Genomic DNA, 60,948 nt, shown 5'->3' with positions numbered 1-60,948 from the left:
AGTGAATGGGGATTTTCAGGGGCGAAATCACCTCAAGCGCCCTTGCAATTGTTTCCCTGATGTACCCATTAATGAAGAAGATTCCCATATAGGAATCTATTAAGTTTGGTTAAATCATGTTATTATTAGGAAATTTCGAGCAAAATTGTGCAATAGCCCACTCAAAAATTTTGCTCAGGTTAATTGAAAATTCATGTATGGGAGACCCCCCCCAAAAAAAGGCTTTTGGTTTGAAATAACAGAACAACGAAGCAGATCTTATATAATTACTATTCACTTCTAATTATTTTAAAGCAATGATGCGAAAGATGAATTGAAATAAATATAACATACACATAAATGAGACTGTTTTTCATATTTTATGTACTTGAATTATTTTGGTGCATCATTCTAAGTGATTTATGCAAACAGCTTATTAACTTCATGCTGGGTTTTAGTCTTGGAAATAACCTTTGCGTTATCTTGAAGACTTCAACTACAGTTTATTTCTTATAGCAGACTTGAATTGCTATCGTAAACTTACAGAATAAATTCTTTATCTATAGAAAATTACATATTAATGTTAAAAATATTCCAAAAGTCAAAGTTTGGTTTTTATAGAAAACATCCAAATTTCAGCTGCAAAATAGAAGCTTGGCCTAAATGTACTTCTGTTAGAAAGAAAAGTAATGATGGTAATGAAGATGGCTATCTAGGGGTTCCAAATCACTTCAGAATTAACACAGATGATTTTCAACATATTCTTGCTATGAAGATTGAGGTACTTCCGTACGGCACACGATGGAGATACGTCTTTGTCTTGGTACAGGGCTCCCTCTGAAGACCGATTCCTCTTCTTTTAAGACCTCATGGGTGTAGTCATACCGCATTCTGTCTCTGTCGAAAAATAATGAAACAAAAAAAAACATAAAGACGAACAAGCTGGGACACTGCAACTCCTGTCATGAATTCACTTTTTCAGATGGGATGTAGTCCAGACTGGACCTTGGTGTTTGGAAGTTCTCTTTCCCAAAGCTAACATAGAGGGCACTGTGACTCCCACTCGCTAATTCAGTGCGAGTCCCCTCATCTCCGATCCTCACCAAGAGATGAGGGGATTGGCGCTGAACTAGAGAGTGGGAGTCACAGTGCCCTCTATGTTAGCGAAAGAGAACTTCCAAACACCAAGGTCCAATCTGGACTAGATGGGATGCCGCTCAGGATAATGCGACTCGACAATAAAAATTGCGGTTATGAATTAAGAAATCATCCCCATTTTATTTTTAACCACTGCAGCAAGGAAAAAAGGTGCAGCTTATCTTCACAGGAAGTCAGTGCAGCGCATGTACATTGGAAGAAAAGACCTCTGACTGTAGAATAAACCCATTATTTTTTAATCCCGTTCATAAATTAGAAAATGAGATTCGATCAATTCATCCTAAAGGGGCGACTCAAATAATGTGGCTTATTCAGGTCTCTGACCTTTAATGACTTGAAATAAGTCGCATTCAAGCCACATTCATAAATTCATAATAAGGGGTACGATTATTATCCTGGTATAAGAAGTATTTACATATATTGTATCTGTACTTGCATTTTCACTATGTAGCTTTGAATGCATTACATGTACATGTTGCAAAGTTTTCCAAGAAAAATAAAATTCAAAGTCAAGGACAGATAAATTCTTGGATACTAGATCAATTAAGTATTTTTCAATATCAATGGGTCATTTTGCATACCGACCAGAATGTGCATATAACTCTTGAGTTAACTTAAGACAAACTCTAAAATGTCATAACTTTCATATTTCACATCCGATTTTGATGAAATTACCAGTGTTATGCTTGTTGGATTTTTCTCTTTTTATTCAAATCAACTTCCTGTTGGGGTGGACTTGTCCTTTAAGTATCTAGGCAAAAATTTCTGACCTTGATTGTCTGTTCGTCACAGTGCACAGCAGGGGGCCACACAAGAATAACTTGATGCGTGTATCTTTCTACCTTCCTGTCTGTCTTTCTTTTCTTTATTTCTCTAATTTTTTAATGTCTTCCCCTTTCCCCCTTCTCTACATTAAAGATTCTCTCTCGTTTTTTTTCTCTCATTTTACGTTTCTATTCTCTTTTCCATTCCTCTTTATCTCTTTCTTCTTTACCTTTCTTTTTCATTCACTCTTTCTTTATTTTTCTTTCTTTCTCTCCCTTTTTCTTTCTTTTTTCCTTTCTCTCTTTCTTTCTTACATCATTTTTATTCTCTTTGATAGTTTCTCTTTTCAATTTTCTTCATTCGAAAATGAGAACGAAGTAATATTGGATTTGAAAACTTGATTAAATATCAAATACAATCATTTAATTCCGAAGGGCCTACTACAGGCAAAGCTGTTGAACCCTTGCTCAAGGCTCAGGCTTGCCTGCGGAGATTGAAAGTTACGTAAGGGGATTACCAGGGTTGATGGCGCTTGAAATTGAATATCTTGGATCCTCTAACAAGGTTTTTTGGAACACGGGTGTATAACCGCAGTTCAAATTGTGAGAAGCAGTCGTCCTCTTAATGAGGGTTTGACGTAATGCCTACACAAACTTGTGTAAACCAATTTCTGTGTAAAATGCATATCAAAGGCATCTGAGGTGAAACTGTCACACATGTAAAATCATTTTGGACTTGAATCTGGAATATTCTTTTTCTGGTGTATTTTTACATGCTGGAGTTGTTAATCTTTCATTGCAAGACTTGGTCGCACCGACGTCAACACTTGCATGCTTTTGGGTTTTATTTTTAGATCAACATCAGATGTTCATCACAAAATGAACAAATAAAATAATAATCTGTTAATTTTATATTGTTGCAATGACTAATTTGCAAAGAAATAAATGGGATTACACAATAAATGGTGAAAAGAAATTATAAAAACTGTCCAATCACAAATCAAGCAAAACCAATACCCAAGGTAAGCACTGATATCATACCCAAAGTCATCATCCTTTTGTTGCTCATCAAATTAACATTCGTTCATGCCATCCAGGGTGAGAGTCCCATCAACCTAAAATGACCACTGAATTCCCTTTGGTCAGGTTTGTATGTTCAAACTCTACCTCTATGCAACCAACCTGTCGACTTACCTCATTATGTATAGGCTCCTTGGGTTAAGAAGTGCATTGACCCATTGATCGTTGTTTTCTTCATGGACTAGTCTCATGACTGCAGGAGATAACAGACACAACCCAGCAATGGTTGAACCACAAAACTGAAATTAAACATGAAAAACAGTGGGCATTTTCGTATGAAAAACTAGTTCCACAACGTTTGCTCCGGCTACCATTGCTCCAAGAAAATATGCATGTTGGGCCCAACCTTAAATCTAACATGCAAAACTAAATAAACCCTAATCATTACCTACACATTATTTTGAACCAAAAAACTCTATTACACTCCTAACTCTAACCCTATGCCCCCTGAGATATTAAGACCAGATCAAGTGTTGCAGGAGCAAATGTCGTATCTCCGAAAAACTAATTGGGTTCTCGTGCGTATACAGTCAAAAGATCTGTATCCACCATTTCCAGATCTGAATATACTCTTGCATTTAACTTTTTATATCTTCAATAACTTTCATAATCTAATCAGATTGTCACTTTTAATGAGTTCATACACTGCGCATGCAGTTTTAGATTGATTTCAGTCATTCAAGATCTTGATAAATTGTGATTTTATTCATTTTTATCTGCTTGGTAATTCTTAAAAAATGAACAGCTAAAATGGGTGGAAGGTTAACGTTTTGGTACTGTACATCCACATTCCATGGTAACATTCAACGAAATAAATTTTAAAAACGTTAAATTTTTCCTGGACAAATATATGAATACAATATGAACAAAATTTACTTCAATTAAAATGTATCCTAACTTCAGCCTGTATTTCTCATGGTTCACCAGCTGACCTTTTAAACCACAATCCAAAAATAATATAATCATGTAAACAACTCCAAATTATTAAAGGGACTTACAGAAAACTGAAACTTAAAGTGAACACTAAATACTGAAGAGAAGTGGGACAGCACTTAAAAGAAAGTTTTTGCAACCACTACACAGATGCCTTTTGGAACACACAGAATCAACAGTCAAAGCCCTTCTTGACAAACTTCCTAATATCAGCACTTGGATATAGGCCTACCTACATGTGGCATTCTATCAAAAGTTATGAACATAAATAATTACAAATTGATTACAAAATTTTGGTGGGAAAGATGAAAGAAAACATACTTGTGGGAATTTTCTACAGACATGTGAAGTTTTCTGATTTTATTTGATGTATTACCTTGACACTGTCTACATGAGGCTTAATGTAACCATTCTGGGCCAGGTCCAAGACATGCACAAGGGTGAGCTGTGGGGAACCAGCTGGGAAGGCTTGGTCCCGTATCCTTTGGATGATAGGACTATTAACCTCAGACCAGCGAGATTTCTCTGTTTCTCTGAATCCATGTATTGCCTGTAGGTGAAGGGGAAGATAAACATGAAGTTCACCAGACTCTGTGTCTTGTCTACACAAAAAACAGTGGTTGACTTAAGGCCACCGCACACCTTACGACCCGACTGGTCTGCAACTGGCTTGCGACTGAGTGAGGGGAGATGTGATGTCACAGCTCTTGTCAGCTTGAGAGTCGCAGACAGGTCAGAGACAAGTCGCAAGGAAAATTGTAAGGATTTGACATGTCGAATCCTTATGACTGGATTGCAAGCTCTATCCAACTTTCAGCCAATCAGACAGCAGAGTTGCACAACGCGTATATGACAAACAACATGCATACGCAGTAGTAAGCGCAATTTCTCAGTTGCTATGGCAAAAAGCAAAAATGCATGCCTGAGTCGCAGACAACATGGAAGTCGGATCGCAAGGTGTGCAGTGGCAGTGTTGAGGTTTATGGCTACCTTGCGATTCATATCCCCTCACTCAGTCGCAAGCCAGTCGCAGAACAGTCGAGTCGTAAGGTGTTTGGTGGCCTTTACACATCCCAACCAGTTTTAACAACAAGTGGAATGCCTCTGGCCGTCTCACCTGCATCACGCGGTTCAATATAGCAGCAGTGCTGACTTTGAATACTACTCTAACTCGCACAAGATGTTCAGTGATACATGGTTACTCTTATTTCCCTTTTTAATGAACTAGACCAATAAACTTACAGAGATATGATGGCTATTCAACAAAAAACCCCAACATGGCCATGGTCAAGTTCATTGACCTTACATGACCTTTGACCTTGATCATGTGACCTGAAACTCGAACAGGATGTTCAGTGATACTTGATTACTCTTATGTACAAGTTTCATGAATCAGATCCATAAACTTTAAAAGTTATGATGGTAATTCAACAGATTCACCCAATTCGGCCAAAGTTCATTGACCTTTGACCTTGGTCATGTGACCTGAAACGCGCACAGGATGTTCAGGGATACTTGATTACTCTAATGTCCAAGTTTAATGAACTAGACCAATAAACTTTCAAAGTTATGATGGTAATTCAACAGATACCCCCGAATCGGCCAAAGTTCATTGACCCTAAATGACCTTTGACCTTAATCATGAGACCTGAAACTTGCACAAAATTTTCAGTGATGCTTGATTACTATTATGTCCAAGTTTCATGAATCAGATCCATAAACTATCAAAGTTATGATGGGAATTCAACAGATATCCCCAATTCGGCCAAAGTTCATTGACCCTAAATGACCTTTGACCTTGGTCATGTGACATGAAACTCATGCAGGATGTTCAGTGATACTTGATTAACCTTATGTCCAAGTTTCATGAACTAGGTCCATATATTTTCTAAGTTATGACATTTCAAAAACTTAACCTCAGGTTAAGATTTCGATGTTGATTCCTCCAACATGGTCTAAGTTCATTGACCCTAAATGACCTTTGACCTTGGTCATGTGACATGAAACTCTAATAGGATGTTCAGTAATACTTGATTAACCTTATGGCCAAGTTTTATTAACTAGGTCCATATACTTTCTAAGTTATGACGTCATTTCAAAAACTTAACCTCAGGTTAAGATTTGATGTTGACGCCGCCGCCGCCGTCGCCGCCGGAAAAGCGGCGCCTATAGTCTCACTTTGCTTCGCAGGTGAGACAAAAAGGAACTGGGCTCCTATGATTCACATTCAATACAGTATCCTTTACAGTTGACAGCAGGCCCATTTATTGCGTGCACCATTTTAAATAAAATGGTGTAATAGTTTTTTAAGAAAGCTAAAAATGGTGAATGAAATTAAATAAAGCTTGAAATTGGCTAGACAGTCCTAACCATTGTTTCAGAGGATTTATTTAACGATTTCTGGCATTTTACTATCATCCCCATGTGGAGCCAATGTAGTTCAATAGAACAACCAACGTTCAGAAACTGAAGCTTTTGGTCTAGAAATTTGCATGGACTACTTTCAAAACTGTTTGATATCAATGAGATAAATGAATGAAACTCTGTTTACAGTCATGATGTAGGATTCAAACTTTCAGATCCTCCTTAGGAACTAGAGTCAGTCCCTGAAGATGAAAGAATAAAACTCATATTGATCAGGACTACTCACAGAGTTTTATTGGTTATAACTTTAACCTCACAGCATATTGCAATAATGGATTACAAATTTCTGGTGTTTGAACTTTGAGTTCAGGCATACAATTTTTTGTTAATTATGGAGTTTCATTAACTAAAACATATTTCCATAGTGGTCTTATGAGCAAACTCTGTAGTTAATCAAGGGGGAAATGAAATTCTAGTTAAAGATAGACAAACCTCTTTCTAATTTCAGAGAACATGAAACTTTATAAATCTTTATTTCAAACAAAAACATTTCTGCATGAACAACTCACATTATCCCAGTGGTCGTATTCATAGCGCACTTTTTTCAGAAACTTTTCAACTTCCCTCAGTAAAGATGTCTCCTCTTCTTCTGTGACAAAGTTTTCAATGATGATAAAATCTTTCTCCGCAATCCCCTGAGTTCTCTCATCACTGCACTCGAGCAATCTTGGATGCCCCCGGGAATGACTCAGTGAGTTTACTGAAGAACTACACAGCAGCCGTGATGGCAAAGATGCTGATGATTGCAAAGGAGAAGCTGATAGCTGCAAAGATGTGGATGAAACCTGACAATTTGACGGCTTTGACCGTAATCCTATTGCTGATGAAGATTGGCCAGACTTGTGTTGAATGAGCCTAGGATGTGAGTTAATCGTCATTCTTTTGCAAATATTGCTTGTTCTGGAAGGGTAGACAAGTTCTCCTACTTCTAGCAGCCCTTCCCTCACACGGTGGACAATACTGGAGAAGGTGGGTAGTGGTACTCTGATGAGAAGTGACCTTGATCCAGTCATATTAAATTCTGGTGATACCTTCACCTGCATTGAGTGAGAGAGGAAAAACATTAAAGCAAAAATGAAATCATGACCAGAATAACTGTTGAAAGGACTATTTTAAAGTGCAAGGAATACCAGTTCTTCATTCTATCTCTCAGTTGTTCTCATTCTACAAGAGAATGAAATTGGGGAAATAAAAAGAATGAAAAGGGGATAGTAGAGAAAGCATTTTTCTGTATAAATTCAATAAAATCTTGTTAAGAAATATTCTTCATAAATAGCAATGTTACTTTGAACGGCAGATTCAGTTCTACGACTCTAAATGTTTTGTACACAAAATATCTTACACATATATCTTCATTATTTCTAGTTCTCTACAAATGCTACTTTTTCTTTGTAAACTCAACATATATTGTGTCGAAACAGAATTTTCCATGATATATTTTGAGATAAGATTGAGACAAGCTGGGCCTTGATCAAAAGATAATGGGGAATCATAATTTTACAAAGATATATGGAAAGTTGTATGCCTACTACTGACAATGAGACAGTGAGATATTTTAGATAAAGTCAATGGTGACAATTAGTAAAATGTGACTAATTGCCAATCAAACCAGCAGAGGAAGAAGAATATATGGAAGTCTTTCCCAATGGAAAATGCATGTTGATTCATCTAGGCATTGTGGCATGAGCTGTAAATTTAGTGTGGGGACCTTAGTTGAAATAAAGGTTGATGCTATACAGCAGAATTTTTAAACTGTCAGTTTTCATTACAACTATTCATCATATATACATGTATGGCTCTCAGTCCCTAATTATTTTTTTTTTCTAAATTGAAAATATAGATTGATATATGACAATTTTCCTGAATTTTACTTTCAAGCAATAAAGAGCCTACACAAAAATATGCACAAAATTCAAGTGTTTGAGCACTCTGGTAATATATAAAAATGATCTCCAAGTTACTTTACTAATGAAAAATAAATTGCAACTGTATGGAAATGAGTATTTTGGTTAGAAAAGTGGTATTTTAATTTTGTGATTTTTTAAGTATTATATTTGACTTGTAATATACTGCATAGATTTTAAGTTAGATCTCCATGTAGATTCCCCAGCACAGGCAGGGTGGTTGCATAGACCAAAAGCTTCAGTCTCTATATTTTGGTTGTTCCGCTGAACTGCGTTTGCTCCATTCACCAATATAAATGTCAGAAATTGTTCAAACTTAAATAAATCTATAAACCATAAACGACGGTTATTCCTGTCTACGGAACAACCAACAGAGCTGAGCAGAGACTGAAGCTTTTTGTTAAACACCACACCAATTATTGAGACGGATGAAAATGGCACAGAACTAGAACTTAAGCCTGATTGCTGGGATCCACAGCACTCTTCGGTCTTCTGGAATGCAGGATCTCGGGTAGGTACACTCATTCAATGAACAAGGTTATAATATAACCTTGTTCTCAGTAATATCTCCATGTGTGGCAAAATAAGGGTGGCAATGTTTGGCTTATTTTCTCTTTTTCTTTGGGGCAAATGCTTGATTTTTTTACACTGACAGTTTTCATTACACCTATTATTCATACTACTTGGCTCTTATTTCAATTTGATTCTTTAAATCATTTTTTTCTTAATTAAAAATAGAGATCAAAAAATGAAAATTTTCTTGCCACATTACTTTCCACCAATAGAGGGCGTACACAAAAATATGCCCAAAATTCAAGTTTTTGAGTGCTCTGGTGAATACAAAAATTATTCCCAAGTTACTAATGAAAAATAAATTGCAACTGTATGAAAATTAGTAATTTTGGTCACAAAAGTGATATTTTAATGATTTTTTGAAGTGTGTGCTCTGTACATTGGCATACCATAGTCCTACCTGTAGATTCACCACAGGCAGGGTGGTAGCAGTGAACAAGTGGGTAAGTAGAGAGTGGGTGATTTCAAGTACGGTGTTGAAAGCTACAACACCATACTTGAAATCACACTAGTGTTGGGATTGACCTCGGAAAATATGACGTATTTCCGGCAGTTTGTGTTGAGCTCTGGTGTTGAATGTCGTCTGCTCACTCTGCTGAATCGAGCATTACAGCTGGTGTTGACGATCTACGTGCCATTTCCCTATTCACCAACACCAACGCCCAGGGATTGGGAAAATCGTGATTTCAAGTTCGGTGTTGGTGTTGATGAACTGTAGTTCACGAACAGGAGGCGAACACTATGAAACACCCCCGTAAAATTATCTATTAGTACAGTTAAAATGAGCGCAAATCATTAGAGTTTTACACATTTCAATGAAAAATAATATTTATGCTTTCTGATTATTGCAGTGATTTTAATCTGTGCATTCTGTACGATAAGATTTTACTGCAATTTCTTCCCGATCTCACTTTCGTCGTCCAGAATTTCTTGCGTAAAGTTGAGATGATCAGCAGCGCAGCGCAGAGGTGTGACGTCATAGGATATCGATAACGCGATCGGTATCGCTCCTCTGGGGCCGACGATTGCACAAAAGGGTCTTTGCAAGGACCGTCTTTCCTGTTGCCCATCTTTTATGATAAGCTGTATAATGCGGGGTATTTCCGAAATGTATGATAAACAAATAATATTCAATAGCTAGCATTTAAATCGATTTGTATACGATTTCATGACATATCACAGCATTTTCTAAAAAAATATTTTGTTTACTTCAAACTCAAGTCAAAGGATGAAGAAAATATGTTTGCAAGTTTATTTATTTAAAATGCGTTTCACATGTCATGGCGCATCATAATGCGACACAAAAGACAGTCCTTGCAAAGACCCTTTCGTGCAATTGGCCCCTGAGCTCAGCTCGATGTTGGGGCTCGTTTCAGCAGCCTTTTCACGCTCTCAACACCAACACCGTACACCGTAGGCTTACTTGAAATCACCCAGTGGCGACGGGAATAGTGAGAGGGCCCGCGCCCCCATTGGCCATTCGCACCGGGAGGGGCAGGCGCAGGCTTTGGTCCGAAGGCGCTGATCCGAAGCAGGCGAAGCCGGCGGAGGCGAAGCCAGGATCAGGATCGATCGACTCTATTTCTAATGTTACATCGTTTTTAAGATTAGAAGTAGCGACGAAAATGATAACCGGTATTTGATCAATCAATAAGTGTACAAACTTGACTCACCGAATTTCTCTGTTACTAATTAGAACTGTCGAAATTTCAAGTACAAATTCCAGAGGCAGAGTAATCTGAGTAAGCTAACGTTAGCAGCCTAAATTTTGTAACACAGAAGTTGTTGCCAAAAGGGGGCGCACTATCAGAGGGAGCAGAGTTATCAAGTCTAAGGCGCCGTGGCCGAGTGGTTTAAAGAGCCTGGCTATATACAAAGAAAGTCCAGGGTTCGATCCCGGCCTCGGCACCTATATCTGTGAGCAACGCATTCAATGTACAATGCTCTTTTACTTTCAAATAAATGGAAATGCTATGTGCAATTGTGCATTATTGGTAACTTGGTGTGCACTTGTCTTAAAAAAAAAAAAAAAATCAATAGACAAGGGAGCAAGGCAAGGCCACTGTTTTTTGTTTTTTTGTTGTTTTGTTTTCGTGTGTTTGGTTGCTGTTTTTGTTTTTGTGTTTGTTGTTGTTTTGTGTGTTTAATACAAATAAAATCTTTATTCAGATTGTTGTACACTTTTTAAGTATAAACGTAGACTTATTCTTTTTTGTATTGTATCACAAAATACAGAGATATAAAAACATATATATACATTTTTTTTTAATATGGGATAGCTTATTCGGATCAGAATTTTTAAAAAGTTTTTATGTGTGTTTGTTTTTCAAGTACACAATACCGCATCATTATACAGTAAATGAATGTGAAAATAATTGATTTCTTTGCATTATGGGTTGTGATAATCTTTGTTAAAAATGTTTATCATAATGTATAATATTTCATTTGATATATATTGCTGTATACATGTAAGTCACTTTACTTTGTATATTTTATTTATTACTTTTGTATGCATGAAAAATGTGATATTATCTGAATAAAGGATAAAAAGTATTAAAAATAATATATATAGGCCAAATTTGAGGTGCCGTGGCCGAGTGGTCTAAGGCGACTGGCTATACATGAAAAAGGCCGGGGTTCGATCCCCGGCCTTTTTTTTATTTTTTTATTTTTTACTTTCTCCTTTTCATGCTGCGTATCTGAATAAAAATGCATGCGCGTGTTTCAGATTTTGACCTAGAATCTGGGCATTCTGAATACCTTTTTTTCATCATGAAAATCAATAAAGCGAGCTTAAAATATTTGATGTATCAATCTAAAAAAAAGGACAATTTAAGCTCTGTATTTCAAGCACTTTGTAGGAAAAATGTGAGGTGGATATGAATCAGAGTAGAAAAAAGTTGAAACTGATTCGTTTCATTATTACTACTTTGAGTTTTGAAATAAGGACAGGGACATTCTAAGAACATTATGTCACCATATGAAAATGATGACTGTCTTTCTATTTCTCTCCCTTAGTGGGAGATGAAACTTGTCGATATTCCATTCTGAAAAAGGGTCAATTCGATTATTAAATTAAAGCCTGATGAGAGCGAGGCATCTGTTAATTTATTTTGGCCTGAAAATTGGACATTTGAAGCACTTTTGTAATTATGAATAAGATGCATGAGTTAATATATTTTCAACAATCAACGCGAGCGCAAATTGTGAGCCGAAATTTTTGATAAACTGTCATGAGATGGGAATTTTAAGCAGTTTGTTATAAAATTAATATTAGGATATACATATCAAATCACCAATAAAAATGCGAGCATGCAGCGCTTATTTTATAACTTTATGGAATGATACAGGAAAATAATAAGTACCTGACAAATCAAATTTTGCGAGCGCGTAGCGCGAGTAGAAAATGTGAATGTTCAGAAGAAAAACATAAATTTTACAGAGCACTTTTTAAAAATCAATTTGTAAATTAAACAAAGTAATGAAATTTCCGAGCTGAAATACGTTGTGTATATTGACTTCAGAAATTGATATTTGAAGCTCCATATTGAACAAGATATGTAAATCACCATTTCTCCCAATGCGAGCGCGAAGCGCGAGCGAAAATTTTATATCCCGACATTAAAGATTTTTAAAATTATTTTCCAAGTCTTCCCCTCATTTTATTTCATTCACACGTCTTCTTCCTCTTATGCTTCTCTTTCTTTTTTTCTCCTCTCTTTTCCCTTCTTTTTCGTTCTTTTTTCTTCCATTCCCCTTTATATTTTGCTCCGCCAATAGGGGGAGGGGGCCTGGATCCGCCCATGGGCATAGGCCCTGAGCAAATTATGTTTCATAAAGTTATGAAAAAAATGTTTCTTATGTAATAACATAATTATAATTTTAACTGCAATGAACAATAATTTCTTCTTTCCCACTACGCTTCTTCTTCTTTCTCCCTCTTTTTCTCATTTTCCCGTTGTTTTTTTTTGTTTGCAAGCCGATGGGGGAGCCCCCCATGCCCCTCCCCCGTAGTTACGCCACTGTCTATGTACTAGATGGTCCAGACTGGAGATATTTATCACTCAATAAATAGAGTAAAATCCACAAAACAAAATGCCCAAAATTTGAACGAAATCGGGTAAAAAAGAAGTTATTGAATTTTAAAGATTTGCATTATTCCGGTGAAACAGTTCTAGGCATGTCTTTATGAATACTCATTAGGTGGGCTGATGATGTCATATCCCCACTTTTTTTATTACAAATTAGCTTTATTAAAAATGTATCTACCAAGAACTAAAATAATTGGATTGACAACTGATTAAGTGCATTAGTTATTTATTGCTGCAACGTATTTTGTCATCATGGAGACACATCATTTACACATGTATGAACAAATCAAACATTTATGATTTCATGTAATAACATAAGAAAAAGGAAAGTGGGGATATGACATCATCAGCCCACCTAATGAATATTCATGACGATGTACATATAACTGTTTTCACAAAATATTGATAAATTTTATAATTAAAAAACTACGTTATTTGTTATCCGATTTTGATTAAATTTTCAGCATTTTGCTAAGTGAATTTTACTCTATTTAATTAGATATAAATATTTTCAGCCCGGACCATCCCTTTAATGTATTTATATTCTCCCTTAGGCGGATCCAGGGGGTGAGGGGCCCTGCCCCCAAATCGCCGGAGGGGGGGGGGAGAAAGAAAAAAAAGGGAAAAGAGAGGAGAAAAAAGAGAGGAAAAATAAAAGGAGTAAGAGACGAGTGAAAAAATCAGATGAGGGGTAGACTTGGGGGAAAAACATGTCACTATGTAAATTTTTCGCTCGCGCTTCGCGCTTACATTGCCATTTAGGTGATTTACATACCTTAATCAATATGGAGCTTAAAATATCATATTTTTAAGTCAATATACAAAAACTTATTTAAGCTCAGAAATCGAACTTTCCTTATTTTGCTTGATTTTAAATTGATTTTCATGCTTTGAAAAATGTCAGTTTTATGGTTTGAATTTTAATATTTTCTGCTCGAGCTGCTCGCTCGGAAAATTTGATTTGTCAGGTACCTATTATTTCGTGTATTCTATAAAGTTCTCACATTTTAATTGGTGGGTTATGTATTTATTCATTCTTTAACAAACTTAAAATCCCTATTTCATGACAGTTTATCAAAAATTTCGGCTCAAGATTTGCGCTCGCATTATTGTTAAAGATGTATCAAATCATGTATCCTATTGACCTATTCATAATTACAGAAATGCTTTTTCAGGTCATAATAACAGATTTCGCGCTCTGCATAGGCTTATTAAATTGATTAATAATATATTAATTCAATGATTAAATTGCCTTTTTTTCAGAATGGAATATCGACAAGTTTCATCTCGCACTAAGGAAGAGGAAGGAATATCAATTATTTTAAGATCGCGCTTCGCGCTGGCTTTATTGATTTTCATGATAAAAAAGAATTCAGAATGTCAAGATTCTAGGTCTAATTCTAAAACACACGCGCGCATATTTATTCAGATAAGCAGCTTGTTCTCTATTTAAATCATTATCCAGTTTCTACGGAAGCTTAAAAGTGCCACCTACAGGGCAATTAATTTGTATAACTCGCCAAGGCGCCTTGTTTTAGCCAAAAAGCACGGAAGGCGGCTCGCCAAGGCGCCTTGTCTGAGACGAGATGGCGAGATGGCAACTTGTACAAAATCGCCGAGGCGCCTTGTATAATACGAGAAGGCGATCGAGAAGGCGACTTGTACAAAGTCGCCGAGGCGCCTTGTCTAATACGAGAAGGCGAGATGGCGACTTGTACAAAGTCGCCAAGGCGCCTTGTCTAATACGAGAAGGCGAGATGGCCACTTGTACAAACTCGCCGAGGCGCCTTGTTTAAGACGAGAAGGTGACTTGTAAAAACTCGCCAAGGCGCCATGTCTAAGACGAAAAGGTAAGAAGATCACTTGTAAAAAATCGCCACGGCGCCTTTGTCTAAGACGCGAAGGTGAGATGGCGACTTGTACAAACTCGCCAAGGCGCCCTGTCAGTGGCGCAATACACGATTTTTCGTCGCACAACTGACCGACCTGCATGGATCCGAAATATTAGCGTCTGAAATAAATCATCAGTGCTGGCGTGGACGAAATATGAGCGCTATTTTATTTCGGATCCAAGTCGGCAAGTCGTGCGACTGAAAATCGTGTGCGGTGGCCTTTGGATCCCTGGCAGGGTGGTGGGCGCAAAGAAGTCATATTAGTCACTCTTTGAAAGGCTAATATTCTATGCAGTCTTTAAATTTGCCGTATTTCTTTAATACACATTGTAACTTTTTAAAGAAGTGGTTTGTATCTTTAATTCGGATGGGGTCCAGGGGCCCATCTATATCCTGGAAGGGTGCAAGGTCAGTGCACCTGCCGGGGATCCAGGGGGCGGAGCTCCAGAAAGATTTTGGATTTAAGTTTTAATTGTACGTGGTAAGGAAATGCCTAAGCAGATATCAATTTCATTACTCAATTATAGACTCTATCACTTTCACACTTTGGAAATTAGTTTTTGTTCCTTATTCTACGTACACACTAAGAATTTAGAGTACAACTTTCCACCTACATTCCTATGCAACACCTGGTGAACCCCATTTTGGGGGTACAAAGTTTTTACCCTAAACAAGGGTGCAATTCTGCACCCTGTGGGTCCAATGTTTTTTTAAGATCCTTCCCGCGGAAAATGGTGTGGCGTACGCCTATTAATTCTGCCACATGATCACCATTCCAAGCTGCATTTGTTATTTTTGTGTGTTTTTTTCCCCCAATAAATTTAGGTAATATATCATTTGTCAGACCAGGGGCCCGTTGCAGAAAGAGTTGCAATCAATCGTAACTCTAAAAATCATGCGCGAGTCCCAAATGCGCGTTGTTGATTGGTCGAAAATCAAATTGCGCATGATTTTTAGAGTTGCGATTGATTGCAACTCTTTCTGCAACGGGCCCCTGGGGTCCGTTGCAGGAAGAGTTGCGTTTCAACGCAAGTCAAAAAAATCAATCGCAAGTCCCAAATGCTCGCTGTTGATTGGTTGAAAATCAAGTTGCGAATGATTTATTTTAGTTGCAATTGATTGCAACTCTTTCTGCAAAGGGCCCCTGTACTGCTTTGTACATGGTTGTGAAACGTGGAAGATCAACAAAAGCTAGATCCATTTCAGAACCAATGCTTAAAAAAGAGCACTTCATATATTCTGGCCAAACATTGTTGGCATAGATGAGCTCAATGATCAAACTCAACTGGCTGCTATTCCCTCAAGCATTTTGCTTATGATAGCTGGCCACTGCATTTATTATTGCTTACATGTATATCTATGTAAATTATTCTTCTATTATGTAATCGTCACAATTTGTAATTATTTCATTTATTTTTGTATTTCTTTATATTCATTTTATGGACCCCTACGAAAAACAGCATGTGCTGATAGGGTGTTCCATCCCACAAGTGGTAAATAAATAAATAAAAAATAAATAAAAATTATGATTACTGTGTTTGATATATTGAATTTTCAATAAATGCAGAAACACCTGCAAAAAAAACTTAACAAAAGTCCAAAGAAGACGTTGGAATTGGATAGGTCATTTCCTGAGAAAGCAAGATAACCATCATTGTTACACTGTTCTAATAGTCTAACATGGAAACCAGAAGGAAAACGAACAAGGGGTAGACCGAAAACAACATGGTTGAAAACATGATCAATGAATGGACGAATTGAAAAGAGGCCATGTTGTGCTTTGAAAGAGACCGACAAAAATGGATGCGCCACAGGGCACTATAGTAGTACTAATCACTGGAAATAAAGGCAATCGATCGCCATAATGGAAAAATGCTTAATTATTTCCATTTCGTGTCGTTAATACCTTGGTCACATTTGCTCTACGGCGGCCGTACGGCGAGTCGAAAACAGTCGTTTTATTCATTTTTATTCAAACCACCGATATATCATGTATATAGCTGGTACAAAAAAATTAAAACGGCTGTTTTCGACTCGCCGTACGGCAGCCGTAGAACAAATGTGACCAAGGTATTAATAGCTTTTTGTTTTGCGCTTAAATTTAGTCGAAACCACTTTCATGATTGTGTTTCAGGAATATCCTATGAATAAATAATTATGAAGCGGTATCCATGCTGAGCACTTGCTAGATCTTTTAATGAGATATCTTAATGATAATGAAACAATAATGTTAACAATAATAATAATCATAATAATAATAATAATAACAATAATAATGATGATAATGATTTAATTCAATTCATTTCCAAATTCACATTGTACAATATAACAACGTGATAAAACAGAAATAAGAGCTAATTGAAAATGACAAAATACAAAAAAAAACAGTATCCAAAGCTAGAAAAATACAAACAACAACCAAGAAGCAAAATATTTGTAACCTGCAATATGGAGGAAAAAGGAAAAGAAAAAGCCAAAGACGCTTATCAAGGGAAACCCCTTAGTGTAAAAATATACAATATACAATAATAATGATAATAATAATAATAACAACATTTATGTGGCGCTTTATACCGGTGTTTCAAATCGCCAGTGCACCGGAAGTCAATGTATACATACCCAGATAGCAAATTATCTTGGGCCCTTATGGGCTAAATGTGGGTTCATCTGCGCACGCGCACAATCATGACAATATGGGCCCATGTGGGAGTCATCTGGGCCCTACTTGGCCCATTATGTGTCCCGTATCTTTTTTTTGTACCGTAGGCCCCGTGTGGGGCCCATATGGGCCAACTGAGCGGATTTATTTGTATTTGTTTGCTTATGGGGGAAATAAGGACACCTTCATGTCAAAATGTGCATTTTTGTGCAAACATGTATTTTCAACATCAGATTGCGTTTCTGCCTGAATAGCTGTGTGGGAAAGAAAGGAGGAAACGAGAAGAAGGGGAAGTGGGAGAAGTAAAAGAAAACAAAAGAGAAGTGGAAGAAAAAAAACAGAAAAGAAAAGAAGCGGAGGAAAAGGAAACGGAAGAAGGAGAAAAAAGAATTAAAAAAAAAGAAAAGAAGAAAAGAGAGGAAAGAAAACGATATACGGAAAGAAACGAAGGAAAAATGGGAAGCCGAGTGGAAGAAGAACAAGAAGGAGAAGAAGAGAACAAGACGAATGAAGATAAGGAGGAGGAGGAGAAGAAGACTCGGAAGAAGAGGGAGAAGGAGAAGAAGAAGAAGAAGGAGAAGAATGTATCTGAAAATACAGATTGTACCATATTTAAACTCATATATTAATTCCGTAAAAATTACCAGCAAATTAAACTTTATTTTCACTGTAAGTTCAAGGGCAAGGATATGAAAAAAATACCATCATATTAAACAAATATACTTTTTATGTCAAATATTAGGAATATTCATATTTTGTTGAAATCAATATGATTTTCATATCAGTTAATTCATCAAACGTCTGTGGAAAATGAAGGGGGTAAATTGGTTTATTGGTTGCCTTAAGCAAAATGAACAACGACAATTTTTTTTTATATGAACAAAGGAACAAAATTCCAAAGAGAGAGAGAGAGAGAGTGACTATCGATACATGTACATGAAATTTACGCAAGCACACCAGCAGGACTGCGTGCTTCATCAAGAGTAAAGTGTTTCCACTCTTCCCGAAATTCGGGAAATTTCAGGAAATTTTGACTTTTTCCAGGAAAGGTTAGGGAAATGAAAATATTCCAGGAAGTTTCGGGAAATCCGAAAATTACAATTAAACAACAATTAAACGTAGAAACTATCAATATTCATGATATTCAGGTTACATTTTAATGTTTTACAGCCATACGTAGCTCAAAATTTTCCGCTCGCGCTCCGCGCTCGCATTTGTCATTTTGTTCTTTTTTTAAAGAGGGCGTGAACAAAAAAAATGCTAAAATCCTTGATTTTGGCCACCTAGGCCGAATTTAGGCTCGCTGTATTATTGCCCGATTTTCGTTTAAAATCAAATTTGAAAATTCCAGGAAATATCTATGAATTTCAGGAAATTTGGGATTCAGTTTCGGGAAATTTATTTTTGAGCTGTGGAAACACTACTTCAACCACTCCCGTTAATCAAACTGTATAAAAAATATTTGTCAATGTTGTCACAAGAATGTTTCACTCTACTGGTTAAATTCAATCCGTTTTCTCTGTCAATTGCTGTAACCAAGACGAATCCGGTCAACAGATATTTGAATGAGGGGGGAGGGGGGCGGCGTAATGCGAAATGTTATTATAGCTCATTTATACATGTACATGTAAAATAATGTTTGACATAAGAAGTGCAAATATTTTTAAAATACCTGCATGGCTGACAGTGGCAGATCCAGGACTTTGAGATAGGGGAGGGGGCAGGAGCGAGGGAGGTGAGAGGTATAGCGGTGGAATGTATTGGGGGTATCATGTAGGGCAACGTTAATGCTGCCCTATTCATTAGTTAATTATACATGTCAGCCGCCTGTGTACAAAGGCTATATTTTGTATTTCGCTTGGATAGTGCCTATCGACAAGTTTTATTTCATTCTTGCAAATATGGTCTTGAAAATCAAAGTTGGAATTTGAGCATCTCTCAATGGCGCTTACTCGAAGCTTATTTTCATCAGGAATAATCATTTGAATTTCAATATCATGTCACACAACATTTGAACTTATGAAACACGACAAAGAAACAGAATACTTATTTTTAAGAATATATTTCATGTCACTAACAGTAAAAGGAATCTCATAAACATTTTGACTTTGAGGAAAGAAAGTGTTACCCAATAAATGATCAAGAAATTATGTAGACATTACCTACGTTCTATATCCAAAATGATAAAGCCGATCGTTGCACTACGTTAACTATAAAAGAAAGCTACACAATAGTAAAAACGGTCACGTGTTCAATTATTATACAGGGCTGTTTACTATATGAACCTATCAGTTATACAGTTTAAAATCTTGAATAACAAGTCTAATTTTAATATTGAATTTTATTGAATTAAGCATGTTTTTTTTCAACGCTTGAACGATTACTGTAAGGTTCATTATACGTTATACCTGTAGGAAACAACATTGCATTAAATAAATAAAGTGTTTTTACTGCATGATAGAAGAGGATGATATTATTTGGGATAAATGTAGATGAAATATGTATACTCATGCATGATCAACCTTGAAAAGTGACAATCATTGTAATTTCTCTCCTGCTTTTATAACACTCTTTAATTCATACTCTCCTTTAATTGTAATAGTTCATAGCTGATATTCATGACCTATAAAAAGGAGAAGGAAAAAAGGAAAGGAAAATGGTGAAATGTCACCTTCTGACTATTACAATGTATGTTGATTTTTTTGTTTTGTTTTTGTTTTTGTTTTGCTTGTCAAATTTATATCAGCACCCCCTGCTGAGGCGTTATAGATTCAACACAGTCTGTTAACAATGACAAATCTAAATAATTTTGAGAAAGTATTTAACCTACCAACGGAAAATGCACCCTTTCAAATAATAGCTCCTATAATCCTTTTAAAGTCGGAACAGCAGTTCATTTTTTTGTGGGGAGGGGGGGTAATGTGTGTTTGGTTAATCAATGGAAAATCGTAACAGACCATACCATCAACAATGATTGTAATAGCAGTATCAGTACCGATTATACTGAAAACGAAGATGACAATGGTGACAATTAAGTTTGAATGAATGATTTTTTAAAGTTATTATCCAATGCAATGATAATACCAATTTACAAGTTTACATAGAAAAGCAAGGATAATAGGAACCAGAAAATAGCATGAATGCTAGTCAAGTCTGGCCCCTTCTAGTCTAGATAGATAGAAATATGTTTTTAAGAATGAAAATCGTGAGTCTACTAATACACTCTAGCAATGACTACATAACAATTTAACAAAATTAGTTAACAGTATTTACATATGAAAGATATCTAGATGATAACAAAACTATCATATAGATGGTATCAAAATTCATTTTTCCAACAGACGTTCGACAATAGCTTTACGAAAACTTGATCTTGATGGCTTCTTTCTGATTTTGGTTGGTAGCTCATTTCAAGAAGTTGTGCCTACATAAGATAAACACTCCTTTCCCAAGCTTGTCCTAACCTTTGGTACATACAGATTCTCGTCACATTGAAATGTTTAACTGTTACGTGTTTTAAGGGAATAAGCCGTATAAGCAATTTTACTTGTGTTATCCCCAGTCCCCACTGTATGATATTTATATAAGCCGATTTTCGTACAATTTGTACTGAAATGGCTGTGGAAACTCAATAAAAATCTAAATTTAGGCTTTTCCAGCAAAACACTCTCAAGGAACGGAACCCTACTATCGTCTCAATATTTTTTTTTTCATTTTACATAAAATTTCGCTGCAAGTTTACTTTTGGTACCTATTTTCAACTGCTCTCCATGTGTCCACTGCATTTTCATCTAAACCAGTCACATAGTGGCCCTGAACATTCAATGATGCATGCTTGTTCTTAAACCAAACTATGATATCTTGCATCTCTATCCCCAATGAATGTAAGAGTATACCACAGTAGACATCATCCCAGGGTGCAGGTGGTGCAATCTTCTGAGATGCTTGGTAAAGAAGATGAGCCACCTCTCTGGAAACAACATAACCGTATCCACGAGGAAAGGGCAACCAGGTATCACCAGAAAACAATTCCAGTGGCGTGTACCACCTATCACGAGGATCGCGGTGCGGAACCCAGTTGATTGCTCGCTCGGCCAGGGCGAACTTCGAAAGGCAAGGTTAACGACGTCGACGATACAATCATCATCTGTTGACATTACAAAGTAAGTATTGCTACAGGACATCGATGCCCATTTGAAACCCATAATGGTTTTGATAGTTAGATTGTAGTAGGTATCTATGAAGTCCTCTTGAAGAATATCTCCGTGTAGATCAGCCTCATTCTGGAGATCAACCTGTGCAGTTGAATTATATTTACTATCTCTTCCAAGTAGAAATAGAATCGTTGCAGACACATTATACTTCACTATTCCCTGACCATACGTTTCTCTGATTATATTCCTTTCTTTTATGTTACTCACTCTTGTCTTGACGAGGATAAGCAAAGTTATCTTTTCCGATTGGTTACATTTATTCCGAGGGCTAATGAGGATGCGATAGTCATGCTGGTCTAATTTGGACTCCCAATGAAATTTATTCCTCCAACTAGGTGGCTCTTTAGGCGGAGGCTTTTGGATCGTGGTAGAGTTAACTTTCACTTTATGATATCGCATGCTCTGTGTAGTAGTAACATGGCGCTGTACTGCATTGACCGTCTCATCTCTCTTTTTAGAAGGAATTTGGAGTGTTCTATCCAGATGCAAAAATGTTTTCCAGAATGAATAGAACAAAGTAGCCACCGAAGAAACAAACACGATGTAAAATAATGTTCTCCTTTTGGGCAGCATTTTAACTAGATGATGCACACTCGCAGCGTTGTTGGCAGACTCGAAGAGAAGATTACCTCAATGTCGATCGTTAACTCTGCTGAGTTCTCTGTAATCAACCGGAGACCAATATATATGCATTAGTCAGCGGTCGGTGGCCGGGAGAGAGGGGGGGGGGGGGGGGCAAGAGCCAAAAAATTTCCCGGTCACAGGCGTAATGGTCGGGTAATGGTGTAATCGGAGGCGACTATTTGAGAAGGCAAGATATTAGGTATCGGGCAAAATTTGTATTTAAAAAAAAAGTTGCAAGCGAGCGAAGCGTGCGAGTAAAAATTTGGACCTTTTTAAAACAACAATCAAATTTTGTGATAGATTTTGACATGATATCCAGAGAATAACATATTTCATCTTCAAATTTAGATTCCCCTTTTTGTGGTCTGTACGCCACTGTGAACAGGATTCTTTGCGGCAGTAGCGTGAAGAGTTAAAATAAAAAAAGACGAGGGCGCAGTATAGCACATGTGCTAAGAAGCTGATTTATGTAAGTCCCGAGCGAGCGAAGTGAGCGAGAAAAAAATCACATTTTCTTAGCTATTTTTTGACATATTCAGTAAATAAAATCATATCTACACTTTTCTTTCCTCCTTTTTTGGGGGTTCTTGTTTGTAGATTTTTTTTGGAGCCATGAATGGCCCAACCCTTCCATATTTAGTGCTGTGCGGTTGGGGTCCGGGGCGGAGCCCCCGGAAATTCTTGATATCAGAGCCATTTAAACCTCGCAGATTGCCGCTATTTTAATCAAATCGCGGGCATATGCAGAATATAGCTTTTACACAACACATTCACTCAACCCAGTTGCGTAATGAACCAAATATTTTGAGGGGGCAAAACAAAGCGATGTGGGAATAATTTGTAAAAAGTCGCCAACGTGCAAAGCGAGCTGGAAAAAAGAAATTGCCTATTGAAATTAAATTCTAATTATGTGAAAGATTTTTCCATTATATTTAGCAAATAACATATTTCATTGTTTCCATTCATTTCATTATACGTTGTCTCCTATAATTTCTTTTATTTCCCCTTGGGTGTGGAACCAAGACCACCCCGCCTGTATGCCAGTGATTGAACGGGGGGGGGCGTTATAGAGCCATATGGAGGTTATAAATGAAGAGCTCCTACCGCGTGGGGTCTGGGGCAATGCTCCGGTAGCTTATTTGCATAAAATTTAGCAAAGTTTTTTCTTCGTTTTCTTTACCCCTTTCCTTCCCTTTTCCCTTGAAAATAAACATATCACATTTGGTAACAAATTAAAGCTTATGGAAAGTGGAATGCATATTTAAAGGTAAGAAAAAAAATGAAGCACATGTAAAGGTGACCTTTTAATTTACACGCGTGAAAGCTTGATGATCGCACGAGTTTAAGAGGACTTTAAACCAAACTTTTAATACATCATTTGGTATCAAACCACTTCCAAATAATCTACACCAATTTAACACTTTGCACCATGTCCTGTTATATTACTACCCTCTGTACCATACTTCTTCGACCAGAATTTCCCCCTCGCCAACCATCTCAATTTACATGCCTATGCCAGAGCTGTGTTACTTCGATTCACACTTGAAATATATGATTCGACGGCCGACCAGCAACCGCATTAATCCTTGAAAGTTAGAACAGGGTTACGCTAACTTGTATCGACAAGTACGTTTATTTAACCCATTGGGAACAACCACTGTATCATGAACAAGTACGGGAAGGCCCAGATGTCCTGTTCCATGTACTATCAGCTATCTTCTGAAGATGTAGAAGCATATAATTTTTCTCTGACGGCACTAACATTTCTGTTCTCACAGCGTTTTCATTTTGGGCTTACAAGTCCTTTGCATACTGATGGAAAAGTAATTGATATTAAAGGTATGGCATTGAAGTTTGTAGAAAAAAAGGTAGCTTTGCACAAATAATTCCCTGTCAGGTTGTGATACCACATTGTGTCAAAAATTGGCGAGGGAAAGTTTTCCACTCTAAACTTGCTGCTCGAATAAGATCTTAATCTATAGAGTACGATGCAGAAGAAGTGGACTAGATCATAAAGGTGTAATAATATTTTTTTTATAATTTTTTATTTCAACTTATATAACAAAATACGGTCTTTCTAAAATTACAACTTAGCATAGATGCTTCAAAGATCATAAGCCTATCCCCAACTGAAAAGTCAGCAAAAGAGCATGATTATCAAAGGTGCTCTTCCTCCGATTGAGCTTTATCTGGAGGGCAACTTATCAGAATCAAATGACTCCCCTGCAACCTGCCTCCCATGTACGGATGGAAAGTATAAGTTAGGAGGGCTCTCCTGTACTTCAAAGGAATTATCAGAACTTGTTCCATGTGGGTTTAAATCGGGGCCACGTACCATGTTCTAGGCCAGGCAATTGACACTTATCGTGTATCGTATATATAAATAACATTGTGTCATTCTAAATACAAGGAAGACTGAACCATGAAGTTGAGAACAAAGAGGGGGGAAATCAGTCTGGAAGATGAATGAGAGAACAAAATGTAGTGAAGTTAGGATGATGTAAAATATCAAATTTGTCTAATTGGATATTTGCCTAAAAATGTAAATTTGTGCTGTAAAAGTAATTTTCTAAAGTTTCAGGCTTATGTGAAAAGTGGGTGTGGTTCGTGACGTCAGAAAATAGAAATTGCCAAAGTGTGAGGAGGTATAACCCGTCACATCCTTAAAGGGATGGTCCGGGCTGAAAATATTTATATCTTAATACATAGAGTAGAATTCACTGAGCAAAATGCCGAAAATTTCATCAAAATCAAATAATAAAGTTATTGAAGTTTAAAGTTTAGCAATATTTTGTGAAAACAGTCGTCATGAATATTCATTAGGTGAGCTGATGATGTCACATCTCCACTTTCTGTTTTCTTATGTTATTACATAAAATCATAATTTTTACATTATTTCATACTTGTGTGAATAATATGTCTCCCTTATAATGAAATAAGTTGCAGCAACAAATATCTAATGCACTAAATCAGTTGCCAATCCAATATTTCTAGTTCTTGGAGGAAAAAAATTGAATAAACCTAATTTCATATAATAAAATACAAAAGAACAAGTGGAGATGTGACATCATCAGCCCGTGCACCTAATGAATATTCATGACGATTGTTTTCACAAAATATTGCTAAACTTTAAAATTCAATAAATTTGTTATTTGTTATCCGATTTTGATGAAATTTTCGGCATTTTGCTCAGTGAATTCTACTCTATGTATTAAGATATAAATATTTTCAGCTCGGACCATCCCTTTTGTGACGGGTTATACCTCCTCTCCCTTGGGCAATTTCTATTTTCTGGCGTCTGCATGGGCTTGCTTCTTTTATAAGCATTGTTTTAGGCAAGCCTTCTCCGCTTTGTTACTTTTTTTCTTGACCTTGAATTGTTCAAGTTAGGTTAAATTGCTACGCTTAGAATTACGTCATTTATTTAATCACCGAATATTATCTTTATAATTGTACTTTTATGTTTGATTGAAAATGTGTAAACATTTGGTTTTGTAACTTGTTTGAATTTTGTTGACGGAAATGAATAAAACTAAAGCGAAAATTCAGATAACATAGAGCAATCTTTTGAAAGTATGCCTTGAATGTTAGAGGTGTTGTATCAGCATTGGTCTTAGATACAGATATGCCATAGGTTTATTCTTGGACTCTATTGTCGTCACCATTCATTGTAATAAAAATTATCCTTGGGTGAAATGACCACCTCTAATTGCGACGAGCTTCTTACAACACTATGCCCGTTTACATCGGGAGTTTGTTTTCGTTGCTACAATCTCCACTATATTGAACATGGTTATGTTAACTGTCGTCATTACACTGTCAAGCTAATATAAGGGACATGTTAGATTGAAGTATGTTGATGCGTGATGATAAGTCATCACAATAGGTTCATGGTCATGGTTGTGTTAACCGCAGCACATGAGTGTGACTCATTTATTAAAAACATGCTTCAAAATACGCGGACTGGTGTAAATTGGGGGTGGTACCCCTTTATAAACCTTTTGAAAAAAAAGGAACTGTAGAAGGGAGGAGAGAAAGTAGAGAAATATAAGGACAAGGAATGGCAAAGGAGAGGGGGTAAAAAAAGAAAGGGGAATGAGAGAGGAAGAGAAGCATGAATAGAAAGGGAGAGGAGCGTACATGCGTGCATGGAGCGTTGTGGCCCAGTGGATTAGTCTCCGGACTATAAACAGAGGGTCGTGGATTCGAATCCCAGCCATGGCGTAATTTCCTTCTGCAAGAAATTTGTCCACATTGTGCTGCACTCGACCCAGGCGAGGTGAATGGGTACACGGTAGGATTTATTTCTTGAACGCTTTAGCGCCTATTGATATGGCGGCTAGATACGTTATCTCGCCAATGCGATTTATAAAAGGTTATATGTCGACATGGCGAGATACGTTATCTTGCCAAGTTGACTTATAAAAAGTTATATGTCAACTTGGCGATATATTTGGACACTCGCCGAGCCTTGGACACTTCATATCTTGCCATGTCGACATATAATGTTTTATAAGTTATTTCTCTTGGGTATACCTATACAGACTAGTTTGATTTCATTTCTATTCAGCTTGCGAAAATGGTCTTGTAAATCAAAATTGGAATTTGAGCATCTCCAAATGGCACTTTCACGAACTTTTTTTTAATCAGGATTATGTCACTCAACATTTGAACTTATGAAACACGACAAAGAAACATAAATACTTCTTTTTTTAAAGAATATATTTCATATGACTAAAAGTAAAAGGAATCTCATAAAAACATTTTGACTTTGGGAAAGAAAGTGTTACCCAATAAATGAACAAGAAATTATATAGAAATTATACCCGTGTTCCATACCAAATTAAAGCCGAACGTTGCACTACGTTAAGTATAAAAGAAAGCTACACAACGCATAGTCCCGGGGGGGGACTTCCATTTACGAGTGGATACCATGCGCGACCACGGGGTCTTGAAAAGCACCTACACATGCACGTATTTTCTATTTTCTGAAAATTCACCCCTTAACAAGTATTGGCGTGTGAAACCCTACCCTTAACCATTGGCGGCGGAAGCCAGAAAATTTAGGGGGTGTCCACCTGAAATTTTGGGATGGACAAAGGTAAAAAAAATGACAAGCACCCCCAAAAAAGGTTTTGAACCTAAATTTCATGAGTTGCTAACCAAAAGTTTTTTGAAAGCAAAAAAAAAAAAAAAAAGGTCATCAACTTAAACTTTACGGGGGGGGGGGACAACACACGTTTCAGGGGAGGTCCACGTTAATTTAGGGGGGGGGACGCAGGAAAAAAGTTAACAAGCAAAAAAAAAAAAAAAGGTTATCAAAACAAAATTTAGGGGGGATCGAACGTTCCCCCCGTCCCCCCCCCCCCCCCGCTTCCGCCGCCTATGCCCTTAACAAATGTTGGAAACAAATTCTATTGGCAAGTATTCCCAGAACTGAGCCCCTAAACAAGTACAGCGATGTATTTTCCATATTCTGAAAATGCACCCCTTAACAAGTATTGGAAACAAAACGATACTCTTAGCAAGTATTCCCTGAAATGAACCCCTTAAAGGTCAAGTCCACCTCAGAAAAATGTTGATTTGAATCAATAAAGAAAAACCAGACAAGCACAATGCTGAAGATTTCATCAAAATCTGATGTAAAGTAAGAAAGTTATGACATTTCAAAGTTTCGCTTATTTTTAAACAAAATAGTTATATGAACGAGCCAGTTACATCCAAATGAGAGAGTTGATGATGTCACTCACTCACTATTTCTTTTGTTTTTTATTGTTTGAATTATACAATATTTCAATTTTTACGAATTTGACGATTGGGACCTCCTTGCCTGAAGCACAAAATGTTAAAATAATGGAATTCCACGTGTTCAGGGAGGAATGAAACTTCATTTCACATGGCAATGACGAGAAAATCAAAATATTTCATATTTCAAACAATAAAAAAACAAAAGAAATAGTGAGTGAATGACATCATCGACTCTCTCATTTGGATGTAGCTGGCTCGTTCATATAACTGTTTTTGTAAAATTAAGCGAAACTTTAAAATGTCATAACTTTCTTATTTTACATCTGATTTTGATGAAATTTTCAATGTTATGCTTGTTGAATTTTTCTCTTTTTGTTCAAATCAAGTTTTTGTTGGGGTGGACTTGTCGTTTAACAAGTACAAAGATATTTTATTGGTACGTCACGCGTCCGTCGGTCGTCGGTTTTACCTTCAGACACCATTATTTTGGTTTAGTACGGCCCACCTTCCAGAAGTTCCACACGGACTCTAAACATGTTTTGTGTTTTGACACCCTTATTACGTTACGTACGTAACGTGCCCTAGCTATCTTGAAAAAGACATCCTTTTTACGTGTTTTTTTTTTGTTGTCGCGCATGGTATCCACTCGTCAATGTAAGTGCCCCCCCCCCCCCACCGGGGTACATATTAAAACAGTGTTCATTTTTAATATTTTTTCATACAACCAGTGAGGCACCAGCAAAAACTTTGAGTCACTCAAAGCGTGGACCTATTACTAAATTACGTAATAGGTCCATGCTCAAAGCGCGCTCAATTGCCAGGTATACCATGGACCTATTACGAAGTAGGTCCATGGGTATACTGACCTAATAGAGACATTTTAAGGACAATGCCATTAAACGGATATGTATCTCACTGATTGGATAATGTGAGCGCGAAGCGCGAGCTGAAAATTTTTGATATTCAGACCTAAAAAGGGGCATTATAAGCAAATTTTTATTATCATGATACGTACCTGTCTCGCAAAACAAACAATACGAGCGGGAAGCGCGAGGTAAAATTTTTGTATATATTGACCCCAAAAAGGGACATTTTAAGGACTATATTTTAGGAATCAATTAACATTATACATATCTCACCGTAGTCATCTAATGTGAGTGCTTGCACCCCCTACCAAAAAAACCCGAAATACTATTTTTCCAGAATGGGAAATAGAAAATCCATTTTTTTTTTATTGTTTTCATTTATTGTTTAATAAGGTATTCAACGTTTATGGTTATAAAAAGGCTTAGAATGTCCAGTTCAGGCTCTAATCTTTTTAGCTCGCGATTCGCACTCGCATTATTTAATGTATCCTTTTCATGAGTCACTAAAGTTTTGTCCTTAACAGGTTCCTTTTCTGATCAGTATATTTCAGCTCGCACTTCGCACTCGTGATAATTCTTCAGTTAGATGCACATCTTTTTATCAATTGGGAAAACTGCTCAGAATGTTTTATTTACATTTCTTATTGATGTCCAAAACTTTGAGCTTGAGATTCATGCTCGCAACAAGGATGCCCTTTTAACAGTAATTGACCAAGAAACGGGTTTTACAACATCAGCTTTGATTTTTTTTTCCAAACTGCTTGCTCGTTACACACTCTCGGGAAAAATAAAGCCTAAAGATATATCTTATCATTATCAGAAATCACTTCAAAAAAGGCTTTGCCCTTCTGTTCTCTTATTTGCTCCACCGCCCTTCTTTTATTTGCTTCCCCATCCTCGTAACAATTGCAGAAACGGATTTTTATCTCCCCCCTCCACCACGCTTACCCTTCCGGTTTTCCCGGCCATTCGCCATCGATTATTTCATTTTTCGGATGAACGAACCTTCGAAATAAAGAACCTTGTTTTGTTTTCAGAATAACGAACCTTATTTCGTTTTCAGATTATCGAACCTTCGGAACAACGAACCTTATTTCGTTTTCGGATTAACGAACCTTCGGAACAACGATCCTTCTTTCGTTTTCGGAATAATGAACCTTCGGGATAACAAACCTTATTTCGTTTTCGGACTGACGAACCTGCAGACTAATGAGCCTTTGGAATAACGCCACAAATGTTCGGATTAACGAACCCTCTTTCGTTTTCGGATGAACGAACATCGAGGTATATGTAATTTACGCGTTTCGGAATTACGAACCTTCGGAATAACGAATCTTCGGAATAACAAATTTTCGGAATGACGAAGTGTAACAATTATCACCCACTGTATGATATTCATGTATCATGTAGGCCCTTAATGCCGATTTTGGTAAATTTGTGCTGAAATGGCTGTGGAAACTCAACAAAAATGTAGATTTTAGTCTTTTCCAGCAAAACATTCTCAAGGAATCCTACTATCGTCTCTATACTTCTGTTTATTTTCATTTTATATAAAATTTCGCTGCAAGTTTACTTTTGGTACCTATTTTCAACTGCTCTCCATGTGTCCACTGCATTTTCATCTAAACCAGTCACATAGTGGCCCTGAACATTCAATGATGCATGCTTGTTCTTAAACCAAACTATGATATCTTCCATCTCTATCCCCAATGAATGTAAGAGTATACCACAGTAGACATCATCCCAGGGTGCAGGTGGAGCAATCTTCTGAGAGGCTTGGTAAAGAAGGTGAGCCACCTTTCTAGAAACAACATAACCGTATCCACGAGGAAAGGGTAACCAGGTATCACCCGAAAACAATTCCCGTGGAGTGTACCACTTACTGCGAGGATCTCGCGGTGTTTTCCAGTTGATAGCTCGCTCGGCCAGGGCAAACTTCGAAAGAAACGTCGAAGATGTGTTTGCTTCGAGATCATTGGCAAGGTTAACAACGTCGACGATACAATCATCATCTGTTGACATTACAAAGTAAGTATTACTGCAGGATGTCGATGCCCATTTGAAACCCATAATAAGTTTGATAGTTAGATTGTAGTAGGTATCTATGAAGTCCTCTTGAAGAATATCTCCGTGTAGATCAGCCTCATTCTGGAGATCAACCTGTGCAGTTACATTATATTCACTTTCTATTCCAAGTAGAAATAGAATCGTTGCAGACACATTATATTTCACTATTCCCTGGCCGTATGTTTCTCTGATAATATTCCTAACTTTTACGCTACTCACTCTTGTCTTGACGAGGATTAGCAAAGTTATCTTTTCCGATTGGTTGCATTTATTTCGAGGGCTAATGAGGATGCGATAGTCATGCTGGTCTAATTTGGACTCCCAATGAAATCTATTTCTCCAACTAGGTGGCTCTTCAGGCGGAGGCTTTTGGATCGTGGTAGAGTTAACTTTCGAATTCACAGTATGATATTGTATGCTCTGTGTAGTAGTAACATGACGCTGTAATGCATTGGCCGTCTCATCTCTCTTTTTAGAAAGAGTTTGGAGTGTACTATCCAGGTGCAAAAATGTGTTCGAGAATGAATAGAGAAAAGTAGCCACCGAAGAAACAAACACGATGTAAAATAATATTCTCCTTTTTGGCAGCATTTTTACCAGATGATGTCACTGGATCGCAGCTTGTTGGCAGACCCGAAGAGAAGATTTCCTCGATGTCGATTTTTAATTCTGCTGAGTTTTCTGTAATCAACCGGAGACCAACAGACACGACAGAGATTGGCGTCAATTGAACGGTGGGTCGATGCAAATATGCCCCAGCCAGAGCCGTCTATAAAGGGTGGGGGGTGGCGGGAAAGCGGGCTGGCGGTATAAAAATCTACGCTGCCATAGGGAAAGATGAAGAAAAGGGGCGAGAGGCAAAAATGAAGGGAAAGAGGAAAGAAAAAAGAGGGAAAATGAGGAAGATAAAAAAGAGAGTGGAAAATAAAGGGGGAAGATAGAAAGATAGAAAAAAAAAGAAAGAAAAAGAAAGAAAGAAAGAAAGAAAGGACGGAAGGAAGGAAGGAAGGAAGAAAGAAAGAAAAAAAAAGTAAGAAAGAAAGAATGAAAAAAAGAAAGAAAGAAAGACAGGAAGGAAGGAAGGAAGAAAGGAAGAAAGAAAGAAAGAAAGAAAGAAGGAAGGAAGGAAGGAAGGAAGAAAGGAAGAAAGAAAGAAAGAAAGAACGAAAAAAAAGAATTAAAGAAAAACAAAATCAAAAGAAAAGAAAATCAAAAGAAGGGGGAAAATCAGAGAAAGAAGGGGACGGGTCGACAAGGTTTTCATTATAGAATCGGTAAGTGTAATTAAAGTTGCGGAGTCTGAGTTGTCGGAAAAATTATAAATTTTCTGTTACGCAAGCCCAGGGCTGTTGGACTGACGTGTGTCTGGAAAATGACTAACTTTCGGCTCACACAGGCTATTCCATGTGCTATATACTTGCGCGGTCTTTGAGTTGCATTATCTTTCTCGAAATTGCATACTGTTATCGTTATTTGAAAAATATGAGCAAATAAAGTTTCTTCGTTATCATGCTGTGATTATATATATATATTTTTTTTTCCAAAGGATGTAAATTTCTCTATGTAACACACGTTACCGCTATTATTTAAGTTCAAATGTTTTTAGATTAGTGACCCCATTCCACAGAGATCAAGACCGCTGAAAGACCTTTGAAAGACCCTGAATTTTGGTTGATCTTTCAGAGGTCACTCAATGAACCTACAATGGTCTTTGAGGTCTTACACGAGTCCTGACCAATCTTTCAGTGGTCTTCGTGGTCTTCATGGGCTCCAAAACTTTTTGAAACGGTTCAAAAGTCTTACAACGGTCTTACAGGAAAATGGTCTTTGAGTGGTCTTTCAGCGGTCTTTCGATGAACTTTCAAAGGTCTTCATAGTCTTTCAATGTTCTTTCGGCAGTCTCTCAATATTTTTGCGGAGATTACTGTAAAACTCATGAGAGATCATTGAAAGATCATTCAAATATCACTGAAAGACCAGGCAAAGTCCATGGAAAGATCTCTGAAAGACCATTGAAAGATCTCTATAGGACTACTCTAAGATCAGCAAGACAAGAAATATCCATCAGTCTTTCAGAGTTCTTTGAGGGGTCTTTCTGAGCCTTCCACAGAGATGACAAATTTCAGTGATCTTGAAGAACGCTGTAACACCTCACCAATCTTTAAGTCTTTCAGTGGTCTTTCAACGGTCTCCGTTCTGTGGAATTGGGGCCTTACTCGAGCAACATAATTAGATGATGTTTGAGGGCTTGCATGGTGGTGTGTAGCGGATGTGGTTTATGGTATACACCAAGTGGAGTCTAAATTGATAGAGCGGAAGAAGTAAAATTGATAGGCGAGAAATTTGAAGATTGAGAGTAGGTCCTAGAGTAACATTTCTTGAAAATGTGTGTAGTTCTGAAAATGACTGTAAAACAGAAAAGGTTAAAGAATTAAAGAGGCTTGAGAAGTTGGATTATTGGACAAAGGAGAAGATGCTAGCTTGACATTTTTTTTTGGCGGACGGTTTTGCCCCCCCCCCGTGGAAAATCCTAGGTACGCCACTGCACTCAAGCCTCTTCAACTATGTTCAACCTTTTCTGGTTTACTGTCTTCAGAAAAATGTTGATTTGAATCAATAGAGAAAAATCAGACAAGCACAATGCTGAAAATGTCATCAAAATCGGATGTAAAATAAGAAAGTTATGACATTTCAAAGTTTCGCTTATTTTTAACAAAATAGTTATATAAACGAGCCAGTTACATCCAAATGAAAGAGTCGATGATGTCACTCACTCACTATTTCCTTTGTTTTTTATTGTTTAAATTATATAATATTTCAATTTTTACGAATTTGGCGATTAGGACCTCCTTGCCTAAAGCACAAAATGTTAAAATAGTGGAATTCCACGCATTCAGGGAGGAATGAAACTTCATTTCACATGACAATGACGAGAAAATAAATATATTTCATATAATAAAATACAAAAGAAATAGTGAGTGAGTGATGTCATCAGTTCCTCATTTGCATACCGACCGAGATGTGCATATAACTGTTTTGTTAAATGAAGCGAAACTTTAAAATGCCATAACTTTCTTATTTTACATCCGATTTTGATGAAATTTTCAGTGTTATGCTTATTGAATTTTTCTCTTTTTATTCAAATCAAGTTTTTTTGTTGGGGTAGACTTGTCCTTTAACACAAAAATATTGATAAAATAATTTAAAACATTTTTTATAGACTTTTCAAAACTATCCCGTTTTTTTTTTTGATACGCACTGTATAAGTCAACTCTCCACCAACAGCTTACTGGTTAGAACTTGCCTCCGAAATAAATTGAACTTTTGTTTACATGTCTCTTGGCATCATAACGCAAAGCCACTCTGAAAAAAGCTTCGTGTCTCCAGAAGGTGAGCAGAAACACTGGCGACACCATTTTGGGCCAATTGTGCCGAAATAGTAGTTGCTCCCCGGCATTACGGACTAGGGTATACAGAATCGGGTTAATCCCTGGATAACACCAAAACTTGTAAAACTTTACAAGAAAGACTTCCTGAAACGTAAATTTGATTCGTCTGAATGCGAAGAAATTTTAAAGGAATGTAGTAAAAACTCGTGATGCTTTACTCGTAGGATCAGAGAAAATGAGTCTAAGAAATTATACGAATTGCATTTTGTCGCCGCGGTATACAATATAGACTCCAAAATAATCGATGTTAAAATAAAATGAGCGAACATTTTGCTACTGTCGGTAACAGCATTTCCACCTCTTTTGGAGAGAAGACTTTTGATTGGAAACGTCCTAATTGTATTTATTTGTTTTCAAAAATATTGATGGCGATAATTCTCAAAGGTCTCCTTTCTCTCGGCGAGAATTATGTAACCTGGATGTACTAGATTTTGATAGCAAGTTACTGAAAATTGCTGCCCCTTGTACGTTTGTAAATCATTGACTGTTATATACAATGTCAACATGACTTGTGGTACTACAAAGGCGCGTAGCCAGGGGCGATGGGGCGGTCGCTCCCCCCCCCCCCAAAAAAAAAAAAAAAAAAAACGCACCTGAAAAGAAAAAAAAGGAGAAAATGGAAAAAGGAAAAAGCGAAAGGAGAAAAGGGAATCAAGGTATAGTTTTGTTGTATTTTCCCTTCTTTTTCAAAAACCTAAACGAGACGTTCTTCTCTTCAAACAAAATTTTCCTTCCGCGCTCCGCGCGGGAAAAATATCAAAATTGCCAATCCCATTTGTTTCCCTCATCTTTTTTCTACTCCGTTTTTCCTCTTCCCGGCTGTGGGAATTGTACATTCTTGCCATGGGTGTAAAGAGTATGACAAGCATATTTTCAAATATTGCATTGACACAAAAGTTTGGCTCTTCTGTCCGTAGCAGGTAAACATTACCGTCACTCCTTGCGTCCGCCCGATAAATGCTATATCTTCCGCTTTTCACCAAGTAATTTTTTGGCAAAGTATTTGCTCAAAGGGGGAGGCATTAAATTCGTACCGTGCTATATGCAAATAAGTATGTACGATATTAAACTTTATTCTATATCGCTGCACATCCATGTCTTGTTTGCGCCATCGTTTTGAAATTTTGAATGTCACTGAAGTTACTTATAATCAAAAGGAAGCGCTTAATATGAGCGAAATTACACTTTTTTTCCCAAAATAAATCACAGAGGTTTCCGTGCTTCGCGAGCATGGGAAATGAAAAGTCCCTTTTCTAGCTTGCATCATCCATTTCACATTTTGAGCTCGTTTTTCTTCTTAATCGAGTTATATATAATCTAAGAAATATCAAAATTAGAACAGGTGTCAGTTTCAGAGATTTTATATATAGATATTTAGAGCTTCAACGCCATTCGCGGGAAGGAATATAGCGCCTATATTTCCTTTTGTATGTAACCGTACTCTTTTCTGTTTTGCGAGTTCACGAAATTTAATGTGGATACACTTTTTACAATCAAATCTGATTTGACCAAGGTAGGCATAATCATTTCTGTTCTCTGCATTTATAAAACTTTTTAAGCTTCCACGCTTCGCGCGATAAGAAGAATTATTTCATATTCTTCAATCTTTTCCCATTTTGGGGGCTCTCATAATTTCTTTCGAAATTTTATGAGATATCGAAAACTTTGCGCGGGAACCTCCCCTCCCTGCACCCCCCCCCCCACCGGGGGCGTGCCAACATTTACTTACCGCCCCCTCCAAAATTAAAATTAAATCCTGGCTACACGGTTGGTACTATATACTGGATGATTGGAAAGTAGCAAGGACCGCTCAGTCTACAAAGGTAAAGGTTCGAAGAATCATAAAAACAATTACAGGCCAATGTCAGTTGTGAGTCGTGTAGCCAAGATAATTGTAATGAGATATGATGAATGTTGACCAATTACTTTGACGTCTTTGCATCGTGTTATTGATGATTATCATAAACCTGTAATTTAAAAATAAAAAATTGCTACATGTTTTAGACATTATAATTTTCAAAGTGTTTCGACTGCATGGATTGCGATCTTTTATTATTAAAATTAGATAAACATGGATCAAAAAATAATAAGCTGAAATGGTTCCATAGTTAAGTAACGAAAAAAAAAACCCCCAGTGCATTATAATGACAAAATTTCAAACTACCAGAACCTGGCAATCGGAAGGTAGTTGCATTGGGGGGCCTTGGACATACCCTCTTCCTTATTTTCATAAATGATATAAATCCCAAATGGTATATGCAGTATTTTTGCAGATGATGTAATTTATGTCACAGCCAGTTACGAAAAGGCCCTAGGAACGATTTTTTACTGGGGATGCTGATGTAAATTTGTAAAGCCCCCCCCCCCAAAAAAAGGGGGTCACTACAAAACGAAGGTCATTTTGGTCCAGAGAAATTCGACAAGAAAAAAAGGGTTTTACTTCAAAAGTACGTCATTTTGGTTACATTTTTTTTTCAATTTTCCAAACCAGAATTCCAGGGGGTGCTGCCTATGGAGAATAATACACGCATCACCCCTAGGAAAATCAGCACCTCCGCTTCTCAGTGCCATGAGTCAAAAAATACAACTGAGGGGAATTTGAATGAGGTCAATATTTGATAATTTTTAGTAATCTTAGTTCCATGTGTTTTATTTGGGAATGTGTCTGTATATTTTATTATAGAGGAAAGTTTGTCATGATTTTATTTTGACCATTTAAAATTCCATTTTCCCAAGTTTCTCCATAATATTCCAGATATACGTGGCATATAACGTGTATAGACCCGGGGTACAGATGGTATATCTCTCAATGTTATTGTGCGCCCGGAAGCTAGTGTCCGGGTCGAATAATATCATAATTATTTTATATCACAGAAATCGTCTGCTTCTCAAGTTTGCTACTCCAAATATGAAGCATGTTGACTTAAGGCACGTGCTGAAACAGGGTATCAGTCAACCGGGGAAACTGATCCGTCTTTAAGTGATTAGATACGACATGGTAGTCATGGTAATTGCAATTGTCACAGCACCTGCATGTATGTTCATGTATGTTCTTATTAAGATGCACATACATTGGCGGCGGAAGCCAAAAATTTTAGGGGGGCAACCAAATTTTTTTGACAGGCAAAAAAAGGGTTATATCAACCAAAAATTTTAGGGGGGACGTAGGAAAATAAATTGACAAGCAAAAAAAAAATAGAAAAAAAAGGTTATCAACAACAAATTTAGGGGGTCCTTCCCCCCCCCCTCCCCACTTCCGCCGCCTATGTGCACATAACCAGGTGACGGTGACTAATTGGATCAAAGAAAAGCCCGTGTTAATCGTTCATCTCTTCATAGGTCCATGGTATTACAAATTTGTATTCAACAAGAAACATTATCTTCTGCTTTTATATAACTGATTTGGACAACAGAAATTAAAACGTATCCATCTATATCGTGCCTATAGCACCAATTTATTATGGTATTTTAAACATGAATATAAATCATATCAGGGCAACTTTCCATCAACTGGAATGCATAGAACTTGAAGGGTTAACCTCGATAGGACAATGACCTTTGTCAATGGCCTACACCAAAAGCATTTTGGTTTTAACATTTCCCTGAAGTCATTATGTTGATTTTTCTTGTATTGATTTTTTTCATTGTTCATTATATTGTATGAATTCTTGTTCATTTTTCATTGCAAATAAAATGAAACTTGAATTTCGAAATTTCCCCAAGAAACAAGGTAGTAGGATTGGGGGAGGCAAAACAGGTGGCTGGGGGACCCCTTCCGTAAAAGGACGCGATTGATATTATTGTCCGCATCGATCCGTACCTGTTCGTAAACGGATCCGAGTGTATGGATACGAGTACTTAGGGGGGGTTATTAACTTCGATAATTACGAATAATCACGCAGTGGACGCAAATGAACGCATGTGGAAGCGAGGGGAAAAAAAATCACGGTAAAAAGCGTCCATTCTTCGGATATTTACGTTCAGTTACGGTGACTTGTTGCGGAAATCAGCATCCCTGCATGTCACCCTAAGAAATTTTGAACATTTCAAAATTTCGCAGGCTTGGCGCCACAAGTCCGCGTCTCACTACGGATTAAATACGAAGAGTTACGTCTATACTTACGACCCTACGGATCGCGGCGTCCATGTGGCGTCCACTAATCCGTATCTATCCGCGGTGGACGTAAGTGACTGTGTGACCGTCGCTTTAGGATTTCGTGAAATACTCGTAAACTAATAGTAATCAACCACAAGGTGGCGCTATACCACAAACATGTTATTTCCCCTTCCGCATTTTGGTTTTTCCTACTCTCGTTTTTTCCTTCTGTCATATACTTTTATTCTGATCTGGTATACTAGTAAGGTACAATGATACATGAGCCACTAGTTCCGTTTCACATGATATTGCTTACTGTAATCACTTATGTTTATCCCAAGCTGAGGCCTTTTATTTCTTCTACAAACTTTACTTTTTCTGCCGTAGACCAGAGGCGGCGGAGCGAATGGGGGGGACAATATACATTGTAAAGGGACATCATCAGAACATTAACAGACTGAACTTTTAAATGAACTAGAAAAGAGGCATTTATCAAAGTAAATAAAGGCATATATTGCATCTAATTAGAGGTGAAACTGGATGAATTTCATTTTAAAAAGAAAAAGAAGTAGCGATGGGGGCAAATCATATTTTGAAAGGGAGTATACGATCGAAGGAAGCACTTGCAGAAGAAATCAAAATAAATAAACGCTAAATAAAGAAACCGGGCGCTCATCGGGCACGAAAAGAAATGGTTTTTAATGATAACTTATGAAGAACGGGCACCTATATATGAGAAGGTAAAGTTGCATTCGTTAACACATAAAACGGGTCCTTCCCATGTAAAAGGGGCATTTTTCTTGAAACGAGAAAGAACACCTCAAGAAGGAAAATGGATAAAACGGGTCCTTCTCACGTGAAATGGGCACAGAAGACGTTCGTGGTCGAGGGCTCTTTTCTTGGGTAAAATGGGGGCACTGATTCGAGAGGTATGCACTTAATTGCAAGAAGGCAAGAGACACTTGCTAACAATAAACGGGTCCTTCTAAGGTGAAAGGGCACAGAACACGTTCGTGAGGGGGTATATTTTGGTGAAAATTTACACTTATACGAGAAAGGGCACCTAAAACGGGCCCTCTTCTGATGAAACGGGAAAACAGCACGTTCGAGAGGGGACATTTTGGGTAATATGCCCATGCTGTAGAGCTTCTACTTAAAGAAATACATTCTATATATAAATCCAAATATTTTAATCAAACTTGCACCAATATATACTTTATACGGAAGAAATGAAAAAAATCACAAGAGATAATTGTTCTGTTGGTGAAAATTCTTCCTAAAATACCGCTTAACAAATAAAACAATACCATTGGATCATAAAATGCAAATAAAGAGCCAGTTCACCATTTGCAAACGAAATACTTTTGTCCTTATTATAACACTGAAAAGAAACCCCCGTTTCTTCCAATTCATCAATGTTGGGGTTTCGGGGGAGGGATTAAGATGGAATGTCAAAACATTCTGAATGTAATCTCTAATTAAACCATCATAGGGTAAAAAAAGATAACAATATCGGAGGGGTATTTGCCATATGGACATACAGTGGCGTAACTACCGGGGGGGGGGCATGGGGGCACATTCCCCCCCCAAACGGGGAAAAGGAGAAATGAGGGAGAAAGGAAGAGAAACGTAGTGGGAAAGAAGAAAATATAATTCATTATAATGTTATATCATAATTATTTATGTTACATTACATATGAAACATTTTTATCATAACTTTATGAAACATAATTTACCCAGGGCCTACGTCTTCATTGTTCCTGGTGCTCGCATTGTCTGTTTAACAAGATATATAATCCTGTTGTACTAAAACATCACGTTTTCAAGTCAATATAAACCAAATATATTTGCTAGCACTTGAGTTATCATATATTGACATATGCTTATACATGACTCAAAAAGTGATTGCCCCATGTTAAGGTCTCTGTATATAAACATTTCCTGTCCGCGATTACGTTCGCATTAGTGGATTGGTGAGATATGTCTGCTCTTTGTGAATTCCTAAAATCAGTCCTTAAAATGTCCCTTCTTCTGATCTGAATATGAAAAATTTTCAGCTCGTGCTTCGCGCTCGCATCATTTGGTTAATGAAATACCTATATGGTCCTAGTTAATTCCTGCAAAGAAACCTTAGAATGCCCCACTTCAGGTCTGAATTATCTAAATTTTCAGCTCGCGCTTCGCGCTCGCAATATTTGATTGGTGAGATGCGTATGATAATCATGATTGCAATTACTACAAAGAGTGTTTCATGTGTTCAGATGTAATTCTTATAAAATCAGCAAGCGCTTGGCACTCGCATTAGATGACTATGGTGAGATATGCATACTCTTAATGGATTCCTAAAATATATTCCTTAAAATCTCGCTGTTTGTGGTCAAAATATACGAAAATTTCAGCTCGCGCTTCGCGCTCGCATTGTTTAGCAAGACAGATACCTATCATGATTACATAAATTTGATTATAATGTCCCTTTTTAGGTGTGAATATAAAAAAAAAATCAGCTCGCGCTTCGCGCGCTCACTCAGTGATTCAAAAAATTTGCTGGTGCCCCACAATGCCGTGACCCATGGAACGCCAGTGTGGATATATCAATGACAATTCCTTGCATATCTAAAAACGTGATTGCAAAAAAAAAATGCCAAAATATTTCAGTCATCCCCCCACCCATCAACACGGATTTACGCCAGTGATTTAGAGTGCGAAGCGAGAGATTATTTATTTTCCCCTTTTAGATCAGCATATCATTTTTAATAATCATCACATTATTCTATTTTCAAGTTCAAATACATTGAATATATTTGGTTGCTAAAGAGTTTGGACCATTCCGAGAAAATCATGTTTTTTATTCTCCCATATTGCAATATTCTTATGAAAAACTAAATTATTGTCACGATGTACTACCCTGCCGCGTGAACACAAAATTGGGTATTAAAGAAATTTACCTTCATTTTTTTTTAAATATTTTTTTCAAAAAATTACTATTGTGGATCTAATCCCTTTTAAATAAAAGGTGGTTTTCTTTGTCACTTTTATTCACGTTTTAATGGGAATTTCAAATTTACTTTCGTATCATCAGAGCGACTAAAAATCTATAGGTTTTCAGACAAAAAAAAATCAGATTTTATGAAAAATGACAAATGAGCTCTTCAGAAGAGTTGCAAATGGGGGGTTAGTTCCACTCCAAAAAAATCACTGTTTTTTCACTCTCCCATGCATATTACAACATCAATTGCGAAACTAAATTGTCATGATACCCTACTACGTACTTGCATGAACATAAAATTGGGTAACTATTTTCATAATTATTTTTAAAAAGATAATTTTCCAAAAAATCCTTTGTGGATCTTACCCCTTTTGAAAAGCAATTCGTTGTCAGTTTTGTTCACTTTTTATTGGGAAATTCAACTTTTCTTTGGTATCATCTTATAGCCTGGCTACTATACAACTACACTGAGACCAAAGAAAAATCAAATTTGATACACATTCAGAGTATTTGAACCTGAAAATAGAATACTGTGATGATTACAAATGACACGCTGATCTAAAAAGGGGAAAATTTAGGGTTGGCTTATGATGAAAATACTTCACTTCGGAATTTACTTCAGTCATTAGAATACATGTAACCCCATCCCTATAATAGGTTCTTTTTGGGAGCCGGGGGGGGGGGGGAATTGTGAAAAAAATCTGCCCGCCCCCTCTTGGACAATACTGGATCCCCACTCCGCTTTAAATATTTGAACATAGAGATGAGTAAACATCTCAGTATATAATGAGCATTTACAATTTTTCGGTATGACTTATTTGCTCGAAACTTTAAGATTAAAGTGACGGGCTTAAACAACGTGCTTAGAACTCTGAACAGCGTGCGTTTTTAAAGTGAAGAATCGTGATAAAATGAAAGAGAATCCACAGAGGATAAGTGAATGAGCTTGGAAGTCATATTGGAGAACATTAATGTAATCTATTCAATATAAAATTGTGAACTAGTGGCATGAAATCCATTTTAATCTATTTGTCACCATTCAATTTTAAAGTGGTATATGGATAAGGACAAGCCAAACTGATGAGGAACCCAATATGCCTGGGCTTATATTTTACAAATTCAACTATTGTTTGATTTTTAACAATTCATTTTAAAAATAATTGTTGAGACTCAAAATTTTGAAACTTGAAATTTGAAACTTCAACATGTAGCAAAAACGAAAATGTGACTTCGTTTGCGATTATCTTGGTTGTAGATTTCGAGTTCGATTCCATAGTACAATGCCACCCCCCACCCCCACTCAGTGTTATTAGTAGTGTACAGTGGCGTAACTACGGGGGGCATGGGGCCGGCACGTGCCCCCCCCCCAATCGGCTGGCCCCCCCCCAAAAAAAACGGGGAAAATGAGAAATAGAGGGAGAAAGGAAGAGAAACATAGTGGGGAAATAAGAAACTATTGTTCATTAAATTGCTTTATATTATATTATGTTATATTACATAAGAAGCATTTTTTCATAACGTTATGAAACATTTGCTCAGGGCCTAGGTCTTCATTGTTCCCGGTGCTCGCATGGACTGTTTAACGGGATATATGATCATGTTGTACTAAAACCTCCCGTTTTCAAATCAATATACACCAAATATATTTCCTTGCAATTCGAGTTATTATTGTTTTATGTGGTGACATTTGCTTCTTTTTCATGACTACTTCAAGTGATTGCCCTTTTTTATGGTCTTGATATAAAATATTTCCTGTCCGTGCTAACGTTCGCATTAGTTGATTAGTGAGATGTCTGCTCTTCATGAATTCCTAAACTCTGTCCTTATAATGTCAATTTTTCTTATCTGAATATCAAATATTTTCAGCTCGCGCTTCGCGCTCGCATCATTTGGTTAGTGAAATACGTAAGGTCTTAGTGAATTCCTACAAACAAGCCTTAGAATGCCCCTCTTCAGGTGTGAATTTCAAAAATTTTCAGCTCGCGCTTCGCGCTCGTAGTATTTGATAAGTGAGATGCGCATGATAATCATGATTACAATGACTACAAAAAGTGCTTCATGTGTTTAGATGTAATTCTAACAAAATCAGCAAAGGATGGCACTAGCATTAGATGACTATGAGATATTCATAATCTAAATGGATTCCTAAAATAAAGTCCTTAAAATGTCCCTGTTTGGGTCAACATAGACAAAAATTTCAGCTCGCGCTTCGCGCTCGCAATGTTTGTTTAGCGAGACAGATCATAATTACAAAAAATTTGCTTATAATGTCCTTTTTTTAGGTATGAATATAAAAAAATTTCAGCTTGCGCTTCGCGCTCGCATTGTTTGTTTAGCGAGACAGATCATGATTACAAAAAATTTGCTTATAATGTCCTTTTTTTAGGTATGAATATAAAAAAAATTCAACTTGCGCTTCGCGCTCGCATTGTTTGTTTAGCGAGACCGATCATGATTACAAAAAATTTGCTTATTATGTCCTTTTTTTAAGTATGAATATAGAAAATTTTCAGCTCGCGCTTCGCGCTCGCATTTCCTAATCTTCTTCTTCTGTTTCCTTCCTCCGCTGTATCGGTGAGATACATATATGTTTAATGACACTGCATGTCCTTGAAATGTCTCTATTAGGTCAGTTTACCTGGCAACTGAGCGCGCTTTGCGCGCTCCCTAAGTGACTCGAAATTTTTGCTGGTGCCCCCCCCCAATGCCGTGACCCACGGTACGCCACTGGTAGGGTACGTACGCATATATGCTCGTCCCTCCTTTTGAAAGAACCCCCCTTTCATATCTGCCAAAATTTCTGGACCCCCCCCCTTTCGTTTCCTGCCTTGGAGACCCCCTAAATCCGGAACACTGCTCAATGTACCCCTCTATATCTCAGGTGAGCTCTCATTCCATCTTTCTATCCCAGGAAAGACACCCCCCCCCTTCATCTCAGGTAAGCTGTCATTACAATAGAAGTTCCCTGATGTCATTATGGAGGACAAAACAATAGCAAAACCATGAAAACAATGACTTTTCATAGTCTGATGCACAGGTTTTTGTTGTTTGTCCTCCAATATGGCTGCTTGTGGGATGAAAGATTTTTAAATTCTCAGGAGTCCAAAGAGAGAGAGTTTGAGTTTCAGAGAAAATAAAAACCATCCCCCTTTTAAAGAAATCGTCGGATGAAAATACACCCCCTTTTTTACAATTCGCGGGCCGGACTTGTCCGCGAAAAAGTACCCCTTTACCCCCCCCGGGGGGCACTTCCATTGGTGAGTGCACCATGGGGTCTCAAAAAGCACCCTACACAAATATTTTCCATATTCTGAAAATGCACTCTTTAACAAGTATTGGCGTGTGAAATGAACATTCCCTGAAATGAACCCCTAAACAAGCAGCGATATTTCATTTTCATGTCACGGGTCCGTCGGTCGTCGGTTTTACCTTTACACATTAAGTTTGGTTTAGTGTACGGCCCCACCTGTTCCACACCACACGAAAATCGGACTCTAAACACGTAGTGTTGGGGTAAAAAGGCCCGGGGGGGCCACTTCCATTCACAAGTGGATACCATGCGCGACCATGGGGTCTCGAAAAGCACCCTAAACACGTAATTTCCATATTCTGAAAATGCACCCCTTAACAAGTATTGGCGTGTGAAACCCTACCCTTAACAAGTATTAGAAACAAAACGATATACTCTTGGCATATATTCCCTGAAATGAACCCCTAAACAAGTACAGGAATGTTTTATTGTTACGGGTCCTTCGGTCGTCGGCTTTACTTTATTTGGTTTAGTACGACCCCACCTTCTACACCTCGCGCAAATCGGACTCTAAACACGAAGTGTTGGGGCAAAAAGGACATCCTTTATAAAACATTTTAATTTTGTTTTATCATCCCCGAAAATTCGACCCTAAACACGTAATTTTCCTAGCGAAATAGATACCCTTTTTTCATTATTTTTGTGTTTTTGACACCCTTATCACGTTACGTACGTAACGTGCCCTATCGTGAAAAAGACATCCTTTTTACGTGTTTTTTTGGTCGCGCATGGTATCCACTCGTCAATGTAAGTGGCCCCCGGGCAAAAAGGACATCCTTTCTAAAAACATTTTAATTTTGTTTTATCATCCCCGCAAATTTGACCCTAAACACGTAGCTTTCCTAGCGAAATAGATACCTTTTTTTCATTATTTTGTGTTTTTGACACCCTTATCACGTTACGTACGTAACGTGCCCTTTCTTGAAAAAGACATCCCTTTAACGTGTTTTTTTTTGGTCGCGCATGGTATCCACTCGTGAATGCAATTGTCCCCCTCCCCGGGCCTTAACCGGACATTTTGGGAACACGCATGCTGTACTGTCCTTCTGACTCCGGAGTGGGGGGAGGGGAGGGTGCCATTCCCATCCACAATCGTCTGCTTCTTAATGTTTACATTTTGGAAAGGTGATAAAAAATAAACAAAACTTCGGTGGTGAGTCAACGTGCATCTATGCGCAGGCGTAGTCCAATTTCAACTTGGGAGCAGAGTGACGTCATCATAAAGAGGACGTCACTCTTCTCTGAATTACATGGTGGCCGGTATTTGTCTCCGTTGTTTGCCGTGATTAACTGTCGTATGTTAGCACAAAGACACACTTATTTCTTCCATTTTGCTGCATTTTTATGTACAGGAATCTGGTAACTGAAGGAATTCACAAATTTCTTAGTGGTAATGTATACATTGGAGTAGTCTAATAATCAGATATTTTCGTAAACATTGTGAAAACCCGCTTCCATCATGAACGGGCTTTCGTTCAGTGAGTTGTGCTGCTTATTTTGCTGTCCCCCATGCCCATCTCGCATAGCCGCCAAGCTGGCGTTTCTGCCACCAGAACCAACCTACTCTATTGTAACAGATGATACCGGTACTCGTGGGACATTACATTTAACGGATAGAGCAGAATGGCAATTTTCAGATCGAGAACTAGAATCAATTGAGGTGTTCTACACCCGAAACAAGCGAGGAAACAGGATAGCGTGCATGTTTGTTCGATGTGCACCAAATCCAAAATACACCATCCTATTCAGTCATGGCAATGCTGTTGATATTGGACAGATGAGCAGCTTTTACATCGGCCTTGGCTCAAGATTAAACTGTAATATCTTCAGCTATGACTATTCAGGTTATGGTAGTAGTAGTGGAAAGCCTTTGGAACGTAACTTGTATGCAGATATCGAAGCAGCATGGCAGGCATTACGATCGCGATACGGGATAAGTCCAGAGAACATCATTCTGTATGGACAAAGTATTGGAACCGTTCCCACAGTGGATTTAGCTTCACGCTATGAAAGTGCTGCAGTGATTCTACATTCCCCACTCATGTCAGGAATGCGTGTAGCATTCCCCGATACGAGGAGAACATGGTGGTTCGATCCATTCCCAAGGTAAATTTAAATTTGTGACTTAAAATAAATATAGCCTTTTAGGCTTACATGTAGAACTACATCTACATGTATATTTCTTGTTTTAAAGTTAATTGTGTCTGTGCTAAATTTGTTGTATTGATTTTTTGTTTATATTACTTCTTTTTTTTACCATTTGACCATTATTATTTCATATTTCTTGTCACTTTCAATATTGATTTCGCTTTGATTTTAATTAACATTAATTGTAAGTTATTGGTTAATTTTCTATGTTTTATTTTCATCATTATCACTCTGTAAAATTCATGTAAACTTACACTGTTGCATGCTGATTCATTTAACTAAAAGTCACACTAAAAATTTAAGAATGTTACTGGCATCAAATGTTGATAAACATAAGACTGGTGAAAATCTCCACCAGACAATGAAATCTGTTATGACTGGCAAGTGGTGTTTTCCTGATTTCATGAGGTCGTGCAATCTGCCTGCAGGCCTATCTTCTTTTAATCTGAAAATGGAGGATGGTACATAACATACTAGACCAAATTGATATTATAAATCTATGGAAGTTCGTATTAGTCTTGATTTATCTGGCAATCCTTGAATTGACAAAACTTATTTTGTATAGAAGTTTCAAATCTGACAATTCCCACTTGAAGTTCTTGTAGAGTACAGCACAATGAGTGGTCAATGACTGGAACTCTTTGCCTGTTGAGGTAGTCACAGCATCAACAATCAATGGCTTCAAGACAAAGTTAGACAAGTTCTAGTCTGCGTGGCATTATGTTCACGCATGGGAATAGTGCCTTTTTCAATTCAACACATTGGCACAGCACATTGCACAAATAGCACAGACTCAGTTTCAAACTTATCCAAGCTAGGAAGACAACAAGATGGACCTTGAAACTTGACTTATCCAAGTTAGGAAGACAACAAGATAGACCTGGAAACTTGACTGCAGGAACAACTGTATTTTTTCAGTAGATGCGGTATAAACGGTATAAACAACTTTCCTAGACCAATCCTTGCAGCTTGTCTCAATACCTGTATACAGCTTCTGCAAGTTTGGAACAAGCTACAACTTGATAATTAGGAGTTCATAAGAAAATTGATGCCCTGTTCATAAATGCAACCCCCTGTGTCTGATGAAAGTTATGTACATGATTGCATAGTTTGTTGATTATTATTTCCTCTTTGAAAGGCTGTAGCACCCCCCCAAAAAAAAAATGGATAAAGAAGTGACCAATCTCATCAAAAATCAAGATGTACAGAACTGCACCCACTTTTATTCATCTGACACATAAAAAAATAAATACAGTCAAACCTGTATTAGGGGCCACCTGTCTATAGTGGCCACTAAAACTGCTTCCAATGAAAGAAGATTGTGTGTATAAGAACCTGTCTATAGCAGCCACCTGTCTATAAAGGTCTCATTTTGTGTTTCACTTGGGTGGTAACCACAGACAAGTTTCACTGTAGTACATGAACATCTTGTATCCAGTTCCAGTCATTCTGGAGAGTAGGTTCTGGATTCATGGATGAATGCTACAGTCAGAGACGTACATGTACAATACATGTAATGCACTGATGTATTGCATTTGTACCATTGAATAATTTTCAAAATTTTAAGATTGCATTATACCTTTAAAAAAATGATTGAAAATCTCTGAGACACTTGTACATGTACTTGTTGATGATAATGTGAAAGTTGTACAGTACATGTACATGGTATTCATTGTACTTGCTCAGAAAAAGATAAACATTTTAACTCAGATTGTCAGAATGTATTCTTGTATATATGTTGGAAGGACATTTCAACAAACTGGAAAGTGCTAATTTAATTATTCTAGTGATTGAAATTTCTGTATTATTTTAGAGGTTAACCTTTCTGACTCAACTCACTCAAGACATTTCATTTGCAAGTGCAGTGTATCTCAAGATTCAAGGAGATCAATTTTGTAAATATTACTGTGAATGTTGGTTCTGTTGTTAAATGGAAAATCAGTTGAATGCCAAAATTTCATTTTCTTAAAGTGTATCTGTAGTCATCTAAGATGATCTGTGTTCTGAAAACAAGGTTATTGAAATTTGTTCTGGAAACTAATACACGGTAATTGACCCAGTACAGTTACACTACTTTTCCATAAAATGGTGTACAATACATGTACATGTATGTAGAAATGTTTTACCTGTAAAGTCCTGTAGTCATGAGAGTTAATACATGTAGGTGTGCCGGATGCAATTCAACATGTAGATGCAGGGGGGGGGGGACATCCCACTTTGGGGAGACCTCTGCAGGGGGGCTCTGCCACAAATTTTCAACGGCAATCATGAATCAGTATGCTGGAACTTTCCTGGGGAGGGTGGAGAGGGAGATACATATATTTACTCTGAAGAACCTTAATAAAAAAGGGAGGGAACTATAAAAGAAAAGCAACCAAGTTTATCATGAGGCAGGCATTTTTTTTCATTTTGTATTCTTTGATGTGCAAGGTTTGATTGTTTGATTTTTTTTTAAGTTCGTGTTTTAGAGCGCTTGATCATTTACAGTATAAACATGTACATGTAGGCTACATGTACATCAAGTATGAAGTGTCATATTGTTATTGTTTTTCTTCGAGACCCCACAAGTTCCTTTGGTGTAGAGGGGGGATACATAGGTTAAGTCATATTTTCAAGTATTTTTAAGTTAAAGTTATAAAATAATCCCTTTACTTTCTATGACATTTCCAATTATCCACATCCACATCATATTCAAAAGACTTACAGTATGAATTATAAATCAAATCAAATAAAATTTGTTGTTAATCTGTCAGACAGCAATGTAAAAAGTCCTGCCCTCACACTTTCTAATAATCCTTGTCGGTGTTCCCTGGTCAGCTACATGTATACTGTACCAGCACTTCATCTGACTGTAATAGTTCAGGGCTTAAATTAATCCAAAGACATCTATTGATTGGCCTCTTCTTCTTTCCTTGGTTGGCAACCAGTCAGGATTGACTATCTTAGCCACAGCTTTTGTTCATTTTCAATAGCTTATCATATTTTTTTTCCTTTTCCATTCCTTTTTTTTCTTCTCTTTTTTTTCTTTCTCCTTCCTTTTCTTTTTTTTCTCTTTTCTTCTTTTTTTCCTTTTCTTGTTATTTTCTTTTCTTATTTTTTTTCTTTTTTTATTCTTTATCTTTTTCTTTTCTCTTTTCTTTTTCTATTACTTTTCTTTTTATTTCTTTTCTTTTTCTTCCCTTTCCTTCTTTTTCTTTTTTCTTTTGTGTGCATTCTGTTTCTTGCCACACGTTTGATTTTCTTCTGCTACAGTAAGCTGCAACAGAGAAAACAAGTAAACTGGATTTGTGGCCAGTGTGAAAGTGCAAAAAAAAGCCTTGGATATATTTTGGACTGTATTTTAGCCTTGGATATATTTTGGGTTGTATTTTATTATGTTGTATTACATACAGTATTGATTGATAAGTGATATTCTCTTAAAAATGGAAAGTTTGTTATACATGCACGCGTACATGTCAAATACAGAAATTATTTTCCATGACAAATAATATTTTGCATGATTTCAGCCTGCCTTGGCGGTAGGTTTTTTTGTTCCGCATATAAAGCAACTTTATAGACAAGGCCAGTTTGCAGTGCACACACATTCTTCCCAGCAGTTAAAAGATGCATGGAAGTGATTCAGTGGCAGTGATGATATGAATCATACACCACATTGATGAACTTAAAGGACAAGAATGGCCCAACACGAGATGATGTTATCAAAAAGAGGAAAATCAATGCATGACATATCAAGATTGGTTGGTTGTAGAATTAATATTCAGAAAGCTTTTTTTTAGTATAAAATCTTGCTCTAATAGTTTCACAAAACAGTGATGCATTGCTGAATACACAAGACAGACATTTTTTCCTATAAAAATAATTATTTTCTCCCATCTGAATAAACTACATGTAGTGAAAACAAAATCATGTTAAAATTCTTTTGATTCAAGTCAGCTATTTTTAATCACTATTACCTGTAAAAACCATAGAACAATAGAATTAGTCCACAGAATCTATTGTTCTCTGTTTTTTTTACAGGTACATGTACATGTAATAGTGATTCAAAGATACATGTATCTGACTGGTACAGTGTAGTGTAAGAACTACACTGTTCTAAAAGTCCTAAAAAGTGTTTTTGATGTTTCATTTTACAGTACTAGTGAAATTCAAGTGTGACATCATCAGCTTTGTCATCTGAAAAATTCTTTTAATTTCAATACCATTCATGTAATTGCTTTGAAATCTGATCTACTTGTACATGTCATGTATAGTGTCGTGCATTTTTTCCCCTTGAAACAGATACCAGTATATGTATTATCCTTTGCACTTGGCCTTTATGCCTATGGTACATACAACATAGTATGTAGCTTAAAAAGAACAATGCAGAAAAAAATCTTCTCCAGAATTTTTACATCATGCACTAAAATGAACATGTTGTAGAACTACATGTACATGTATGTTTGCATAATGGTACAGTACATGTACATTTAAAACGCTCAACACTGAATGTTTGTGAAGAATTGTGACTCCACATCCTTGAATCTGTTGGTGCAGGTCCATGGTACAAGTAAAACACCAGACATTGAACTGTGATTCAAATTTATGTGAAGATCTAGGGTTAATCCTAGGTCAAGTTGTCTCTTCCTTGCTTTCCCAAAGAACGGGGTTTACAAGAATTGATTCTACCCCCTCCCTCCACATTCCAGGCTCACCTTATCTGAGTCTATAGGTGGTTTCAGACCGCCTTGAAGTTTAGATATAGGAACAACATTACGAAATGCGAGCGCGGAGCGCCAGCGAAAAATTTTGAGCTACGTATGGAGGTTAAAATCATGTAAATGTAACATGAATATTAATAGTTGCTATATTTTATTGTTGTTTCATTGTAATTTTCGGATTTCCCGGAATTTCCTGGAATTTTTTCATTTCCCGAAAAATTACCTGGAAAACGTCTGGATTTCCCGGAATTCGGGTAATTTCCTTCAAAGTGGAAACACTGCACACAATGAAAAGTGTGAAAACATTGTGCCGTGTAACGTCAGTTACCGTGAAAATGCCCAAATGCCTTTACGATCGCTGTACAAACAATTTCTATAGCAATAAATGGTATCAGATCATTTGTCTGGCATTCGTAAAGGAATTTGTGACCCTAGCTTAAAGAAACAAAATGAAATATTTTAACCAAGGAACTCCACAAAAATCTGGATGTTGGAAACGCAATCCTCTGAGAGTGACACCATATCAACAAACCTTCATTTTTGAGGAGCGCGATCGCAACGGTGCTCCTGTCGCGCTCCTAAAAAAAATAAAAAAATAAGGAGAACAAAAAATCCCGCTCCTAAAAAAAAAATTGCTAAAATTTAAACTTGGTAAATATTGTAGTCCCATGTGTAGATTTTCATGGTAACACCATGGAAGTCTACATGTGGGACTACAATATTTACCGAGTGTACATGTAAGTTTAAATCAGAGTCGGGGAAAGAGGTGAATATTGTTCATTTTTCTGATAGTTTTCAACTAAATCAAAATAATTTCAAGGAATTATGGAAAACAGATGGCCATTTCATGGATTTAAAATGTAAAATGTGAAATTTTAGCAATTTTTTTTTTTAGCAACAGGGCGATAGTTTGTAAACGTAACGACCCAGGCCAAGTTTCACAACAGATTAATTAATAGCTACACAGCTATTGCATATATACAAAAATCTACAATTCATCATACATGTATTGTATTGAATTGATTTGAGCTTCTCAAGGAGAGTGATTCTGAGGAGCTCAATTGAGCTCCTCAAAAAAATAAGGAGAGCGATTTATTGAGCTCCACGAAATTATAAACTTGAAGGACTGTATCAATAGTAAATTGCATTTCTGTGCTGTGTACAAGCATGGAACGAAGTCACATTAATTGCCCTTCCAAGTTCCGACAGAGCTTTATATGCACTGGAGGCTTGGTTATTTTTTAAGATTTTGCTATGTATTACAAAGAAATATTGCGTCGTGGAATATTTCATTCATTTTGACAAATTGTTTTCAAGTTGTATCAACTTCAAGATTGGATATTTTTATGAAAATAATTTAGATTTCACAGGGAATAATTTTCCTTCCATTGCATTGCAATTTGCTCCACATTTTTGAAAGACTGCTATGCATAAAATCTTTTGTATAGCATATTATTACATAGGACTGTACAATACTTAATCGAGAGCGTGTGACCGAAAATGCTTTTCAAATTTGTAAAGCAAAATAAATATTCTGTTTCATAATATTGGTTTTCTTTTTCTATCTCTTACATAATTTGTCTAATCAGATTTTGATATGAATTTAACTTTAAATAAAAAGGTTGTGAATATTTTGCCACAACAATATTGTTAAAAACTTACTCTAAGACAGGGTGCATGTTGAAATATCAGTTTTTCTGTGTTTAATGTAAAGTCTGATCTAGTGCTCATCGGTTGCATCTGCATACATGTACTTGTGTTATCAAATTTCTAATAACTGATTAAAATGCAAATTTGATTGCCTTGCAGCGCGAGGCCTATCATGACCAATTAACCTACATGTGCATGTTGCACATGTTGGGTAGTGAAAACATAGGAAAGAGATTAAGGATTCAATTACATGTAGATTGACTCGTTACAAAACAAGGATCATGGTAAGAAATTTGTAATACAGTATAATTATATTATTTATGCTATTTTGAGGGGTATAACCTCTATGCAGCAAAGTACATGTAATACCCCTTTCATAAACTCAATTATGCGGCTAATAGCAGCATAATTTGGTCGTAAAATTGGAGGAGGACCAGAGTTATCTGCATTATTTTGATGCTGCAATTATCTGCATAATAGCGGCATCGGCACCAGATTTTGACTTTATGAACGCATTCCCAAAGTAATGCGGATAATTGCCATGGTGCGGTCACAAGGTCACCCTTTTCCAACACAACCGCATCGGAGGGGGTGTGTGCAGTTGCCATGACGATTATCTGCCTTTTTCAGGACGGGCGCTCGTAAAAATAGTGTGGATTATTTTCAGAGTTTGTGAACGCAATTTTTATTGAATTATCCGCATTACTCTTAGGCGGCTAATTGGAGGATGGGTTTATGAAAGGGGTATAAGATTTTTAATTTGCATAGAGCAAGTACAGTAATAACCCAAGTTCTGTTCATCTTTTCACTCCCCTTCCCCCTTTTATCTTTCTTCCACTTTCCATCTCAACACCTTTCTTTTGTTCCTGTTTTCTTCTTCACCTTCGCCCCCCTCCCTTACCCCCACCTCTCTATCTCTCTCTCTCTCTTTTCTCTTTCAATCTCCCACCTGCAGCATTGATAAAGTTTCCAAGGTGGCATCCCCCGTCTTGGTCATACACGGGACCGAGGACGAAGTGATCGACTTCTCCCATGGACTGGCGATCTACGAGCGCTGCCAACACACCGTTGAACCGCTGTGGGTGGAAGGAGCCGGTCATAACGATGTGGAGCTCTTTGGTCAGTATCTGGAGCGCCTCAGGAATTTCATCACTCAGGAGCTACCGAGCCTTACAGCATCATGATCATCATCACAGGCTTAGGCAGGCAAGCAGGTAGTTGGGAGCCACTACGCTTTGTGTGTGTACTCCTCATCCGACTCTTTGTAAGATCTGTAAATAAACAGGATTTTTCCTTGTTCGTACGATATATTCGCGGGCTGCCCATATTTGGCCCGTTCACACAAACATGAATATTAATCATTGGCACAAAGTTTTTTCCAACACAAAATTTTCATGAGTAATACACTTTGGCTGATATTTGCCATTCATGTTGATAAAATTCTTCTTTGTGTGAACTGGCCTTTATGCATATATCTGAAAGTTATGTAGCATTGATTTTATACATTACTAGGCAGTATTGCTTCATTTCTTTTTTATATCCACGCCAGGGTACTTCCCTCAGTGTAGGAGAGTCTTAACTGGAACTCTTGCATATTTATCTGTAAATTTGCTTCTTATTTGCATCAATATTTCAATACTTAATGATACATACAGGTACGATTAGTCATCTGGTTGAAAAGATGTATGTTGAAGCCTTGAAGGAGCCTAAGGAGGAATAACCCAAGGTTATTAATTATCTCAATTGAAATATTTATAAAAGGTTGAAGTGTTTTATTGCATTATTAATGTTATTATTTATGGCACTCACTGATAAACATTTTAGAAATGAGGACCAAATTTGAATATACCGGTAATACTGCCATATAACTTTTCATCTAGTATGAAATACACAATAAATTTTCAATTTGATTCGTTGAGTATTTTAAAAAGGGCGGATAGAGAACCTTTCTTCAGTTCAATAAAGACTTTCTTTCAGAAGTGAGAGATGTAAACCTTACAGGGTGAATCCAATTGATGCAACCTTAAGCTGTGGAGAAGTTAATCAATGTACTACAAGTATCAGTTTGAAGCATGCTTTAAAAAAAATAATGAATGTTGTTTTGACAACCGTACCCTACCCTTGCTTTTCATAGCAACTAAGATAGATCCAGAGTGGATTCAAATTAATTAAAATTAGATTAACTGAATACTGTAGTTTCAAGGGAATATTCAAGGAATAATAATAATTTGCAGACCAGGGGTAAAGCTCTTCAATTTATAACAGTATTAGCAGTATTTGATATTCTCTAATTTTCAGAGAATCTGAATAATTCTATAAAAAAGATAACTGTCTCAGTATACATGTAGGTTGAGGTAGTTTTCGATAATTAAAGTAAATGTATGCTAATTGGTATGCTTTCAATGCTCTCTCTCAAGAGAGAAGTGTGTGTATGCGCTCAACTTTAATATTCTAAATTACACTTTTTTCTTTTATAAATTTCTTTATTATCTTTTGGAAATGGTCACACTTTTCTTTGATTTTTGTGTTTGTACATGAATGTAAGTTTTTTTTATATGTTGGGTTTGCATCTATGATCTCAGAGTCCTATCCTAGATTTGAACCTTTACTACATGCACTATCTTTGGGCTGGTTTCATGAAACTTTGAAACAAGTAATGATCAATCATTACCATTGTTCCACAGCCAATCAAATGCAAGATTTTTGCACGTACAGTGGGTGTACATGTATCTTGCGGGACCGTACAAAATGACAATCGAAGTTATTATCAGTGGTACAACATGTATGTTTCATTCAACAAGGTTGTGAAAGATCATCCAGGATATAGCATTTGATACAGCTTATCAGACACAGACAGACAGAAACAGTCTGGCTAGACTTTAATCAGGTGATTCTGAGTGGGAGTAGAAAAGGATATGTATGCATGCAACAGTACAGTACACTAAATTGGCAAATTTTGCAATTTTGTGTTGACTTGATACACGGTAATTTTGAATTTCAGTGAGAACTGTGAAGAAATACATCAAGAGAATCTAGGAATAAAATGAAAATGGACAATTGATGCTACATTGGGCCTTTTTCCAAACTTTACAAGACTTTAAATTGAGAATGATCGATAAGAAGGAAATTAGAATTCTTGATTCTTGAGATCTTTTATTCAAGGTTTTGACCAAGTAGCATCTACTTTGGGCAACAGCAGTAAATCAACCATAAGCGGAAGATTGCATTTTGCAAGCTATAACAGTTTTAGAATACAGCTTCTTAGGATTATGGCAATGTCAGTGACATCTCTCCAAGATGCAGGATCTTAAAGGGGAAATGTAAAAAGTGCAAGAAAAGTATTTATGAAGGTTGGTGAAATTTAGGGGGAAAAAATAAGATCATGGATTTTTTTACAGTTTTTATTTTGTGATGTCACAAGTCCTTCATCTGCCATAAATTCCACAAAATGCTGATTTCACTGAAAATATCAAAATGATTGCAATTGTGCATGCACAAGCTTTGAGGAAAAAAAATCAGTCACCATGAATTTATGGAATTCATACTATAATGTCATGCTCTGTTTTAGGCAACTGCTGTACATGCACATGCACAGTATGATATCACAAAATAATAATTAAAAAAAAATCCTTTAAAATTGAATTACTATGATTTTGGAAAGCATTCCATCAAACTTTTGTTAATAGTGTGTCATGATTGAATTGTACATGTACAGACAAATGGAACAGTTATCAGGCAAGGCAAAAACACTATACATGTATTACATGTGCATCAGTATCACAACTGCAGCCGTGTAGAAAAAAAATGCAAGAGATGGAGATTCTGCCCGGCAGTTGCACTTGCTAATACGCCTAATGAATAGAAAATTGGTGCCCCTAATGTGTAGAGAGCCCAGTCACTTTCGTTGTCGTCTGAAATGAAGCAACTATAATTTACACCCACATAAAGCTGGATTGCACCAAGAGGATCTGCCCCCCCCCTCCCGGCCTGCCCAATTAGGAAATACCAGTACTCTATGTAGCCAGAAATGCTTGACATTTATAACTTGCATTGTTGGCCTGTATGGCGAGTGCATTGTTGAACTTGATGGTACTTAGTTATAGCAACGGGAAGCTGTCTATTGAAGGTCATTCAGGGGCATTGTGGTTCAAGGAAAAAAAATCTTTTATCTACCCTGTACTTCCTTTCCTTCTCTTTCTCTCTCCCTCTCTCTCCTTGCCTCATACTTAACTTTCTTGAGCACTTTCACTGCCACTTCATGTTCAATTAATCCATCCTTGTAGCCTACATGTATATGGGCCTGCAGCTGCCTGTTTTGCACGAGTATACCAGATGTGGATAACAATTGAATTTTTACAATACAGTGTTAAATTCAATAGAACCAGGAACAATGACACTAAAAGCACAAGGGTAGTACGTGTAATTAAATGGCAAATTATGTAAATGAAAATAGTTCTATCTACCATATAGGTCCTAGACTGTTGCAAACTTCAGGGTCTTATTCAAGTAGAATGGAAAACAGTACCATCATGCATACAGTGTGTAAAGTATGTACTTTTAATTGATTTTCTCTGTGCGAGAAGAGATAATGGATATATACAGCAGCCATAAAAATAGTAAATATCAAGAAAATTGATGCGGCAATCAAAAAGGGAAGCGGGCGCAGACGAGAAACATCACTTTTTGATATCTTTTAGCCAATATTTGAAAATACATTTAGTAAATAGTAAAAAAAAAAAAATTCATGCAGCTGCCAAAATAGATGCGTGCGAGGACGATCAACTACTTTCTTTTTACTTGGCCTATTATTATTATCTTTCTAACAAGTTATGTGTAAAATTCAATGTCCCTGCAAAACAGAGAGGGAATTAATAGGCGATTATCAATTATATGAGTAGGCCTATATCTATATGCAGTTTATTAATGGAGCAGAGTTCATTCATTTGTAGCCTACATTTTCCAAGGTCCCTGTACCTTGCCACTCATTTATTAATGAATCATACATATACAATTTAAAGCATTCCTTAATTTTCCTCATGAATGCATTTTGGTTATGTTGACTCACTATCGCAAAGTAAACTTTGATTCATTAGTGATCCATTTGACAGTCATTCATTTGGCATCATCATTATAAAAATAATGCCAACCTCAAGGGCAGTTGTGAGAACATGATTGGCAAACACAATCACAGAATGGTCATTTTGACTTCAAACTACTTCATGAAATGATGGATGGAATTTTAACCCATACTTGTACATGTACACCCCTGCAGGCTAGCACACAGTGCAACCAAGGAGGTGCCACCACAAGAAGAAATGTCCGTTTGGCACATGCATGTTCACATCTGCAATATGGTAAAGCAGGGAGGGGAGGGGAGGGTGGTTAAGCAGGCACCGTTAGATCCCTCAGATTTTGCCAAATTTGCTACAAAAACGTTGCTTGCTTGGAGTTATACCGAGTTATACAGTGTCTGTTCAGTGAGCAGCTTTCCATTTTATAGCCTTTTCTCTCCCTTTTTATAGCTGTTATGTAGCCCTTTTTTGAAAACCTCAAGAAAATGTGAAACATGCCTGTTTCGTTTCCTCCACAGGCTTACATGAAACAGCTATAAAACAGAATTTTATCCTCTTTGCACTTTTATTCATTCTGATGGGAAACACTATATTCTGAAAATTGTGAATATTTTTATTTGATCAGGAGAAGGGAGAGGGGTGAGCTGCTTGTCAAAGAACATCAAGACATACCAGCCCCCTCCCCCACCCTCTCCTGTGGTATCACACCGATCATGCCCATTGCCAGTGCACCAGTCACCTTCCTGCTTGTGAATCGAGACTAGCAACCGGTGGGAGAAAATGGTCGGCGAAGCACGAATTCACGTTTCCGCCTTGAGATGGAATAAGAAGCAGATATGACACAGGCTGCTAGCTTCTGAAGAAACACAACCCATGAGAGATGCTGTAGGATGGGATTGATGGCCGCTGTGTGTGCTGGTCTCTCTACTATCAATATCAATTTCATACCTCACTTGAATAAATCCAAAATCAGTGTGTATTCGGGTCAGGATGTATTGGAGGCACAAAAACAAGCTGGTATTTGCGTGTACATGTTAGTACAGCATTACTGTATCGGAATACCACTTAATCCTGCGTTACATATTTCATTACATTGTCATGAAAACTGCTTTGTAAACTGGATGCACTTCCATATGTTATTAGATCAATATTCTGTTTTAACAGGAAATGTACTATAAAGGCATTCATATTTTAGAATAACAATAACTTTATAATGCAGACCTGCAAAACATGGGTACTTCTCCGTCTTCAGACATTCAGGGTGACAAAGACATATGTTCCTATTGGGGTGTTAAACTATACCATAAAGATACAAACAGTTTGTCTTAATTATGTAGGCCTATACCATGAACATGCATGGATGTACGTGTACAAGTCCTTCCACCTCATCTATTGCTATCTCTCTCTTTCTCTTTCTTTCTCTCTCATTCTTCTCTTACTCTTTATCATTATTTTTTTCATCTCAGTCGCCAGTAGGTTATTGCTTGCCATGCTAATTGCTTTATGAGGTTTGCAACCCTTAAATAGCCTCTGCTTGATTTGCCCTTCTAGCGGCAACCTCTGTATGCTTCCCAATCCCAACCCCGATCTCCACATCGCCGTCACTTCTGTTTCTCTGCCTATCTCCTTTAGAGCATCGCCGGCAACCACAGGCATAGTGAATTGGACATAAAGATGATAGGGGTTACTTTGTGAATAATGCATTTGAGATTGGAGCATATATGGACTGGGCGCAGAGCCATTTTTCGAGTGATCTTGACTTTCCATAAACCAAAACCCTTGATAATGTCAGTAATGTGCACTGACAGCTAGTTGAACTTAAAAATAGGTGTGTTGGTGTCCTTCTTTTGTTCGCACTACACCTACAGGCAGAAGTCAAGATTTTTTTTTTCCAGTTTAGACCTACACAAGTATCAAGCAAGTGTATAAATGTAGTATGCAATACAATTATCAAGCAATTGTAATGCAATGTGCACTCATGTTTTTCTGCAAAGAATGCACTTACATGTAAACATACCACTGCCAAACTTGCAAGATTTATTGAAATGAAAGAAAACTGTTATAAACAGGCATTATTATATGTTGTTGGCTTTGGAAAAAAAAATCAACTGTGACCATGTGCAATGCATGTATATTTGTGTAATGAATTAATGCATGTAATTTCTGAATTTTGGCATCAAAATGTGATATCAAACTGCATGTATGAAACCCACAGTGGAAACATTTAGAAATTATCATTAGCATTGTAATGTACTCCACATGTTTCCATATTTTAGGGTACAGTATACACTTGATAATTAGTTGAATAAATTGACAACCTACAGTTGTCAGGTGAAAATCAAGATCCTTGGTTACTGTAATTTGCCTACGAAAACAGATGCCAATTTTCCAGATCACCGCTAGCTGGCTTGGTGGAAAATCTGAAATGCCAAGTTGTAGGTAATGACTGGTGCTAGTGTTGTTGTGATAGAGATTGTAATAACATCCTCGCAGGGAGGTTCTTTTCCTCTGTCACCTCAGGGCTTGGAAGACATTTCAATATCGGTTGTGAGAGTAACCTGACA

General features: G+C 37.0%; 3 protein-coding genes and 1 pseudogene across 3 annotated transcripts; 1 reads left to right on the top strand and 3 right to left on the bottom strand.

Annotated features, from left to right (window-relative positions):
- Window positions 1-223: 223 nt before the first annotated feature.
- LOC121415351 (alpha-ketoglutarate-dependent dioxygenase alkB homolog 7, mitochondrial-like) lies at window positions 224-10,555 on the bottom strand. Its single transcript, XM_041608533.1, has 5 exons — window positions 10,489-10,555; window positions 6,848-7,375; window positions 4,291-4,464; window positions 3,096-3,220; window positions 224-876 (listed from the first exon to the last, which is right to left on the bottom strand). The coding sequence occupies exons 2-5, from the start codon at window positions 7,349-7,351 to the stop codon at window positions 747-749; spliced, it is 933 nt and encodes a 310-aa protein (XP_041464467.1). The 5' UTR covers window positions 7,352-7,375; window positions 10,489-10,555; the 3' UTR covers window positions 224-746.
- Window positions 10,556-20,594: 10,039 nt separating this feature from the next.
- LOC121414768 lies at window positions 20,595-22,093 on the bottom strand (annotated as a pseudogene).
- Window positions 22,094-30,478: 8,385 nt separating this feature from the next.
- On the bottom strand, window positions 30,479-31,567 carry LOC121414884 (beta-1,3-galactosyltransferase 1-like). Its single transcript, XM_041607933.1, has one exon. It carries the CDS (start codon window positions 31,565-31,567, stop codon window positions 30,479-30,481), a length of 1,089 nt encoding a protein of 362 aa, XP_041463867.1.
- Window positions 31,568-46,036: 14,469 nt separating this feature from the next.
- LOC121415349 (alpha/beta hydrolase domain-containing protein 17B-like) lies at window positions 46,037-57,089 on the top strand. Its single transcript, XM_041608530.1, has 2 exons — window positions 46,037-46,923; window positions 54,268-57,089. The coding sequence occupies exons 1-2, from the start codon at window positions 46,277-46,279 to the stop codon at window positions 54,494-54,496; spliced, it is 876 nt and encodes a 291-aa protein (XP_041464464.1). The 5' UTR covers window positions 46,037-46,276; the 3' UTR covers window positions 54,497-57,089.
- The last annotated feature ends 3,859 nt before the right edge of the window (window positions 57,090-60,948 follow it).

Source organism: Lytechinus variegatus, chromosome 5 (assembly GCF_018143015.1).
Source record: "Lytechinus variegatus isolate NC3 chromosome 5, Lvar_3.0, whole genome shotgun sequence".
Lineage (NCBI taxonomy): Eukaryota > Metazoa > Echinodermata > Echinoidea > Temnopleuroida > Toxopneustidae > Lytechinus > Lytechinus variegatus.
Note: the sequence above shows the minus strand (reverse complement) of the source record. Positions and strands in the feature narration are given on the sequence as shown.

What these genes read in the sequence shown, in the direction of transcription:
- LOC121415351 (XM_041608533.1), bottom strand. Translation starts at nt 7,351, where the DNA reads ATGACTGGATCAAGGTCACTTCTCATCAGAGTACCACTACCCACCTTC. An exon ending in AATACGACCACTGGGATAAT is followed by an intron (nt 4,465 to 6,847) that starts GTGAGTTGTTCA and finishes CTTCACCTACAG; the next exon opens with GCAATACATGGATTCAGAGA. An exon ending in CTCATGTAGACAGTGTCAAG is followed by an intron (nt 3,221 to 4,290) that starts GTAATACATCAA and finishes GTTTAATTTCAG; the next exon opens with TTTTGTGGTTCAACCATTGC.
- LOC121414884 (XM_041607933.1), bottom strand. Translation starts at nt 31,567, where the DNA reads ATGCTGCCAAAAAGGAGAATATTATTTTACATCGTGTTTGTTTCTTCG.
- LOC121415349 (XM_041608530.1), top strand. Translation starts at nt 46,277, where the DNA reads ATGAACGGGCTTTCGTTCAGTGAGTTGTGCTGCTTATTTTGCTGTCCC. An exon ending in TGGTTCGATCCATTCCCAAG is followed by an intron (nt 46,924 to 54,267) that starts GTAAATTTAAAT and finishes TCCCACCTGCAG; the next exon opens with CATTGATAAAGTTTCCAAGG.